The 72,089-nt window shown below is 45.6% G+C and overlaps 1 protein-coding gene across 1 annotated transcript; it reads right to left on the reverse strand.

The window, feature by feature from the left end:
* Positions 1–5,934: 5,934 nt before the first annotated feature.
* On the reverse strand, positions 5,935–32,571 carry LOC129707147 (neuronal acetylcholine receptor subunit alpha-2-like). The gene is made up of 5 exons (XM_055651919.1): positions 32,214–32,571; positions 31,159–31,203; positions 30,952–31,061; positions 14,677–15,997; positions 5,935–6,675 (listed from the first exon to the last, which is right to left on the reverse strand). The coding sequence occupies exons 1-5, from the start codon at positions 32,376–32,378 to the stop codon at positions 6,550–6,552; spliced, it is 1,767 nt and encodes a 588-aa protein (XP_055507894.1). The 5' UTR covers positions 32,379–32,571; the 3' UTR covers positions 5,935–6,549.
* Between the last annotated feature and the right edge of the window lie 39,518 nt (positions 32,572–72,089).

Below are 72,089 nucleotides of genomic sequence, written 5' to 3' on the forward strand. Positions count from 1 at the left end.
GTGCTACATCTTGGCAGGACAAATCAAAATAGGACGTACATGGTAAATGGTAGGGAATTGAAGAATGTAGGTGAACAGAGGGATCTGGGAATAACTGTGCACAGTTCCCTGAAAGTGGAATCTCATGTAGATAGGGTGGTAAAGAAAGCTTTTGGTGTGCTGGCCTTTATAAATCAGAGCATTGAGTATAGAAGTTGGGATGTAATGTTAAAATTGTACAAGGCATTGGTGAGGCCAATTCTGGAGTATGGTGTACAATTTTGGTCGCCTAATTATAGGAAGGATGTCAACAAAATAGAGAGAGTACAGAGGAGATTTACTAGAATGTTGCCTGGGTTTCAGCAACTAAGTTACAGAGAAAGGTTGAACAAGTTAGGGCTTTATTCTTTGGAGCGCAGAAGGTTAAGGGGGGACTTGATAGAGGTTTTTAAAATGATGAGAGGGATAGACAGAGTTGACGTGGAAAAGCTTTTCCCACTGAGAATAGGGAAGATTCAAACAAGAGGACATGACTTGAGAATTAAGGGACTGAAGTTTAGGGGTAACATGAGGGGGAATTTCTTTACTCAGAGAGTGGTAGCTGTGTGGAATGAGCTTCCAGTGAAGGTGGTGGAGGCAGGTTTGTTTTTATCATTTAAAAATAAATTGGATAGTTATATGGATGGGAAGGGAATGGAGGGTTATGGTCTGAGCGCAGGTATATGGGACTAGGGGAGATTATGTGTTCTGCACGGACTAGAAGGGTCAAGATGGCCTGTTTCCGTGCTGTAATTGTTATATGGTTATTATATTAAAAGGGGCTTCTTAAGACCCCTTTATACAAAGTTTACTATAGCGAGTAGTTCATTTTGGGCTCTTTATAATCCCGCAGTATTTTTCTGGGCATTTGAGGGCACAAATCCAGCGCAATGTGAACGTTCACAGGAACCCACTAGAAAGCCGATTTAAAATTGACTTTAATTTACAGCAATTGAACACTAAATTCCTTCCATTTGGCCTATAAATTGATGTAAATGAAATTTAAAAAATCATGTTTTATCGTGAATTATTTGTGAATATTATTTGGACACTTAGGCTATTTAAAAATGTTAATCATTTATTAAGAAATGGATAGATGTTTAGATCTAGTAATTGAAGTTTGAAATTAGCTACAATTGGGTAACTAACTAATTATATGCTTTAATTTCAGGTCATCCAAGTAAGATTATTTTATATTTGTTTTAGAATGGTTCAATCTATGATAACTGAAAATTTCATTCAGTTCTCTTAATTTTTAAGAAGGTTATGGGCTTTTGACTGTCCATGATCACAGCTTTTTTGTTATGTCCATAGAAAATCAATAGGGAACAAGATGCTAATTTCCGAGTATGAAAATGGCCATACCTTTTTTATTACTTGAGATATGAAAGTGAATTAGGTGTCAAATTACAGAGTTACTAAGTTACAGAGATAGGTTGAATAAGTTAGGTCTTTATTCTCTGGAGCGCAGAAGGTTAAGGGGGGACCTGATAGAGGTCTTTAAAATGATGAGAGGGATAGACAGAGTTGGTGTGGACAAGCTTTTCCCTTTGAGAATAGGGAATATTCAAACAAGAGGACATGACTTCAGAATTAAGGGACAGAAGTTTAGGGGTAACATATGGTTAAATTTAACTTCTTTTTAACCATATAACCATATAACAATTACAGCACGGAAACAGGCCATCTCGGCCCTACAAGTCCATGCCGAACAAATTTTTATGCTTTATCTGATGGGATAAATTGCAGACTTGATTTTTTAAATCTCAATATTTTGTAACATTGCTATATTATAGACCGCCAAATGGGGATCGAGAATTGGAAGAGCAAATATGTAAGGAGATAGCAGATATTAGTAGTAAGCACAAGGTAGTGATTGTGGGAGATTTCAACTTTCCACACATAGACTGGGAAACACATTCTGTAAATGGGCTGGATGGTTTGGAGTTTGTAAAATGTGTGCAGGATAGTTTTTTGCAGCAATACATAGAGGTACCTACTAGAGGAGGGACAGTGGCGGAGGTATGCGTTGGGTAGGACTCAAAGGAAATGAGACGGGTCAGGTGGCAGAGGTATGCGTTGGGAGCACTTCGGGTCCAGTGATCACAATACCATTAGTTTCAATATAATTATGGAGAGGGTCAGAACTGGACCTAGGGTTGAGATTTTTGATTGGAGAAAGGCTAACTTTGATGAGATGCAAGATGATTTAAAAGGAGTGAACTGGGACATGTTGTTTTATGGGAAGGATGTAGAAGAGAATAGGAGGACATTTAAAAGGGAAATTTTAAGAGTACAGAATCTTTATGTTCCTGTTCGGTTGAAAGGAAACAGTAAAAATTGGAAAGAGCCCTGGTTTTCAAGGGAAATTGGACATCTTGTTCGGAAAAAGAGGGAGATTTACAATAATTATTGGCAGCATGGAGTAAATGAGGTGCTTGAGGAGTATAAGGAATGTAAAAAGAATCTTAGGAAAGAAATTAGAAAAGCTAAAAGAAGATATGAGGTTGCTTTGGTGAAAGTAAATCCAAAGGGTTTCTACAGCTATCTGCAGAGCCAATAGAGATGGGGGAGATGTTGAACAATTTGTTTTCTTCGGTATTCACCAAGGAGAAGGATATTGAATTATGTGAGGTAAGGGAAACTAGTAGAGTAGCTATGGATACTATGAGTTTCAAAGTAAAAGAAGTACTGACACTTTTGAAAAATATAAAAGTGGATAAGTCTCCAGGTCCTGACAGGATATTCCCTAGGACATTGAGGGAAGTTAGTGTAGAAATAGCAGGGGCTATGACAGAAATATTTCAAATGTCATTAGAAACGTGAATAGTCCCTGAGGATTGGCGTACTGCGCATGTTGTTCCATTGTTTAAAAAGGGTTCTAAAAGTAAACCTAGCAATTATAGACCTGTTAGTTTGACTTCAGTGGTGGGCAAAATTAATGGAAAAGATACTTAGAGATAATATATATAAGCAATTGGATAAACAGGGTCTGATTAGGAACTGGATTTGTGCCTGGAAGGTCATGTTTGACTAATCTTCTTGAATTTTTTGAAGAGGTTACTAGGGAAATTGATAAGGGTAAAGCAGTGGATGTTGTCTATATGGACTTTAGTAAGGCCTTTGACAAGGTTCCTCATGGAAGGTTGGTTAAGAAGGTTCAACTGTCGGGTATAAATGCAGGAGTTGCAAGATGGATTCAATAGTGGCTGAATGGGAGAAGCCAGAGGGTAATGGTGGGTGGCTGTTTGTCGGGTTGGAGGCAGGTGACTAGTGGGTGCCTCAGGGATCTATGTTGGGTCTTTTGTTGTTTGTCATGTACATCAATGATCTGGATGAAGGTGTGGTAAATTGGATTAGTAAGTATGCAGATGATACCAAGAGATAATGAAGAGGATTTCCAAAGTCTACAGAGTGATTTAGGCCATTTGGAAGAATGGGCTGAAAGATGGCAGATGGAGTTTAATGCTGATAAATATGAGGTGCTACACCTTGGCAGGACAAATAAAAATAGGACGTACATGGTAAATGGTAGGGAATTGAAGAATACAGTTGAACAGAGGGATCTGGGAATAACGGTGCATAGTTCCTTGAAGGTGGAATCTCATATAGATAGGGTGGTAAAGAAAGCTTTTGGTATGCTAGCCTTTATAAATCAGAGCATTGAGTATAGAAGCTGGGATGTAATGTTAAAATTGTACAAGGCATTGGTGAGACCAAATCTGGAGTATGGTGTACAATTTTGGTCGCCCAATTATAGGAAGGATGTCAACAAAATAGAGAGAGTACAGAGGAGATTTACTAGAATGTTGCCTGGGTTTCAACAACTAAGTTACAGAGAAAGGTTGAATAAGTTAGGGCTTTATTCTCTGGAGCGCAGAAGGTTAAGGGGGGACTTGATAGAGGTCTTTAAAATGATGAGAGGGATAGACAGAGTTGATGTGGACAAGCTTTTCCCTTTGAGAATAGGGAAGATTCAAACAAGAGGACATGACTTCAGAATTAAGGGACAGAAGTTTAGGGATAACATGAGGGGGAACTTCTTTACTCAGAGAGTGGTAGCGGTGTGGAATGAGCTTCCAGTGGAAGTGGTGGCGGCAGGTTCATTGGTATCATTTAAAAATAAATTGGATAGGCATATGGATGAGAAGGGAATGGAGGGTTATGGTATGAGTGCAGGCAGGTGGGACTAAGGGGAAAAAGTTGTTCGGCACAGACTTGTAGGGTCGAGATGGCCTGTTTCCGTGCTGTAATTGTTATATGGTTATATGGAAACGTTACCTATCTATATTCTCCAGAGACACTGCCTAACCCGCTGAGTTACTCCAACACATTGTGTCCTCTTGTAATTTATTTGTTCTTTGTTCTTACTGAAACTCAAGACAATTACAAGGCAATTAAAGGAAATCAATGGCCTGCGGTTCCTCTGGGGGGCAGTGTGGCTCCACATTATTGACCCACGTTAAATTGTGGACTGGATTAATGGTCAGAACAACCACCCCCTCCATACTGGGAACATCCAGCTGTTCACAGATGTTGCAGCCTGCAGCTGTTTGAAGTGGCCCAGAAGGGCTGTTCAAAGAGGGGTGAGCAGAACAGGAACAGGTTTAGGTTTATTGTCACCTGTACCGAGGTACATTGAGAAGCTTTGTTGTACATGCAGATAATACCATACAGAAATACAATCAACTCAAACTTACAGAGTGTAGAATATAGTTCTCAGCATTGTAGCGCATCAGTTCCATAGACTGATAAAGTCCAATTTCCACAATGGGGTACAGTTTATGGAAAGACCGTTCAGAAGCCTGATAACAGAGGGGAAGAAGCTGTTCCTGAGTCTGAAAGTGCGCGCTTTCAAGCTTCTGTATCTTCTGCTGGACGGGAGAGGGGAGAAAGAGGAATGACCAGGGTGGGACAGGGACATGTCTTTAAGTTGGCCACCTTTCCGAGGCAGTATGAAGTGTAGATGGAGTTCTGGTCTATGCGATGGACTGGGCTACATTTACAACTCTCTGTGATTTCTTGCAGTCTTGGGCCGAGCATAATCACCATCCAATGGAATCATGGGGGATTCATCTAGGTGACATTTTAGTTCGGGACGTGAAGAATAACATCACCAATCCTTTGACTCCAGAGTTGCTACCTGACCCACTGTGTTGCTCCAGCATTGTGTCCACAGAAAAGGGGACCTTATGTTACAGTGGTACAAGACTTTGTGAGGTTGCACGGAGTAGTGTGATCAGTTTTGGTCATCCTAGGGTGGCACAGTGGAACAGCAGGTAAAGCTGCAGCTTTACTGCGTTAGAGACCTGAGTTTGATCCTGACTTCCGGTGCTGTCTTTATGGAGTTTGCATGTTCTCCCTGTGACCGCATGGGCTGTCTGTGGGTGCTCCAGTTTCCACCCACACTCCAAAGATGTGCAGGTTTGTAGGTTAATTGACTTCAGTAAATTGTCTGTAGTGTACAGGATAGTGTTAGTGTACAGATGATCGCTGGTGGCCGTTGGCCTCGTGGGCTGAAGGGCCTGTTTCCATGCTTTATCTCTAAACTAAATAATTGTCAGTAAACTGGAAATATTGTAGAGAAGATTCTGAGGATGTTGGCAGGACTCGAGGGCCTAAGCTGTAGGGAGAGGTTGGGCAGGTTAGGACTTTATTCATTGGAGACCCTACATCCTGGACATCCGGTGGCACTGTTACTGGCTGTTTAGAGCATTTTATTTTTCCAGTATTTTATGTGGGGAGAAGCGGGTAGGATAAGAGGAAAACCGTACTTCAGTCGCTTCCTGGCGAGGATGCAGCTATTATCCGAGTCGCATCCTTGCCCCCCCCCCCCCCCCGACAAACTGGATTGGCGTGGCCTTTCCGGCCGGGACCAGACCAGGGCTTCAGCAGCAGCGGCGCTGCGCTCGATACATCGCGAAGCGGGCGAGGCCTTACCTGGGAGGTCCAGAGTGTTGGGACGCTGCTCCAACATCACGGAGCTCCCAATGCGGGCAGCGCTGACTTTAACATCGTGCCTTTTGCTGGGGGTCGCCAGCGCGAATCTCTGCCCAGTGCAGCTTGTGGACATTGGGAGGAGCGGACACCGGTGGAAGGTGGCCGAATCAGAGGTCCAGGCCGCTGAGGATGTTCTCTCCCTTCAACGTCGGGGTTCCATTAATCGCGGTGTGAGGGCCTGAACATCGGGCTGCCCATAGCGGCGGGTAAGAGGTGCTCGGGAGGCCATCAGGGGAACATCAGTGAGGAGGTTGATTGGACAGTGGGGAACTTTGGGCCGCTGTGGGGATGTTTGTGTTGTGGACTACTGTGTTCTGTGTTTTTATTTTATTTTATTTTTTGTAAGGGAAAGAGAATTTTGTTGTCTCTTAATTGAAGACGATGACAATAAACTAAGTCAAATCAAACATTGTATCCTCATGATATTCTGATGTCTTTTGTCCACATGGGTCTTGCTTCCTTGGGCAGATGGAGATCACTCTGGGCAGATGAGGAATGTCAATCAGGAAGCTTTAGTGAGTCGATCCCAGCTCACAGCATTCCCGCCATCCATGGCGGCAGAAAGAGTCCTAGGGTTCCCAGCAGGCAAATGATGATGAAGATCCACAAGAAGATCCTGTCGATCACCATGGCAACATATTTCCAATCTTCCTTCACCTGTAACAAGAGAGGAAGAGCAGTCCACATTACCAGGACGTGCAACACATATCTCTGCCCCCAGGTCAAGAGACATGCAGTGGCGCAACGGGTAGAGCTGCTGCCTCACAGCGCCAGAGACCCAGGTTCAAACCTGACCTTGGGTGCTGTCTGTGTGGAATTTGTACGTTTTTCCTGTCCGCATGGGTTTCCTCCGGGTGCTTCCGTTTCCTCCCACATCCCAAAGACGAGCAGGTTTGTAGGTTGATTGACCTCTATAAATTGTTCCCTGTGTAGGGAGTCGATTAGAAAGTGGGATAACATAGAACTGGTGTGAACAGATGATGGATGGTCTGCATGGACTCCATCCTGTGTCCACGTTGTATCTCCAAAACTAACCTAAACATGAAAGCTAAAAACTAAAAACCCATCTCCTGAGTTCCTGCAATCCTCTCAGTGAAACACTGAACAAACACATGGCGACCACAGTGTACTGTTCCTTGCTGTTTTGTATGTATTTGTTCGTTTCTGTGAAAACCCTACAAACTCATAAACTGGGCCCTTCTACACCCACCCCCCTCCAATCACCACTTCACACCCAATCACCCACACCCTCTGTGCTGCACAACAACACTTCTCATAGAAACATAGAAATTAGGTGCAGTAGGCCATTCATCCCTTCGAGCCTGCACCACCATTCAATATGATCGTGGCTGATCATCCAACTCAGTATCCTGTACCTGCCTTCTCTCCATACCCCCTGATCCCTTTAGCCACAAGGGCCACGTCTAACTCCCTCTTAAATATAGTCAATGAACTGGCCTCAACTACCTTCTGTGGCAGAGAATTCCAGAGATTCACCACTCTCTGTGTGAAAAATGTTTTTCTCATCTCGGTCATAAAAGATTTCCCCTTTATCCTTAAACTGTGACCCCTTGTTCTGGACTTCTCCAACATCGGGAACAATATTCCTGCATCTAGCCTCTCCAACCACTTAAGAATTTTGTAAGTTTCTATAAGATCCCCCCTCAATCTTCTAAATTCTAACGAGTACCAGTCGAGTCTATCCAGTCTATCTTCATATGAAAGACCTGACAACCCAGGAATCAGTCTGGTGAACCTTCTCTGCACTTCCTCTATGGCAAGAATGTGGTTCCTCAGAGACCAAAACTGTACACAATACTCCAGGTGTGGTCTCACCAAGACCCTGTACAACTGCAGTAGAACCTCCCTGCTCCTATACTCAAATCCTTTTGCTATGAATGCTAACATACCATTTGCTTTCTTCACTGCCTGCTGCACCTGCATGCCTACTTTTAATGACTGGTGTACCATGACACCCAGGTCTCGTTGCATCTCCCCTTTTCCTAATCGGCTACCATTTAGATAATAGTCTACTTTCCTGTTTTTGCCACCAAAGTGTATAACCTCACATTTATCCGCATTATACTGCATCTGCCATGCATTTGCCCACTCACCCAGCCTATCCAAGTCACCTTGCAGCCTCCTAGCATCCTCCTTACAGCTAACATTGCCCCCCAGCTTCGTGTCATCCGCACACTTGGAGATGTTACATTCAATTCCCTCGTCCAAATCGTTAATATATATTGTAAATAGCTGGGGTCCCAGCACTGAGCCTTGCGGTACCCCACTAGTCACTGCCTGCCATTGTGAAAAGGACCCGTTTACTCCTACTCTTTGCTTCCTGTTTGCCAGCCAGTTCTCTATCCACATCAATACTGAACCCCCAATGCCTTGTGCTTTAAGTTTGTACACTAATCTCTTATGTGGGACCTTGTCGAAAGCCTTCTGAAAGTCCAGATATAACACATCCACTGGTTCTCCCTTATCCACTCTACTAGTTACATCCTCGAAAAATTCTATAAGATTCGTCAAACATGATTTACCTTTCATAAATCCATGCTGACTTTGTCCAATGATTTCACCACTTTCCAAATGTGCTGCTAATAACTGACTCTAGCAGTTTCCCCACTACCGACGTTAGACTAACTGGTCTGTAATTCCCCGTTTTCTCTCTCCCTCCCTTTTTAAAAAGTGGGGTTAGATTAGCTACCCTCCAATCCTCAGGAACTACTCCAGAATCTAAAGAGTTTTTGAAAAATTATCATTAATGCATCCACTATTTCTGGGGCTACTTCCTTAAGTACTCTGGGATGCAGCCTAACTGGCCCTGGGGATTTATCGGCCTTTAATCCATTCAGTTTACCTAACACCACTTCCCGGCTAACCTGGATTTCACTCAGTTCCTCCATCTCATTTGACCCCCGGTCCCCTGCTATTTCCGGCAGATTGTTTATGTCTTCCTTAGTGAAGACAGAACTAAAGTAGTTATTCAATTGGTCTGCCATGTCCTTGTTCCCCATGATCAATTCACCTGTTGCTGACTGCAAGGAACCTACATTGGTTTTAACTAATCTTTTTCTCTTCGCATATCTATAAAAATGTTTGCAGTCAGTTTTTATGATCCTTGCAAGTTTTCTTTCATAATCTATTTTCCCTTTCCTAATTGACCCTTGTTCAAAAGGATATTGGGATGAGGATAGGTGATTGTGATATTTGTCATACTGATTGTATTGGGAAGGGTGATTGTAGGGTGATGGGTTGTAAATATGACTAAGATACTGTATAGTATATGAGAGTTTTTTCTTTTCTTTTTGTTTTTTTTGTATGGCTTTGTAAATATTTGATTAGTGTTCTAATGTAAATAATTTGGTGTACATATAGTGGCTGATGTACATATGGTGTACATATAGTTGCTATAGCCTTGCAGTGAGAAACAGTTCACTTGATCATGGAGAACAAGGACATGGCGGACCAATTGAATAACTACTTTGGTTCCGTTTTCACTAAGGAAGACATAAATAATCTGCCGAAAATAGCAGGGGACCGCGGATCAGAGATGGAGGAACTGAGTGAAATCCAGGTTAGTCGGGAAGTGGTGTTGGATAAATTGAATAGATTAAAGGCCGATAAAGCCACAGGGCCAGATAGGCTGCATCAAAGAGTACCTAAGGAAGTAGCTCCAGAAATAGTGGATGCATTAGTGATAATTTTTCAAAACTCTTTAGATTCTGGAGTAGTTCCTGAGGATTGGAGGGTAGCTAACGTAACCCCAGTTTTTAAGAAGGGAGAGAGAGAGAAAACGGGGAATTACAGACCAGTTAGTCTAACATCAGTAGTGGGGAAACTGCTAGAGTCAGTTATTAAAGATAGGATAGCAGCACATTTGGAAAGTAGTGAAATCATTGGACAAAGTCAGCATGGATTTATGAAAGGTAAATCATGTCTGACGAATCTTATAGAATTTTTCGAGGATGAAACTAGTAGAGTGGATAGGGGAGAACCAGTTGATGTGTTGTATCTGGACTTGCAGAAGGCTTTCGACAAGGTCCCATATAAGAGATTAGTATAGAAACGTAAAGCATGCGGCATTGGGGGTTCAGTATTTATGTGGATAGAGAACTGGCTGGCAAACAGGAAGCAAAGAGTAGGAGTAAACGGGTCCTTTTCACAATGGCAGGCAGTGACTAGTGGGGTACCGCAAGACTCAGTGCTGGGACCCCAGCTCTTTACAATATATATTAATGATCAGGATGAGGGAATTGAAGGCAACATCTCCAAGTTTGCGGATTACACTAAGCTGGGGGCAGTGTTGGCTGTAAGGAGGATGCTAGGAGACTGCAAGGTGACTTGGATAGGCTGGGTGAGTGGGCAAATGCATTGCAGATGCAGTATAATGTGGATAAATGTAAGGTTATCACCTTTGGTGGCAAAAACAGGAAAGCAGACTTTTATCTAAATGGTGGCCGATTATTAAAAGGGGAGATGCAACGAGACCTGGGTGTCATGGTACACCAGTCATTGAAAGTAGGCATGCAGGTACAGCAGGCAGTGAAGAAAGCAAATGGTATGTTAGCTTTCATACCAAAAGGATTTGAGTATAGGAGCAGGGAGGTTCTACTGCAGTTGTACAGGGTCTTGGTGAGACCACAGCTGGAGTATTGTGTACAGTTTTGGTCTCCAAAGCTGAGGAAGGACATTATTGCCATAGAGGGAGTACAGAGAAGGTTCACCAGACTGATTCCTGGGATGTCAGGACTTTCATATGAAGAAAGACTGGATAGACTCGGCTTATACTCGCTAGAATTTAGGAGATTGAGGGGGGATCTTATAGAAACGTACAAAATTCTTAAGGGGTTGGACAGGCTAGATGCAGAAAGATTGTTCCCGATGTTGGGGAAGTCCAGGACAAGGGGCCACAGCTTAAGGATAAGGTGGAAATCCTTTAAAACCGAGATGAGAAGAACTTTTTTCACACAGAGAGTGGCGAATCTCTGGAACTCTCTGCCACAGAGAGTAGTTGAGGCCAGTTCATTGGCTATATTTAAGAGGGAGTTAGATGTGGCCCTTGTGGCTAAAGGGATCAGGAGGTATGGAGAGAAGGTACAGGATACTGAGTTGGATGATCAGCCATGATCATACTGAATGGCGGTGCAGGCTCGAAGGCCGGAATGGCCTACTCCTGCACCTAATTTCTACGTATCTATGTATCTATGTAAATTTGTATAATATAATTACAAGCAGTTGAATAAGGGGTGGGAATTAATAAGCTTTGGCTTCTTCCTTCTCCTTTTCGGACACATATGATTTAATTTATTTATATTGTTTATGACACTTTATAACCATATAACCATATAACAATTACAGCACGGTAACAGGCCATCTCGACCCTTCTAGTCCGTGCCGAACACGTATTCTCCCCCAGTCCCATATACCTGTGCTCAGACCATAACCCTCCATTCCTTTCTCGTCCATATAACTATCCAATTTATTTTTAAATGATAAAAACGAACCTGCCTCCACCACCTTCACTGGAAGCTCATTCCACACAGCCACCACTCTCTGAGTAAAGAAGTTCCCCCTCATGTTACCCCTAAACTTCTGTCCCTTAATTCTCAAGTCATGTCCCCTTGTTTGAATCTTCCCTACTCTCAGTGGGAAAAGCTTATCCACGTCAACTCTGTCTATCCCTCTCATCATTTTAAAGACCTCTATCAAGTCCCCCCTTAACCTTCTGCGCTCCAAAGAATAAAGCCCTAACTTGTTCAACCTTTCTCTGTAACTTAGTTGCTGAAACCCAGGCAACATTCTAGTAAATCTCCTCTGTACTCTCTCTATTTTGTTGACATCCTTCCTATAATTAGGCGACCAAATTGTACACCATACTCCAGAATTGGCCTCACCAATGCCTTGTACAATTTTAACATTACATCCCAACTTCTATACTCAATGCACTGATTTATAAGTATTTTAGTTTTTTTAGTATGCTGTTGCACATTTGCTTTTTATTCTTTTATTCTGTTCGAAATAAATAATTTAAAAAATAAAATTTAAAAAACCCTTTGTCCTCCTCTGCTGGACTAAATTTCTCCGTCCTCTGGTCGGCTGCTTTTTCTGACTAATTTGTATGCTTTTGTTTTGTTTTGTTTTGTTTTGTTTTGATATTATCCCTGATTTCACTTGTTATCCACAGATGCACTACCTTCCCTGATTTATTCTTTTGCCAAACTGGGATGAACAATTGTTGTAGTTCATCCATGCAGTCTTTAAATGCCTTCCATTGCATGTTAGCCGTCATACCTTTAAAAATCAATTGCCAGTCTAACTTGGCCAATTCACGTCTCATACCCTCAAAGTTACCTTTCTTTAAGTTCAGAACCCTTGTTTCTGAATTAATTATGTCACTCCCCATCCTAATGAAGAACTCAACCATATTATGGTTCATCATCAACAATAAAAATAGAGGAGGTGGAGAGATTTTTCAGAGGATAAAAGAGCTGGAAATCTCCAGGACCTGACGATGTTTCCCCCTCTACTCTTTAGCTGTGTGCCAAACAGCTGACACCGGTATATACAGATATTTTTAACCAGTCCCTGCAAACATATACTGTCCCTGCCTGCTTCAAGGTCTCCACTATTGTCCCTGTACCCAAAAAGGCAAGGATTACTTGTCTTAATGACTACAGGCCTGTCGCACTGACCTCTGTAGTCATGAAGCCACTCGAAAGGCTTGTGCTGGCCAAGCTGAAAAATATCACAAACTCCCTGCTGGACCCTCTGCAGTTTGCATATCAGGCCAATAGATCTGTGGATGATGCAGTCAACCTGGGCCTGCACTTCATCCTACAGCACCTAGTCCGCCAGGGGACCTATGCAAGGATCCTGTTTGTTGATTATAGCTCTGCATTCAACACCGTTGTGCCAGAGCTACTACACTCCAAACTTTCCGAGTTGACTGTGCCTGAACCCCTCTGTCGGTGGATCACCAACTTCCTGACAGGCAGAAAGCAGCATGTGAGGCTGAGAAAGCACATCTCGGACACGCAAACGCTCAGCATAGGAGCACCACAAGGCTGCATAGTCTCTCCTCTTCTCTAATCTCTCTACACCAACGATTGCACCTCCACAGACACCTCAGTCAAGCTTCTCAAGTTTGCGGACGACACAACCCTGATTGGACTGATCCAGGATGGGGAGGAATCTGCCTACAGACAGGAAGTGTCACAGCTGGCGTCCTGGTGCCGTGGAAAAACCTAGAGCTCAATGCTCTTAAGATGGTGGAATTGATTGTAGAGTTTAGGAGAGTTCCCCCTCCCCTCCCCCCACTCACCATCAACAACACCACAGTCACATGTGGAGTCTTTTAAGTTCCTGGGAACCATCATCTCCAAGGACCTTAAATGGGGGGCCACCATCGACTCCACAGTCAAAAGGGCACCACAGAGGATGTACATCCTACGGCAGCTGAGGAAGCATAATCTGCCACAGGCAATGATGGTCCAATTCTATACGCCCATCGTAGAGTCTGTTCTCACCTTCTCCATCATGGTCTGGTTTGGCTCAGCCACCAAGCACGACACCTGGAGGCTGCAGCGAATTGTCCGATCAGCAGAGAAGGTTATTGGCTACAACCTTCCCTCCATTGATGAACTGTACACTGCAAGGGCCAGGAAGCAAGCGGGCAAGATCCTCTCTGACCCCTCTCACCCTGGCCCCAAACTCTTTGAATCACTTCCCTCTGGAAGGCGACTCCGGACTGTCAAAGCTGCCACAGCCAGACATAAAAGCAGTTTTTATCCATGAGTAGTTGCTCTAGTTACTCAACAACCAAAAATCTGTAGCCTCCCTTTGATCTGATATTTTGTTGGTTTACCTGCTTGATCAATGGTGTTTTATCATTAATGCTTTATTATTATTAATGCTTAGTGTTTTCTGAGTCATTCTTAACTGTCATGTTGTTACTTGTGGGCGGAGCATCAAAGCAAATTCCTTGTATGTGAATACTTGGCCAATAAACGTACTTACTTACTTACTTACTTACATTTAGAATATTGTGTTCAGTTCTGGGCATCATGTTATAGGAAAGATGTTGTCAAGCTGGAAAGGGTTCACAGAAGGTTGTTGCCAGGACTAAAGGGGCTGAGCCATAGGGAGAGGTTGAGTAGGATGAGACTCTATTCCTTGGAATGCAGGAGGATGAGGAGTGATCTTGTAGAGGTGTTTAAAATCATGAGAGGAATAGATTAGGTATCTGCACAGAGCCTCTTGCCCAAGTAGGTGAACCGAGGATCAGAGGACATAGGTTTAAGGTGAAGGGGAAAAGATTTAATACAAATCTGAAGGGTACCCTTTTCACACAAAGGATGGTGGGTGTAAGGAACAAGCTGCCAGAGGAGGTAGTTGAGGTTGCGACTATCCCAACATTTCAGAAACAGTTCAACAGGTACATGGATAAGACAGGTTTAAAGGGATATGGACCAAACGCGGGCAGGTGGGAGCTAGGACATGTTGGCCGTTGTGGGCAGGTTGGGCTGAAGTGCCTGTTTCCACAGTATCACTCTCTGACTCTTTGAGTATGGTATTCACTGGTTGGCACAGACTTGGCGCTGAAGAGCCTGTTTCTGCACTGTATCACTAAATTCTAAATGTAGTAAAACTTACGGAGGCATCGGCTTTCTCTGCCCGCAGGTGGTCAGCAACGTAGCGGACTCCATCCACAGCTTGCTCCATGCCAGGACTCAATGCCACACTGCCGGCCTTCCCTGGACACCCTCCGGCCACCTCTCCCATCCTGCCTGAGGCTCTTACTCTCAGCTTGCCTCGAAATGGAGATGAAGCAGCCTGAGTGTGGTCTCCTGCCTCTCCTCTCCCAGGAGCGGGCATAGATACAGAGTAACCGTTGGCCTGCGAGCAAACCTCAAGCAAGCGGCCCTGCTGGTCAGTGCAAGAACAAGAGCAAGCGCTGGTCAGTGGGACACTCTCCTGCCCTGTAGGCTGCTGCAAACTCATTGACCTGGCCTTGGAGAGGGTACCTGGTTGGTCCGTGGTGAGACTGGGAGGGTGGTCAGTGGGTGGTGAGCAATGCCAAGCAGTCGCTGCCTGGTCACCCCAGAGGACACTACACTGGGCAGGTGGCACCTTGCACAGTGCTTGGCATCTCTCCTCCTCCCCCTGAGAATGAACCAAGGACAGCCTGAGGTTCCTTTGGTCACCGTTGCTCGACAGCCCTGCTCTGCCGGTGACGAGACCGAGAAATTCTCGGCAATCCTTGTTGCTGGCTGGAGGTCTTTGCATGAAGAGCAGGCGGGGGATGAAATGGAGGAAGGATCTCCGCACCCAGGCAGGCATGATGTGGGTGTCGGGCGAGCGGTGATGTACGTTCAACACGAAGACCGTGATGATGATGGAGAGAGTGACGAAGATCATGGTGAAGAGCAGGTACTCGCCGATGAGGGGGATGACCAGCGAGGTGGAAGGGATGATCTCCGTAATAAGCAGCTGGAAGACAGTCAGCGAAAGGAGGACCGAGATACAGAGGGTGATCTTCTCCCCACAGTCCGAGGGCAGGTAGAAGACCAGCATGGTCAAGAAGGAGATGAGTAGACAAGGGACAATGAGGTTAATAGTGTAGAAGAGAGGGAGCCTCCTGATTAGGATGGAGTAGGTGATATCTGAATACTCTTCCACGCAGCACTCGTACTTCTTGATGTTGTAGTTGCCAATGGCAGTAATGATGGCCCACTCTCCGCTCTCCCAGTAGTCCTGTTGGTCCACCTGTCTGTCCATGCTCACCAGGTCTATCTTGGCTTTGTCAAAGGTCCATGATCCAAACTTCATGGTGCAGTTCTGCTGGTCAAACGGGAAGAAGGTGACATCAATGTTGCAGGAGCTCTTGTAGATGGCCGGAGGTGTCCACTTGACTCGGCCACTGTGGAACAGCTGGGCCTTGGTCAGGTGAGTGACAGCAAAGTCCCCATCCGCACTGCAGGGAGAAACACATCCAACACCATCACCGAGGCTGAACCCACACAGAACATCATTTTTAAGAAAGAATGGAGAGAGAAAACAGGGAATTATATACCAGTTAGCCTGACATCGGTGGTGGGGAAGATGCTGGAGTCAATTATAAAAGATGAAATAGCCGCACATTTGGATAGCAGTAACAGGATCGGTCCGAGTCAGCATGGATTTACGAAGGGGAAATCATGCTTGACTAAACGTCTGGAATTTTTTGAAAATGTAGCTATGAAAATGGACAAGGGGAGCCAGTGGATGTAGTGCACGTGGACTTTCAGAAAGCATTTGATAAGGCCCCACATAGGAGATTAGTGGGCAAAATTAGAACACATGGTATTGGGGGTAGAGTGCTGACATGGATAGAGAAGTGATTGGCAGACAGGAAACAAAGAGTAAGGATTAACGGGTCCCTTTCAGAATGGCAGGCAGTGACTAGTGGGGTACCCCAAGGCTCGGTGCTGGGACCGCAGCTATTTACAATATACATTAATGATTTGGATGAAAGGATTCAAAGTAACATTAGCAAATTTGCAGATGACACAAAGCTGGGTGGCAGTGTGAACTGTGAGGAGGATGCTATGAGAATGCAGGGTGACTTGGACAGGTTGGGGGAGTGGGCAAATGTATGGCAGATGAAGTTTAATAGGGATAAATGTGAGGTTATCCACTTTGGTAGGAAAACAGGAAGGCAGATTACTATCTAAATGGTGTCAAGTTGGGAAAAGGGGAGTACAACAGGATCTGGGGGTCCTTGTACATCAGTCTATGAAAGTAAGCATGCAGGTACAGCAGGCAGTGAAGAAAGCGAATGGCATGTTGGCCTTTATAACAAGAGGTGTCGAGTATAGGAACAAAGAGGTCCTTCTGCAGTTGTACTAGGCCCTAGTGAGGCCACACCTGGAGTATTGTGTGCAGTTTTGGTCCCCTAATATGAGGAAGGACATTCTTGTTATTGAGGGAGTGCAGCGTAGGTTTACAAGGTTAATTCCCAGGAATGCGGGACTGTCATATGGTGAGAGAATGGAGCAGCTGGGCTTGTACACTCTGGAGTTTAGAAGGATGAGAGGATATCCCATTGAAACATACAAGATTGTTAAGGGATTGAACAAGCTAGAGGCAGGAAACATGTTCCCGATGTTGGGGGAGACCAGAACCAGGGGCCACAGTTTAAGAATAAGGAGTAAGCCATTTAGAACGGAGACGAGGAAACACTTTTTCTCACAGGTAGTGGTGAATCTGTGGAATTCTCTGCCCCAGGTGGAGGCAGTTTATCGATGCTTTCAAGAGAGATCTAGATGGGGCTCTTAAAAATAGCGGAGTTAGGGGATATGGGGAGAAGGCAGGAACAGGATACTGATTGGGGATGATCAGCCATGATCACATTGAATGGCGGTGCTGTCTCGAAGGGCCGAATGGCCTACTCCTGCTCCTTTTGTCTATTGTCTAATATTGCGGTGATAAGGACACAGACCCCACTACCATCAAAGGGATTTACAGGAGTCACTGTCTCAAAAAGCCAGCCAGCATCATCAGAGATCCACAACACCCTGGGCACGCTCTCATTTTACTCCTGCCATCGGGAAGAATGTATAGGAGCCAGAAAATTGTGAAGTCCAGGTTCAAGAACAGCTTCTTCCCTACAACCATCAGGCTATTAAACACTACAACCTCCAAATCATCTCGATCCAAAACGTCTCCCATTCCTTCTCTCTAGAGATGTTGCCTGTCCAGCTGTTACTCCAGCATTTTGTGTCAACCTCCAAATAAGCTCTGAATTACACAGACTTGGGAGCTTTGGTTTTGTCGTTATCTTTCTGCACTATGGTTTGATTTATGTATATACTATGTACATGCGTGTCATAAATGTGAGTGATACACCCTTCACCTTGAACCTATATCCTCTGGACCTCGATTCCTCTACTCTGGGCAAGAGACTCTGTGCATCAACCCTATCTATTCCTCTCATGATACTTCTCATCTCGATAAGATCACCCTTCATCCTCCTGCGCTCCATGGAATTGAGACCCAGCCTACTCAACCTCTCCCGATAGCTCAGACAACTAGTCCTGGCAACATCCTCATAATCTTTTCTGAACCCTTTCAAGCTTGACAATATCTTGTCAATATCTTGACATAGCGCCCAGAACTGAACACAATATTCCAAATGTGATCTCACCATCTTATACAACTGCAACATGGCCTCCCAACTTCTATGCTTTGAATCAAAAGCCTTTTTGAACATCATATTTATCTGCGAGGACCATGCACCTGTACTCCTAGACCCCTCTACTCTACAACACTGCCCAGAGGCCCAGTGACATTATTGCCCACACAGTAGATTACGAATTATACACCTTGGTCCCCACAGAACCAAAGATTCTAGTAAACAGAACGGCTCTGTCAGACAAGGGAATGTAAAGAGGGGGTGCGCCGTTGACCCTTTGAAGGTCGGTGCCAACAGCGTGTTAGTTTTTTCTACTTTTGTTGATTTTGTTGTGTGGGGGGGGTAAGGGGGAAACCGCTTTGGTCGCCTCTTCCACGGAGAGGCGACTTTTTCTATGTCACCTCCTCCATGGCCTAATATCGAATATCGGTTCTTTCCCGGTGATGCGCCCGGGGCTTCATCTGCGGGCGCAGCGTGGACTCTCGTCGCCAGTCCGACTCGTCGTGGAGTGGGCGAGCCCTCGCCGGGGCTCGCCGAGGGGAGAATTCCGTTCGCTGGGCCGAGGCAGCCTGAAGCCGGGGTCGGCGGAGCTCCAGCCGGCGCGGCGTCCGCAGTCTGGGATCCCTTGTTGGGGACCCAGGAGGAGATAAGCTTTGACTGCCAGCCCATGGCCTACTTCTACCGCGGGCGCTGCGGGGGCTTACCATCAGGAGTGGGGTCCCTCGTCAGGGACCCTCGCTGGGGACCCCTGGAGAAGAGCTCCGACTGCCGGCCCTGCAGTCTGCGGTGCTTCTGGCTGCAGCGTGGCGGAAACTTCGACCACCGGCCTACATCAACCTGAAGCCGCGGTCTCCGGTGGGGAGGCACCGTTTCAGGACTTACCTGGACTTTTACTTGTCTACTCATTTGGACGCCCGCAGCGGAGGGTTGAGGACCCGGGGGGGAAATGGAGGACTGGCCAAATTTGGTGCCTTCCACCAAAGTGATGAATGCTGTGGAGGATGTTTATGTTGAATTCTTGTTGTGTTTTTGTGTGTTCTTTATTATTGTGCTGGCAAATTCATTTCACTTGCACTTTAGGTGCAAGTGACGAATAAACCTGATTGATTGATTGATTGATTGATTGATTGATTGATTGATTGATTGATTGATTGATTGATTGATTGATTGATTGATTGATTGATTGATTGATTGATTGATTGATTGATTGATTGATTGATTGATTGATTGATTGATTGATTGATTGACTGACTGGCTGACAGGCATCTGGCTGACCGTGACCAGGTAAGCTTTCAAACTTATTTCCAGTTTCTGTTTTTTGCTTGCAGGAATCTCTTTTACAGAGTTTCCTGCTGGATATAATATATGGGGCAAAGTACGGACGGCCGCCGGGAATACCGGTTATAGACGGCGGGGAATCCTGGTCACAGACCGCGGGGGAAAACCGGCTATGGACCGTGGGGAATCGGCTATGGAGCAAGTGCGGGTAGCCGGCGGCCGTCGGGTTCACTACCGGAGTCGCTGACAATGCGGTCAGACACTTCCGAGCGCCTCTTGAAACCGCTGTGGTTCCCCAGAAAGGGGGTAAAGCCAAGAGTAAGACGGATAGGCCTGTTGACTCAGATATGGGTATGTCCTCGGACGTTTAACCCAGATGGAGCATGGATAGCGCCCTGGGGCGTTTATCCCACAAATGTGATGCTCCATCCTGATATGGTCCGTGGAACGGGGCCATATCAGCGCAGGTCTCCTTGGGGTCCTGCGGCACCACCTGCTTCAGGGCTGCTTACAAATCTCCCTCTCTGTGGAGGGGAGTGCGAGGGCTCAATGTGTAACTGACTCCAAACTGGGAAGTATGTCCGTGGAACATACTGGAGTACATGCATCAGGTTCAAGAAATGTCTGTCATGAGTTGGCTTTCAGTCATTGGCAGAAAACCCGGATGGGGCCAGAGTTGCCCACACGTTACAAGCTTTGCAAGCATCAGCTACCTCACGTCACATCATTACAGGAACAGGTGACAGCTGTAAGATACCATGCACCTGTAAATTGTTCCTGAAAGCACCGGCAGTGAACAGCGCTATCTGGGGTGACATTGGAGGAGGCATGTAAGGCCAGCAATGTCCAGCCGCAAAATCTTTTCTTCAGCGAAGACCTATCCAACAGGTAACCCTGGATGAGGAAGCAAAAGCTGTTGGACTAATCAAATTACCAACGATGAGCAAAGCTCCATTGTTTCGGCGACAACACACCCCACGCCTCCATCGGCAGTAAGCGGTTCACTGAAGCTGGTGGCAGCTTCAAATCTGGGCAAAGGTCTTTCAGGCCAAGGCCCAAGCCGGTCCTCAGTAAAAATATGGAATCCACGTACCCCAGCAGTCCTACTCTCCAAATTAAGGACGGAAATAGAACCCGCACCAAGGGCCTTTGGGCTTACCATAAGACCACCGGTAACCATGGAGGTAGGTGGGTCCGATTCTTTCCGAAACATTGGGTATGTGGACCATTTACAAGTTGGTAATATTTACACTTGCGACAGGATCGGAAATATGGCCAGAGTTGTCTTTCGAGGCAGGCTCTGAATTATGGGAAGCGTATCCTGATTATTGTGAAAGATGGAGGAGGTCGGTTCATCCTTGATTTACCTCGCATGTGCAGTATAGACATTTCAGCATAGGGAACTTCGTTACTGTCTAAACTGATTTCCATAGGATCTTTATGGTATGCATTGATCTCAAAGATGCATACTATTCAGTTCCTATTCACAGGGATCATATAACCATATTACAATTACAGCATGGAAACTGGCCATCTCGTTCCTTCTAGCCCGTGCCGATTTATAAAGGCCAGCACACCAAAAGCTTTCTTTACCACCCTATCTACATGAGATTCCACCTTCAGGGAACTGTGCAGTTATTCCTAGATCCCTCTGTTCAACTGATCACCGGAGATATTTGAAATTTAGATGGATGGGGCAATAATAACAGTTAAAGCGTTGCAAAATGGACTAACTTCAGCTCCCAGGTTATTTACCAAATTACTAAAACTGGTGCTTGGGCTGCTCAGAGCTCAAAAACACTTGTTATGGCCTATCTGGATGATATTCTAAACGCTGTATTTTACTAAAATTAACTGTTTCAGCCGCAAACTATATTTGAGAAATTGGGGTTTCTCATCCATCTGGTTAAATTTAAGTTGATACCAACTAGAGTTACTGATTATTGGGATTTACGCTATTAATTTATGTGACTCCGCCCTGGGGCAAGAGATTAGAATTAGTAGAAGCAGCCTTCTATTCATCAAGCGGCCAATGTAATTGGCAATATAGTGGCTGTGTTCTTCAGCTGCGCAATTTGGGCAGAATTTAAATTATCAGAATTTACAACGTGCAAAGGACCAAGCTCTTAAATACCATTTAGGTCATTGTTAACAGACCTATGCTAGAACCAGCTGAAGCTAGGTGGACGAACAGTATTCAGCATTGCTCCAGTAACGTTTCGTCAGTAAATCTTCAGTCATATTAACCAGCAAATACCATCTCTAATTACGGAGGAGGATGCGATTTACATGAATTACCAATTCTTCAGTTAAATGGTATAAACTACCTATAGATACTAGGTACATTCTATGGGTTAAAGGTTATTGTACAAATATGCAAAATCTACATGCTCAACTCCAAGTTGATACACTTTGTGGCATATGTTAATCACATAGGTGCAATCAAGTCAGTGTCCTGTGATAGTTTACATAACCTCATTTGGCGCTGGTGTATCATCACGTAAAATCAATGATAACACAGAATGGATATTGAATCACAAAGCATTTAATGACATTGTGGCTCAATGGAACACCGAAGATCGAGATGTTTACAACCAGGCTCAATCACCAGTTGCAAAAGATATGTGGCATGCCAGTAGCGATAGATGCATTCTCGCTACACTGGGGAGGAATGTTCTTTTATGTCTTTCCTCCATTTTGCCTAATCAGTCAGGTCTTGCAAAAAAGCTCAGCAAGGTCCCGCTTCAGGCATTTTCGTAGTGCCTGACTGGCCTATGCAGCCATTGTTCCCGCTGATGTTGGGAATGATAATAGAACCTTATATGGTTATTTCTAAACACAAAAATTGCTGGTTCAGCCCATGACTCGGAAAACCATCCTCTGCATGATAAAATCAATACATTGACTTGCAGACTCTGAGAAGACCGTTCCTGCGGCTCGGGTTGTCAGGCCGAACCATGGACGTGCTCACTGCAGATTGCAAGGATAGCACCGAAAAAAGCAGTACATTTCCTCATCAGGAGATGGGAAGTATTTTGTTTAAAAGCTAATATTACATATTATATGGCACAGATGACTGACGTCTTGAAGTTCATTTTCGAATGGGTCTTTGACAAATATTAAGTTGTAGTGCCATTAACCGTGCCAAACGTGCCTTCTCATCATATTTGCTGCAGGGAGCAGGACCCACTCTGTCGGATCTCACCCTCTGATATCCAGATTTATGAAGGCTATCTTCAACTCGAAACCAGGTGCGCAGAGATATGGGATGTGCTAACACTGCTTCGCCGGTAGGCTCCAGCTACATCCCTATCCTTGGTCAAACTCACTTACAAAGTGGTAATGCTCATGGCGCTGATTTCAGCGCAACGGGTCCAGTCATTGCAAAGCTGCGACTGTACAGGATGGTTACATCTGCAGGCAAAATAACATTTTATGTTTATGACTTACTCAAGCAGAGTGGACCAGGGGCATCAGGTCTCAAACTAGATTTAATGGCATATCCCATGGACCTCCGGTTGTGTGTGTTCACACATCTACAACAGTATGTTAGGTCACTAAGAGCCTTAGAGGCTCTGAACTAGCAATGGTTGTTAAAACCTCATAAGAAGTACAGACCATCTTCAGGTGGTTAAAACGGGTTCTGGCTTGTGCAGGAGTGAACACTGACATTTTCAAATCTTACTCCACCAGGGCTGCAACAACATCAGCAGCAAGGTTATGGACGTTCCACTGGACCACATCCTAGCGGCTGCAGGATGGTCAAATGAACGATCTTTCCAAACATTTTATAACAAACCCATTGCCAAACCCATTGCCAAACTCTGTATTTGCCAACTCTATTCGCCAACTCTATTTTAGGTTCTGTTTTATAGTTTCCTCCAGGATGAGAGGAATTACTATTATTATTATTTTTTCATTCAAAAGCATCAGCATGTCTATATCTATGTCATTTCTGAATGCATTATTAATGTTCACTCATCCTTGGTCAACTGATGCAGTGTGTGATGCATGGACTCATGTTCACGGCATGAAATCACAGAGCTTTGAAATCTTCACGTGGTCACTCACGTGACTCCGAAGTAAAGTAGTAAGATTAAGCGAGAACTTACCAGTTTGAAGTTTGACCTTTATTTTATGAGGAGTTACGATGAGGGATTACGTGCCCTCCGTTCCCAACCCTCTCTCATAAAGGTCAGCTGGTAGTTCTAGTTCTCTAATCTTCTTATATTCAGGTCAACAACTGTTATCTGTGATTTCACACCGCTGCTTTGAAGATTGACGCGCAGTGGGCTGGTGGGCTATTCACGTAATCCCTCATAAAATAAAGATAAAACTTCAAACTGGTAAGTTCTCGCTTAATCTTACTATTAAATTCCATCAATTCAGATCACCTGCCAATCGATTTAGATCCTGCTGCAATCTTTCACAACCATCATTATCTGCCAAACCACCCACTTTTGTATCATCAGCAAACTTGCCAATCTTGCCCTGTATGTTCTCATCCAAATCATTGATGTAGATGACAAACAGTAATGGGCCCAGCACCGAACCCTGGCACACCACCAGTCACAGGCCTCCAGTCCGAGAAGCAACCTTCCACCATCACTCTCAGCTTCATGGAGAGGGAGCCAATTTGTTATCCATTCAGCTATCTCTCCTTGGATCCCATGTGATCTAACCTTCCAGAGCAGCCTACCATGCGGAACCTTGTCAAATGCCTTACTGAAATCTATGCCCATCCAAATGCCTGTATAACCTATCCATCAGAATACTCTCTAGTAACTTTCCAACTACAGATGTTAAACTCACCGGCCTATAGTTCTCTGCATTTTCCCTGCAGCCCTTCTTGAAAAGAGGCACAACATTTGCCATCCTACAGTCTTCCAGTCTATCCAAGGGATAGCTCTTGCGGGTAGCAAGAGTTCAAGTTCAAGTTTCAAGTTTATTGGTCACATACTCAATTATACAGGTATAACCAGTAGTGAAATGCTTAAGTGCCTGTCCAGTTGTGCATGGTTCCCCACTTACACATAACCCACATAAAACAATACCCACACATACCCCATAAATATACCACATAACAAGTAGTGCTGTTACAAGCAAAGTGACAAGTGCCGTGGAACACCTGTGATGACAGCCTGTTCCATCCAGTTCAGTCCCGTGTGTGTGTGTGTGTGTGTGTGTGTGTGTGTGTGTGTGTGTGTGTGTGTGTGTGTGTGTGTGTGTGTGTGTGTGTGTGTGTGTGTGTGTGTGTGTGGTGTGTGTGTGTGTTTGCGGGGCGGGGCGGGGCGGGTGGTTTGGGCGGGGGTGCAGGTGCTGGTGAGGAGGGTAGAGAGGGTTTGGGCGTGGGGGCTGGGGGGGGGGGGGGGGGGGGGGGGGGGGGTGACACTCAGTCCTCGTTCAGCAGTCTCATGGCCTGGGGAAAGAAACTCCTCCTCATTCTCTGCGTGTTGGCCCTGAGCAGCCGGTACCGTTTCCCTGAGGGCAGCAGGAAAAACAGTCTGTTGTTGGGGTGAGTGTGGTCCTGGCTCTTGACCTGCAGCGCTTGGTGTAGATGTCCTGCAGGTTGGCAAGGGTGGTTTTGATGGTCCGCTCAGCTGAGCGAACCACCCTCCTCAGAGCCAGTTGGTTCCTCTTGGTGGTGTTCCCCCTCCAGGTGATGATGCTCCCACTCAGGATGCTCTCCACAATATGGGTGTAGAGGTTCTTGAGCACCCTGAGGGGGAGCTTGAAGTCCCTCAGCCGTCTGAGTTGGTAAAGACGCTGGTTGCTGAGGTGGTGTGATCGTGTCAGGTCCTGGGAGATGTGGATGCCGAGGTACCTGAAGCTCTCCGCCCTCTCCACCTGGGCCCCGTTTATGTTGAGAGGGAGGAAGCTCCTTCAGTTTAAGAAAGAACTGCAGATACTGGGTTGACCCAAAACGTCACCTATTCCTTCGCTTCATAGATGCTGCCTCACCCGCTGAGTTTCTCCAGCATTTTTGCCTACCATCCTTTTTCAGTTTACTCCTTTAGTTCCCGAAACTCCTCCAGGGATGCAGTTGATCCCAGCTGCCTATTCCTGTCCCATGCATGCTTTTTGTTTTTGAACAACGCCTCAATTTCACTCGTCAGCCAAGCTTCCTTACATTTGCCTGCTTTGCCCTTCACTCTAACGGGGACATACATATCCTGAGCTTTTGTCATTCAACTTGGCTGATGATTATTTCCCCTCAAATAACCTGCTCTAATCAACCTTCTCTCACACCCTCAAGGTTGGTCTTACCCCAGTTGAGCATTTTAACACGTGGACCCTCTCCGTCCCGATCCATAACTATCTTAAACCTAATCGAACTGTGGCCACTGGTCCCAAAAGGCTCCTCCTCAAACACTTCAGTAACTTGCCCTTCCCAATTTCCCAATACTAGATCTAGTGTTGCCCTCTAACGTGTGGGGGCCTCTACATACTGCTTAAGGAAATTCTCCTGAACACGTTTGAAGAATTGCACACCATTTAAATCCTTCACACTATGAATTTCCCAGTCTATATTGGGAAAGTTAAAATCCGCCTACTACAACAACCATATAGCCTCACTAGTCAAACCGTCCATGTGCATGAACCGGGGGCGCCGGGGGGCCTTTTTTGGCTAGACATGTTTCAATGTCTCTGGCTTTGGACGAGGCGCTGCTGTGCGCTGAGCAATCTGGTCGTGGGTGTTGGAGATCCGGGGGGGAGGTAGGGATGGAAGCAGAAGCAGTGGCCGAGGCAGATGCGGATGGGGATATGGGGCTGGCGAGTGTTTACCGGGCTGGCAAGTCGCTCGCTGCAGCTCCGGCCATTGAGCAGCCTCAGTGCAAGAGTCCAGGTCCATCGGAGGTGTTGGAAGCGTTGCGCCACTGCCTTGAGGGTCTCTGCGCCAAATTCGCCCTGGTGACCGGCATGGACCAGGCTACGGCTTGGTGCATCTAGGAGGACAACCAGTGGCTGCTGGAAGTAGGTACCAAGCACTGGGTAGAAACGGTGGAAGATAGTGGCCTTCAAATGGGGGTGGTTGGAGAAAGCATCCTGCTTGCCTGCTAGATTTTCACTTACTGTAACTGCAGGAAAAATGTTCCCAATGTTGGGGGAGTCCAGAACCAGGGGTCACAGATTAAGAATAAGGGGTAGGCCATTTAGGAAGGAGAAGACAACAAACTTTCTTCACCCAGAGAGTTGTGAATCTGTGGAATTCTCTGCCACAGAAGGCAGTGCAGGCCAATTCACTGGATGTTTTCAAGAGGAGGTGCATTTAGCTCTTGGGGCTAGTGAAATCAAGGGATATGGGGAAAAAACAGGAAAGTGGTACTGATTTTAGATGAACAGCCATGATCATATTGAATGGCAGTGCTGGCTCGAAGGGCCGAATGGCCTATTCCTGCACCTATCTTCGACGTTTCTATGCTTGAATATATGGCAAAAAAACTCGACCACTTGATTTTGAAGCATTCATGCAAGGTGGAGGTATAATGTAGCCATAAAGTGATACAGTGTGAAACAGGCCCTTCGGCCCAACTTGCTCACACCCGGCAACATGTCCCAGCTACACTATCTGCTTTTGGTCCATATCCCTCCAAACCTGTCAGTCCATGTATCAGTCTAACTGTTTCTTCAATGTTGGAATAGTCCCTGCCTTAACTACCTCCTCTGGCAGCTTGTTCCATACACCCACCTCCCTTTGTGTGGAATGTTACCCCTCAGATTCCTATGAAATCTTTTCCCCTTCACCTTAAATCTGTCCTCTGGTCCTCACCTACCCTGGGCAAAAAAGAAATCAGTGCATTGAAATGAATATTTCTAATGCAATTTAGAGTTCTCGAAAGTCTTACTTTTAATGATTCTAAATTCAAATCAAAATAAAATATACGTCAAAAGGAGAATGCATACTTTCAAAATACAGTGTTTTTTCCCCCTAGCAAAACATAATTTGTATGATTTTGCAAAATCAGGAAATGTTATGATTATTTCTTGTCCCTTTATTCCAACTACAAACAAAAAAATAAATAGCACTTGAAATTATAATACATTTAAAAGTTTTTTTGTCAATTTGTACTGCCATCAATCCGGGGGGGGGGGGGGGGGGGGGGGGAATGGGGGGATATATTGCCGTACATTTTGAGGTGGGGGATGGCCTGTATTATTATCCCCAGTTTTTGGACGTCGAGCAATAACAAAAATAATAATCACCTGCTCCTATCTCTCATGTAACCATATAACAATTACAGCACGGAAACAGGCCATCTCGACCCTTCTAGTCCGTGCTGAACACGTATTCTCCCCTAGTCCCATCTACCTGCGCTCAGACCATAACCCTCCATTCCTTTCCCGTCCATATAACTATCCAATTTATTTTTAAATGATAAAAACGAACCTGCCTCCACCACCTTCACTGGAAGCTCATTCCACACAGCTACCAATCTCTGAGTAAAGAAGTTCCCCCTCATGTTACCACTAAACTTCAGTCCCTTAATTCTCAAGTCATGTCCCCTTGTTTGCATCTTCCCTCCTCTCAGTGGGAAAAGCTTATCCATGTAGGGCCCACATTATCTTGAAAATATTTCAAACAAAAACATTGAAATCCTACGTCTACAATGCACTAAAACATGATTTTAATACATCAAATTTCAAAAAAGTCTCTACCGTAGGAGGTGGGACACCCCCCTCCCCGCACTTCCCCCTCCCACACTCTCCCCCCACTCAGTCGTCCACTCCCTCGTCAGTGATCGCCAGCCTCCCCACTTTCAAAAACGCTCTGCGGCCCCTGCATGTATCTACAGTATGTATATGTGTGTCTATATATATATATATCTGGGGAGCAGGAATGGGCGAAGCTTCAGGTCGAGACCATTCTTCAGACTGATGTCAGGGGAGGGGGCGAGACAAAGATATAATGTAGGTGGAGACAGTAAGACTAGTGGGAGAACTAGGAAGGGAAAGGGGATGGAGAGAGAAAGCAGGGGCTATCTAAAGTTAGAGAAGTCAATGTTCACACACAGAACTTTTTTTTTGTTTATTATATTGTTTAATTATAGATTGATGGTCAAATAGTGATACAGCATGGAAACAGGCCCTTCGGAACAACTTGCCCACACCGGCCAACATGTCCCAGCTACACTAGTCCAACCTGCCCATGTTTGGACCATATCCCACCAAACCTTTCTTATCCATGTATTGTCTAACTATTTCTTAAACTTTTGGCTATCCCAGCCTCAATGACCTCCTCTGGCAGCTTGTTCCATACACCCACCCATACACATTGTGTGAAAATGTTACCCCTCAGATTCTTAATTAATCTTTTCCCCTTCCCGTTAAATCTATGGTCCTCGATTCACCTACTCTGGGCAAGAGATTCTGTGCATCGACCCGATCTATTCCTCTCATGATTTTACACACCTCTATAAGATCATCCCTCATCCTCCTGCTCTCCAAAGAATATAGACCCAGCCGACTCAACCTCTCCCTGTAGCTCACACCATCTGGTCCTGTCAACATCCTCATAACACTCATTTACAGACTACTATATTTATACATTCTGTTGTGCTGCTGCAAATAAGAACGTCATTGTTCCTCTGGGACATGTGACAATTAAACACTCTTGACTCTCTCTTGAAGCATTGAGATAGTTTAAACAGCCTTCCAGAGTCCAATCAACTCAATCTTCCCAACAACCATTTTGAACACAAACACAAACTAAACTACAAACGACAAGTTGTCGTAGTTGCACTCAGGACTCCTGGCAGGGCTCGAAATTAGCGGTTGCCCGGGTGCCAATGGCAAGTTACAATCCTAAAAGCCATGCCATTTTGCCCGGCTTGGTAAGCAACCGGGACACCCGCCCACCATTCGTGTATGAGTCTCGGCTCGGCGCTCGGCGCTAGCTCTCGGCTCTCGGCTCGGCGCCGCTAGCTCTCGGCTCTCGGCTCGGCGCTATCTCTTGCCGCTCGGAGAGGGGGACATAGCGTCACTTAGAGATTTAAGACTGAAAATGGATAGTTTCTTTTTTTTTTAGTAACCAAAGTTATCAACGTATAATTTTTTGTATGTTGGAGAATAAAATATAGTGGCACAGCTGGTGAACTTGCTGCCTCACACGCCAGGGATCTGTGTTCGATCCTGTCCTCGGGCACTGTCTGTGTTGAATTTGCACATTCTCCCTGCAAGCGTGTGGGTTTCCTCCCACATCCCAAAGACGCATTGGCTTTGTAGGTTAACTTGTCTGTAAAGTTGCCCCTAATGTGTAGGGAGAGGGTGAGGAAAGTTGGATTACAGAACTTGTGTGAAGGGGTAGACAAAAATACTGGAGAAACTCAGCGGGTGAGGCAGCATCTATGGAGCGAAGAAAATAGGCGACGTTTCGGGTCGAGACCCTTCTTCAAACTGATGTCGGGAGGGGTGGGGAGCGGGAAGAAGAAAGGAAGACAGTAGGCGGAGACAGTAGGCTGTGGGGAGCTGGGAATGGGAGGGGAAGGAGGGAGAAAGCAAGGACTACCTGAAATTGGAGAAGTCAATGTTCATACCGCTGGAGTGTAAATTACCCAAGCAAAATATGAGGTGCTGCTCCTCCAATTTGCGATGGGCCTCACTCTGGCTATGGGGGAGGCCCAGGACAGAAAGGTCGGATCGGAATGGGAAGGGGAGTTGAAGTGCTGAGCCACCGGGAGATCATGTTGGTTATTGCGAACTGAGTGAAGGTGTTGTGCGAAGCGATCGCCAAGCCTGCGCTTGGTCTCACCGAGGTTGATCATACACTGAATAATACGCTAAATCTTAAATGACCACCTAAACTGTCATTTGGCAACCTAAAAAGCTGCCGAGGTTGCCCGGCTGGCAACAGGGAAAATAAGTTAAGCGAGAGCCCTGTCAGGCCTTTTTTGCACTCTTTTTTAAATTTAATTAAACTTTTTTTTAGTTTATTATGTTATCTGTGTTTTTACAGTCGTTTACCCAGAGTAGAGGAAGCAAGAACAAGGGGGCATAGGTTTAAAATGAGGGGGGAAAGAATTAACAGAAACCTGAGGGGCAACCTTTTCACTCAGAGGGTGGTGAATAGATGGAACGAGCTGCGAGTGGGGGGGGGGGGGGTAGGGGGGGGGGGGGGGTTAGTTGAGGCAGGGTCTATAACAGCATTAAAAAATACTTTTGATAGGTACATGGATAGAAAAGGTTTAGAGAGATATAGCCCAAATCCAAGCATTTGGGACTACCTTAGTTGGGGCACCTTGGTCTGCATGGACCATTTGGGCCAAAGTAACCGTGTCTATGTCTCTGTGGCTCCTTCGCTCTGTGACTCTGTGTCTCTGTCTCTCTGTGTCTCTGTACCCTTGCTTCCCAGTCAAACCCCCAGGAACTGAGTCCCAATTATCCATTGAGTTTGCATTGACCCTTTGGTAATCTGCAGAACTGGACAAGCAGACTCATTACCGTCAAACACAGTCAAACACTGGCATGCTGCAACTCACTTGTTGTAGAGGACTATGTCAGGCCTCCAGAGCAGCTCTGATGGGATCCTGATGGAAGTCACATTCTCATATTCCGAGGGATCCCAGCGCAGTTTAAAGTCATCCCATTCCTGGAAAGTCAACAAGAGTGGTCAGGTGTCAAATCAAGTGGAAAGGTCACCATGTTGAACCATGGGGGAAGGTGGGATGTGAAGAAGACTGACTGACCTGTTTCACCCACACATTTGTGGTCATCATCTGGTTCTTTTCATCCTGTGTGGAGATCCCAAGACATTACAAGTGAAAGACTATAACCATATAACCATATAACAACACAATATAACTCACAAGTAATTGAACAATTACATTATCAATAATGTACTGTCAATGGGAGAATGCTGGTATCATCCCTTGACTAAATCCCAAATCCACTGAACAATCTTTCCCTCACCCTCGAACCTCCCAATCAAAGTTGCAGTGTTAAGCCCCATAGTATAAAATTAACTCTGCCAGTGCAGCACATTGAACATAGACCAGTACAGCACAGAACAGGCCCTTTGGCCCACAATGTATGTGCTGAACATGATGCCAAGACCAACTCTTATCTACCTGCGCATAGTCATAGAGTCCAAATAATCCACATTCCTCCATTCCCTGCAAATCCAGGTGCTTATCCGAAAGTTTCTTAAATGCCGCTTTCAAATCTGCCTCCACCACCAGGCACTTATCATCCTCTGTGTAAGAAAACTTCCACATCATATCCTCTTTAATCTTTGCCCCTCTCACTTTAGCTATGCCCTCTAGTCTTTGATATTTCCATCGTGAGACAAAGGTTCTCACTACACACTCTATCTACGCCTCGCATAATTTGATCATCAGGTCTTCTCGCAACCACCAGCGTTCCAGAGAAAACAATCCAAGTCTAACCTCTTCCTGTAGCTAACTCTCTAATCCAGGTATAATTCTGGCAAACATTCTCTGCTCCCTCTCGAAAGCCTCCACATCCTTCTTGTACTGAATTACATACAGAACTCAAAAGTTAGCTGAAGCCATCAAGCCTCAGTCTGAAGAAGGGTCTTGACCTGAAACATCACCCATTCTTATTATCCAGAGACGCTGCCTGTCCCACTGAGTTACTCCAGCATACTGTGTCCATCTTCAAGATGAATCATGACTTGCTGGCTCTTATACTCATCGCCATGGCCAATGAAGTCAAAGCATACCATGATGAAACTGCACCACACTATCTACTTGCAGAGTGACCTGCAGCTTAATCTACATACCACATCCACAAGTTGGGCGATGGACAGTCCGAAATGGACAAAGACGGTGTCTGAAGAGTTGGCCACCGGTCGGGAGAACTTGTTGTAGCCAGTGAAGAGGTTCTCCAGGAGCCGTTCCTCCGCCTGGCGATGACGACCCACCTTGCAACACACTGACAGCGGCATGTTATTCAGTTTGAGAACTCACCACCTACACGTCATCAGGCCCAGACATCAACAGAGAACGGACACAAAATGCTGGAGTAACTCAGGGGGACAGGCTGCATCTCTGGTGAGATTTCTCAGAGAATACTGCCTGTCCCACTGAATTACTCCAGCATTGTGTCTACCAACAGAGAGATAGCGACACAACGAACTGCAGATGCAACTAAGAGCTAGGGGCAGCACGGTGGCACAGCACCAGAGACACTGGTTCAATCCTGTCTACGGGTGTGTCGACGGAATTTCTACGTTCTCCCTGTGACCGCGTGGGTTTTCTCCGAGTGACCAGTTTCTTAGCACACTCCAAATTAGTTTATGTAAATTGTCCCTAGTGTGTAGGCTAAAACTAGTGTACCGGTGATCACTGGTTGGCGTGGACTCGGTGGCCGAAAGGTCTGTTTCCACGCTGTAAACTAAACTGAACTAAACCTGCCCATCACTTCCCCTTGCCCCTTCCTGCAGCAATCTATCCCCTACTCCGCCTGTCTGGAGAAGCCAACGTCCCGACCCGAGACGTTGTCTGTCCATTCCCTCAACAAATGCTGCGTGTCCTGGTGAGCTCCTCCAGCGCTGTGTTTTGCTCAAGATTCTGTCATTTGCAGTTCCTTGCGTCTCCACCCATTCCCATCATTATTGCAGTTCCTCGCTTGTCCAACTACCCACATAGCAGAGAGAGGGGTAATGGATGCAACACACACCAGAGTTGTGAGTCTATCACCTGCGATGGTGATAGCAGCTCACGGACACAACCCGCATCGGGTAACACCAGGGCCAGCGGTCGGCTATTCGCTCCTCGATCAACGTGATCTCTACCCTATTCGCCCTCCTCACTCCCCTTAACTCTCCCCTTCTATCTACCCCGTTGCTCCCCATCCTCCCTTTAACCTCACCTATCCCGTCCATCCGTCTCCCTTCCCACTCTCACCTACCCCCCTCTCCCCCCCCCCCCCCCCCCCCCTCCCTCCTTGTCCTCTACCCCTTCCCCAACTTCCTTTAACACACCTCTCCCATATCACCCTCCTCCCTCTAACCGCTGTCCCCACCCAACCCTCTCTCTCCCCGCCCCGTTCGGTGCCCGTGGCTCGGACCCTACCTGGGGCGCTGGCCGGCAGCAGAAGCCGAAGAGCTCGGCCCCGGGAGCCCCCGGTCCAGTCCGGCCGTCGCATCCCGCGTTAGCGCCCCGTGCACCGTGCAGCGGGCGGGCGGGCGTTCAGCGCCACTCTGTCCCAAAGCTCCTGTAGCGCTATAGGATCTTCGCTCTGTCCCGTTCGCCCGGACTCGCACTCCGCCCTCCAGGACAGATCGCACCTCCCAGGGCACTCCCCCCCCCCCCCCCCCCCCTCTCTCTCCCTCCCTCCCGCTTTCTCCCCTCCACCCCTCTCTCTCTCTCTCTCTCCCTCCCCTCGCACTCTTTCCTCTCTCTCTCACCCTTCTCCATCCCTCTCTCCCTCTATCCCTCCTGATTCACACACCTTCCCCAGAGACATCTCTCCCCTGACTCACTCTTCCCCCACCCCCCAGAACCCTCCTCCCCATCCCCCTCACATCCCTCCTCTCCCTGGACATGGAATTTCCTCGACAGACTCCTCACCAACTCTGCTCCCCAACACATTTCTCCCTCCCCAGACCCCCTCCCTCCCTCCCTCCCTCCCAAAATACTTCTTTATGAGAAGTATCAGCTCAATAACTCTGAAGACCACAGAAGTCCCAGACATTTAGAGATCCTGAGGATTATGAATTGCATGAACATGTTGGGCATACGGGTTAGTCCCTCTCCCTCTCTCCCAGCTTACAATTGTGTTTGGATACACACATGGAGCAGGAAATACTCAACAAGTCAGGCAGCATCTGCACAGAGACGCAGGGTGAAAGTTGAAGATCCTTTGGAAACATTTATAAGACATTTGGACAGGTACATGGATAGGAAAGTTTGAGAGGGATATGGGCCAAACTCGGGCAAATGGGACTAGCTTAGATGGGTATTCGTGGTTGATCTATCTTTCCCTCTCAACCACATTCTCATGCTTTCTCCCCTGACACCCTATACATGATTCTATGGTCAGTCAGGCAGGGTCAGTGGAGAGACCCGTAATTAACATTTCTTGAAAGGTTCTGACAAAGGATCTTCAACTTTCACCCGGTGTCTCTCTCCACCGATGCTGCCTGATTTGTTGAGTATTTCTAGTGTTTTGTTTTCATTGAGATACAAGATACTGCAGATGCAGGAATCGCAAGTAAAAAAAAGACAAAGTGCTGGAGAAACTCAGCGGGTCCGGCAGAATCAGTGGAGGCAATGGACAGATTACGTTTCAGATCAGTTGCCTTCATTAGCAGGGCTCTCACAACTTTTTTTTCCTGTAGCAAGCCAGGTTAACCTTGGCAGCATTTTAGGTTGCCAAATGACAGTTTAGGTGGTCATTTAAGATGGTTTGCATGATGCGTGCGATAATGTGCTCGGACATGATATATACCACAATGACATGCAGCAAAATTATAATACAGTATCTCAGCTCTTTTTACACATTGCAATTAATGCAATTTCTATTAGTTCTTTTCACTTCCAAACAAAAATGGGGTTGAATTATTCAGCGTATGATCAACCTGTGTCAATAAATCCTGGACCTTGGTAACATATGTGCTTAACCATGCACACTACAGATTGATGCAAGCATGTTTTCTGTGAAGGATCGAAAATTACCATGGCCATAGCATGGGTCGTTATTGCTATTGGTACATAAACACTCTCGCTTCCCACATAATTTATCCACAACAAAATATACAGGTTGCAAGGAATTTTCTAAAGGCATTTTAAAACCGACTGTACCCATCTGACATTATACTAACTGACAAGAGATTGCCAAAGGACATAACTGCAGCAAATTATCTTTTGGTAATATATTTAAAGGTGTCAAAACGCCACATTACTGGACATTCAGATTAGATGTATGTGTTGTGAACAGCAATGAAGATACCCAGTTTGTTCGCACCAGATTAAAAAAAATTATTGATAAACGCTGTTTACATCATTCCCACTTCAGAATAAATGTTAAAATCTCAACTGAAATATCTCCTGACCAAATGTGTGATGTATATAACCGACTGTAGAAGTGAAACCTGGATAAATCGAACATATAGTTGTGATTGTTGCTCATTAAATAACTACAGTACTGATACTCCACATTAAGAGCATTGATTTGCCATTAAAATGAATTCTGTAATAACGTGTCAACGGTAGCAGTGACAATCGAACACTGCGGTTTTAATGTTTCACGTGTTCACAATTTAATTAATCCGTCTTTATGAACTAAAACAAATAATAACATTGAGAATTAAAGCACATTTGATTGCATTCCATTATCAAACATAGTCAATATTCGCTCTGAAGACATTTCCAGCACAATATGCTCAGGGAGGGGGGGGGGGGGGGGGGGGCGATGTGAATCGGTGCGGGGTGGATAGATGGCGGGGGGGGGGGGGGCGGGGGGTGTTGAGAAGAAAATTGGTGCGGAATAGATGGATTGACAAGGTCCCACATAAGAGATTAGTATACAAACTTAAAGCACACGGTATTGGGGGTTCAGTATTGATGGGGATAGAGAACTGGCTGGCAAACAGGAAGCAAAGAGTAGGAGTAAACGGGTCCTTTTCACAATGGCAGGCAGTGACTAGTGGGGTACCGCAAGGCTCAGTGCTGGGACCCCAGCTATTTACAAAATATATTAATGATCTGGATGAGGGAATTGAAGGCAATATCTCCAAGTTTGTGGATGACACTAAGCTGGGGGGCAGTGTTAGCTGTTAGGAGGATGCTAGGAGACTGCAAGGTGACTTGGATAGGCTGGGTGAGTGGGCAAATGTTTGGCAGATGCAGTATAATGTGGATAAATGTGAGGTTATCCATTTTGGTGGCAAAAACAGGAAAGCAGACTATTATCTAAATGGTGGCCAACTAGGAAAAGGGGAGATGCAGCGAGACCTGGGTGTCATGGTACACCAGTCATTGAAAGTAGGCATGCAGGTGCAGCAGGCAGTGAAGAAAGCGAATGGTATGTTAGCTTTCATAGCAAAATAATTTGAGTATAGGAGCAGGGAGGTTCTACTGCAGTTGTACAGGGTCTTGGTGAGACCACACCTGGAGTATTGCGTACAGTTTTGGTCTCCAAATCTGAGGAAGGACATTATTGCCATAGAGGGAGTGCAGAGAAGGTTCACCAGACTGATTCCTGGGATGTCAGGACTGTCTTATGAAGAAAGACTGGATAGACTTGGTTTATACTCTCTAGAATTTAGGAGATTGAGAGGGGATCTTATAGAAACTTACAAAATTCTTAAGGGGTTGGACAGGCTAGATGCAGGAAGATTGCTCCCGATGTTAGGGAAGTCCAGGACAAGGGGTCACAGCTTAAGGATAAGGGGGAAATCCTTTAAAACCGAGATGAGAAGAACTTTTTTCACACAGAGAGTGGTGAATCTCTGGAACTCTCTGCCACAGAGGGTAGTTGAGGCCAGTTCATTGGCTATATTTAAGAGGGAGTTAGATGTGGCCCTTGTGGCTAAGGGGATCAGGGGGTATGGAGAGAAAGCAGGTGCAGGATACTGAGTTGGATGATCAGCCATGATCATATTGAATGGCGGTGCAGGCTCGAAGGGCCGAATGGCCTACTCCTGCACCTAATTTCTATATTGCTATGATTGAGGCCGGTGAATTAATACGTGTTAGTTGGAGTATGTAATATTGTGAGGGGAGAGCACGGGGGATGTCAGTGTTGTTGAATGGGGGGGGGGGGGGGGGGGGGATTAGTATAGGATGAATGAGGGGATCGGTACAGGATGGATGGGGAGTTGGTGCAGGGTAAATGGAGTGTGGGTCAGTACGGGATGAATGGGGAGATTAGTGCAGGATGAATGGAGGAGAAGTGGAGGATGGATGGGAAGGGGGGTAAGTACAGGATGAATTGGGGGACCAGTGTAGGATGGATGGGGGGTAGCGAGGTGGATAGGGTGATCAGCACAGGATGAATATATGGGGGGGGGGAGGATAGATGGGGAGGGGAGCACAGGGAATGTCAGTGAGGACTGAATAGAGGCGGGAATGGGGATCAGTGCGGGATGGAGAGGAGGTTTGAAAGCGGTTATCGCTGTTAGCGGATTTGCAAGCAGCAGCCGTTATCAGGGTGGGCGGGGTGCGGGAGGAGGAGGTGGTGGAGCCACTGTCGCGGCCGCTGCTGCCACTGTGCAGGGCCCGTCATTCGCTCCGACCCATCGCCACCCCGCACCTGGTATCTTTGCCCAGCAATACAGCCGCCGCAGACACGAAACGTCACGTTCCTTTTCTCCAGAGATGCTGGCTGACCCGTGGAGTTACTCAAGTTTTTTGTCTATCTTCAGTATAAACCAGTATCTGCAGTGTCAAGCCGGGCAAAATGAGTCGCCGTTTAGGTTGCCCGGCGGCACTTTGGGTGGCCGTTGGCACGCGGGCAACCATTAATTTCGAGCCCTGAAAAAGAAGGGTTCTGTTTCCAGTCGTGGGAGAGTTCTGTTTCCACCCCTAGGGCCAGAGGGCACCCCCTCAGAATAAAAGGATGTACCTTTGGAGAGCAGGAGGAATTTCTTTAACCAGAGGGTGATGAATCTGTGGGATTCATTGCCACAAACTGGTGTCGAGGCCATCGTTGAGTATTGTTAAAGCAGAGATTGATAGGTTCTTGATTGGGTCTCAAAGGTTACGGGGAGAAGGCAGGAGAATGGGATTGAGAGGGAAAGATAGATAAGCCATGATTGAATGGTGGAGCAAACTTGATTAGTTGAATGTCCCAATTCCACTCCTATGTTTTCGTTAAGTTTAGAAATACAGTGCGGAAACAGGCCATTCAGCCCGCCAAGTCCACGCTGACCAATGATCCCTGTACACCAGCACTATCCTACACACTAACGACAATTTACAATTTTTACTGAATCCAACTAACCTACAAACATGCACATCTTTAGAATGTGGGAGGAAACCCGAGAACATGGAGTAAACCCACGCAGTCACAAGGAAAACGTGCAAACTCCGTATAAACAGCACTCATAGGATGCATAGGATCAAAGCAGAGCCTCTTGTGCTGTAAGGCAGCAACTCTACCTTAGTGCCACTATGACACCCTATGTCTTATGATCTTATGATTCAAAACATCGCCTGCCCATATCCCACCACAGATGCTGCCAGACAATTGGAGTTTGTTGTTCTGTTTTTAATCTCTGTCCTACTTTCATTTCGGACACAACCCTGTCCCCGCCAAAACCAATGTAGCTTAAATTGGAAAATTCCTTGTAATTATACCTGGTTCCAGACTGTCCTTGCCATGGTTCAGCTCTTCACCTTCAGCTTTTTGGGTACAGGGTGGAAGCATGGAGGAGTCTACAGCTCAGTCTCCAACGGGTTAAATATCAAGCATTGAGCATTCGGTCAATATTATTCATAAAATATACATATTTCATTCAACATCAATTAAAGTAACTGCATGCAGAAGCTGTTTTCAATTAAATACTAATAACGATGCATTATAAATAATTCAGAATCTTTCTCCCTAATCTTACACCATTTGATGATCCAATTACGGACGAAAGAGAAAGTACTCTTACATCTGAGAATAAATATCTGACCATTCTTCGTGTGTGGGTCTGGTCTGACCTTTATTTCCAACCCATGACAGCCAATCGTATCGTCCCCAACTCACACTCCTTTATTAATTGGCCCTGTAAAATACACCAAGTGTGTAGGGAGTCATAGAATCTTACAGCAGACCCTTTGGCCCAACTTGCCAACACCAACCATCATGCCCCATCTACACTAGTCCCACTTGCCCGCATTTGGCCCATACCCCTGTAAACCTGTCCTATCCTTGTACCTGCCCAAATGTTTCTTAAGCTTTGTGAAATTACCTGCCTCCACTATCTCCTCTATCAGCTCCATATACCTAATACCCTTTGCATAAAAAAGTTGCACCTCATATTCCTTGTAAATCTTTCCCCGCTCACCTTAAAAAAGGTTATGGTCTGATATTTTCACATCCATTCATACACTGTTGAGTGGATGAGAAAGTGGGTTAACATAGAACAGGTGTGAATGGGTGTTTGATAGTCAGCATGGTCTCGATGGGCCAAAGGGCCTGTTTCCATGCTGTGTCTCTAAATTAACATAGAACTGGTGTGAATAGATTATCGATGGTCGGCGTGGACTTGCGGCTGAAGGACCTGTTTCCATGCTATATCTCTAAACCAAAATAAGCCAGATCTCCACCCTTTCCTTCCCTCTCCCTCCTCACACCCTCCACACCCCCCCCCCCCCCCCCCCCCCCCCCCCCCCCCCCCCACCATCCACTCACACCCATCTACAAAGATGTGCAGTTTCTAGGTTAACTTATTTCTGTAAATTGTCCCTAGTCCCTGGTGTGTAGGATAGTGCTAGTGTAAGGGGTGATTGCAGGTTGGTGTGGACTTGATGGGCCGAAGGGCCTGTTTCCCTCGCTGTATCTCTAAAGTCTAAAGTCTAAAGAAGAGAGAGGGATTGTAAATGCGGCACAATCTGCTATAAAACTCGATAAATCCTATACCAGATGTTGAGGATTTGGAGAATCTGGTGCTTCAGAGAGCAGATAACATAAGCTGCTTAAAGTCTACAAATAGCACATAGGTCAAGGACTCTGGTCCACAGACACAAACAATAAAAACCTCTTCATCTGAAACAAGAGGTAGGGGTTTTTGGAGGAATGGCACATATTCCCCCTGGGTCGCTTACAGCCCAGTAGTATCAACATTGAGTTCTCACATTTTTAAGTAACTTCATCTCCCTCCCCCCTCCCTCCTTGCACCCCTCCACCCCGGTCGTTTTACCAGTTCCACAGTTCTCCACACTGTTTCTCTTGAGATCACACTTTCCTTTCCCAACAATGGATCTACCAGGCCTTGTGGCCGGCCCTGGTTGTAAACCAGCATCTGCAGTTCCTTAATGTTTAAAAACTAGCTTATTGGCTGTAAAGCTTCATTGGATACTTTGGAGTTTAGGAAGTATTATTTTAAACAATCTGTTAGGTCTGATGCTCCTTAAATAATTTTTTTATCTGATTATTTCTACCTTTAGATTTAGGTTTATTATTGTCACGTATCAACCGAGGTACAGTGAAAGCTTCGTTATCTAAACAGATCATATAATACCATACATAAATATAATCGTCAAACCCATGTCCAATAGGTACAGAGTGCAGAATATAATTCTCAGCATTGTAGTGCATCAGTTCCAGAGACAACGTCCAATGTCCGCAATGGGGTAGAGGTGAATCAGACAGTTTATGGAAGGACTGTGTCAGGAGCCTGAAAACTGTTTGTGGCCAAGGAACTGATTGTGGACTTTGGAAGGGGAAGGATGAGGACCCACAATCCTGTTTACATCAATGGGTCGGTGGTGGAGAGGGTCAAAAACTTCAAATTCCTGGGCGTGCATATTTCCGAAGATCTTTCCTGGACCCAGAACACTGATGCAATTATAAAGAAAGCACATCAGCGACTCTACTTCCTGAGAAGATTACGGAGATTGGACATGTCAAAGAGGATTCTCCTGAACTTCTACAGGAGAGAGCATACTGACTGGTTGCATCGTGGCCTGGTTCGGCAACTTGAACGTCCAGGAGCGGAAAAGACTGCAGAAAGTTGTGATCACTGCCCAGTCCATCACCGGCTCTGACCTCCCCACCATCGAAGGGATCTATCGAAGTAGCTCTCAAAAAGGCAGCCAACATCATCAAAGACCCACACCATACTGGCCGCACATTCCTTTCGCCATTGCCATCAGGAAGAAGGTACAGGAGCCTGAAAACTGTAATGTCCAGGTTCAGGAACAGCTTCTTCCCTGCAGCCATCAGGCTTTTAAACACGACAACAAATAAGCTCTGAACTGCAACAGACTATCATTATTATTCCACTATATTTGTTTATTTTTTACATATGTGAGCATGTATATACACACACATTGAACTTTTTTTTCATCTTATTTATTTACTATGTTTACATATCCTGTTGTGCTGCAGTAAGCAAGAATTTTATTGTCCTATCTGGGACACATGACAATAAAACATTCTTGACTTGGTGCGCACTCTCAAGCTTCTGTGTTTTTATATTTCTTGTAGTCTCTGACATGGTTCTTCTTGTATTTTTATATCATCTTTCTGTTCTTGAGCAAAAATGTTTAACTGAAGTATGGAAATGTTTCTTATTAAATTGTCAGAAATATTTATTTAAATAGTTTGCCTATAGTTTGATTATGAAGGTACACATAGACATGGATAACACAGTGGTCTCCGCCACAATATGTTAGAATACTGAGTTCTTATCAAATCCTAGGTTTGCAAATATGTGTATTTGAAATGGGTCGCTGTCCTGTGCACGGCTGCCCTGCCAGCAGTTGTCTGTCTTTTCACCGTTTTATTTTTATTATTAGTTAATTAAAGTGTTTTGTTTGGAGGTCTAGGTTTTTAGACTTTTTGGGGGGGGGGGGGGGGGGGGGGGGGGGGGGGGGGGGGGGGGGGGGGGGGAAAATGCTTTCAGGGTCCCTACCTGGTCGGAGAAGCAGCTTTTCTCCAGGCTGCAGCTTCGACCCGTCCTCGCGGCCTACCAGCGGGCCTGGAGCGGCGTTTCCCGTCGCGGACCGCCCAGAACCTCGGCTTCGGCAGCGGCACAGCGCTGGAGCGCTATCGTGGAGCGGGCGATGCCTTGCCTGGGTCGCCGCGCTGGAGCTCCGGTGAGCTGAGACCGCCGGGTAAAACATCGCGGAGCTGCGGGTCTGTGGAGCGGCCAGCTGTGGGCGGCGGTGCCGAACTTTACATCGGGAGCCTGGGATCTCGCGACGAGATCGCCAGTTGTGGAGCTCCAACCGGCACGGCCTTGTCGGCTTCAGAAGCCGCGGCCTCCAGTACGGAGGCGGCCGTTCCAGGGTTCCCATGCCGCTGTGAGGATTCTCCCGACGCCGGAGCACCACCACCCGGCGAGAATGGCCAGGAACATCGGGCCTCCGTAGAGGCAACTGTGGAGACCTCAATAGGCCCGACTATGGGTGAACTGGGGTTGGGGACTGGACTTTGTGCTTTCCCTCATGGTGGGAGCCATTGTGGGGGGATGTTCTTTGTGTTTAAGACTCTCATTGGTGTTATGTCTGTATTCTTTCTCTGTGTGCTGCAAAATGGCATAAAAGCATTTCACTTCATTACACCTCGGTGTATGTGAATGTGACAAATAAAATACCTTTGATAGAGATATGTATGTTCATAGACAAATCTGTTTATAAGCCTGGTTCAAAAAATATCACCAAGTATCATGTGAGTGTAATTAATGTTGATTTAATACAACTTTCTGTATTAGATAAATCTGACAGTTAGGGAGATTAGCAAAATATTAGCTAGAATTAATGGAGGGACCTATAGAGGGTTACCCCCCTTATCTAGGAGAGGGCCCTTTCTTAGTGTTAGGCTTCCTCCTTCAATTTACAAAGGGATTTGGGATCTATGGTGGAGAGAGAGTACCCTTTTTGGGAGTCCATATATGTTTTGATGTTTTGTTTTGTTTTGCCAGGTAAAACACCTTTGTTTGTTCATATGTTTTGGTTTGGTGTTCAGAATGGTTCTGCTGTTGAGTGGAGGGGATACAGTGAAATCAATCACACTAAGTGAAACGATGCAATGTCAAGGACTGATGTCTCTAAATGTTAATGGTTTGGGTAATACAATTAAGAGGGCTAAAGTTATGACTAAATTGAAAAAAGTGAAGATGCATATTATTTTCTTACAAGAAACCCATTTATCGGCTTCTCAGTTGAAACAGTTAAATTAGAATTTTTTAAAGAAATAAAAGACAAAGAAGGGCGGTATATCATAGTAAAGGGCAAAGTTGACAATAATATCCTGACACTGGTGAATATCTATGCTCCCCCAGATGGTGATAAACATTTTTTTAAATCCCTATTTGATATTATTGCAATGGAAGCAGAAGGAATTTGTATATGTGGGGGGGATATGAATGTTGTACTGAATCATGGGCTTGATACGACAAGTAAAAATAAGAATAAGAACCAATTAACAAAACTACTAAACACTGCCTGTGAAGAATTTGGTTTTCTTGATGTCTGGAGGCATTTTCACCCTCTAGAAAGAGACTACACACATTACTCAATACCGCACACAGTTTACTCCAGAATAGACTATTTCTTAATGCAGAAAGAAGACTGTTTGCAGAATTGGTGTGGCAGATGTATCAGACCATAATGCCACATACTTAACAAATCAAATGGACAGTAGAAGGAAAAACAGTGTGGCAATTTTACTTCGGAGTCATGTGAGTGACTACGTGAAGAAGGCCGTCATCACACTTGGCGCGTCATTACGTTGACTCGCTTTGCGCAAACGAGCCGACTGGCGACAGCAGTAGCTAAGAGATTGTTAAGGACAATGGAGGGTAAGAGGGTAGAGAGCTTGTCTGTGCTTCTGGAGTTTCAGCAGTCTGAACTACCAAAAAAAAGAGAGAATCAGATGCATGAGCTTTCCAGTGAGGCCTTATATCCCTCCACCGCTCCGATGTTATAAATGCCAAAGGTATGGACATATAGCAGCGGTGTGTAAGGGGAAGCAGAGGTGTCCCAAGTGTGGAGGAGAGCATAGATTTGAAGAGTGCAGAGAAAATATACAGGATAAATGCTGCAATTGCAGAGGACCACACAGGGTAACGTATGGGGGATGTGAAGTCAGGAAGAGGGCGGTGGAGATTCAGCAAGTGAAAACAGGAAGTAACATAAGCTACTTGGAGGCAGTGAAGAAGGTGCAAGGACAAAGGGGAAGAGTGGATATTAATGGGAGAGAGAATCATCCGTTTTTGAAATCAGAGGAAAGTCAAGCAGTCAAAACTCACACAGAACTGACAGCTGATAAGCTTATTGTTTTCATTGCATATGTAATCAACTGTACTGATCAGGTTAAACACAAAACAGAAAAAATAAAAATCATTGTTAAGGGAGCAGAGAAGTTTTTGGGTTTAAAGGAAATATCATGAGAGAGTATCAATAAAAAGCTTGAAGCAGATGGAAGGCAGGAAGGTTCTGGTGATAGGTCAAATTGATTATATTACAATGGAACGCAAGGAGCATAATAGCAAATGGACAAGAGTTTAAAGGATTCATTAAAGAGTTAAAGAAGAAACCAGAAGTCAAATGTATTCAAGAAACCTGGCTTAAGCCTTCATTAGACTTTGTCATCAAAGGTTATGATAGTATCCGTAGAGATAGGGGGGAGGGGAGTGGAGGGGGGTGTGTAATATTTATAAAGCAAGGAATACAGTATAGATTGTTGGTGAAAGGAACAGAATTGGAATATTTAATGGTTGAAATTTGGCCAAGAGAAGGTAAGGTTAAAATTGTTAATTTTTATAATCCGTGTAAAAGGCTTTCAATGGAGTTGATGGACGAACTTGCAGGGTATTTAGGGGGGAAAGTTATATGTTGTGGAGATTTTAATGCTCATAGCACGTTGTGAGATGATTCTAATGATGAAAATGGGATGGTGATTGAGAATTTTATGGAGAATAAAAACCTTGTGTGTCTTAATGATGGAAGTGGGTCACGAATCAACATCAGAACAGGGTCAGAATCGGCCATAGACCTCACACTAGTGTCAGACTCATTGGCGGGTGTTTGTTCATGGGAAGTAATTCGAAGAACAACGGAGTTACAGAGATAGGTTGAATAAGTTAGGTCTTTATTCTCTGGAGCGCAGAAGGTTAAGGGGGGACTTGATAGAGGTCTTTAAAATGATGAGAGGGATAGACAGAGTTGATGTGGACAAGCTTTTCCCTTTGAGAATAGGGAAGATTCAAACAAGAGGACATGACTTCAGAATTAAGGGACAGAAGTTTAGAGGTAACATGAGGGGGAACTTCTTTACTCAGAGAGTGGTAGCGGTGTGGAATGAGCTTCCAGTGGAAGTGGTGGAGGCAGGTTCATTGGTATCATTTAAAAATAAATTGGATAGGCATATGGATGAGAAGGGAATGGAGGGTTATGGTATAAGTGCAGGCAGGTGGGACTAAGGGGAAAAAAAGTTGTTCGGCACGGACTTGTAGGGCCGAGATGGCCTGTTTCCGTGCTGTAATTGTTATATGGTTATAGGAAGTGACCACTACCCGATAGAAATAGTAGTAGGAGTGAGTTTAGAGGAGTATAATACAGAGAGAATACAGAAGTGGTCTTTTAGTGGTGCTGAAGTTGGGAGTTTAGTGGGAGAAGTTTAGTGGGAGAAGTTTAAGATTATTAGTGATCAAGAAATGGAGAAAATTGATATTTATGAAGATGTGGATAATTTAAATATTTCTGTTTGTGAAGCCATTTTAGAGGCAGCAACAAAGTCCATTAAAAAGAAAGGAGGTAAGCACAACAAGAAGAGTGTACCAATGGACTTGATGGACTAAGGAGTGTGACAAAGCAATTAAGTGTCGAAATAAAGCTTTTAAAATTTTGAAAAGAAATCACAATTTTCAGAATCTTATTGAATACAAAAGGTTGCAAGCAAGTGTAAGAAGAGTAATAAAAAATGCAAAGAGGGAATTTTGGAGGACATTTTGTAACTCAAGTGGGAAGGGAGACAAAAGTAGGTCAAGTTTGGGGAATGATAAGGAGAATGAAAGGAATTAAAAGAGAATACAAATATCCAATCCTAACTGACGGTGAAATTACAGCAGTGAAAGATGAAGAGAAAGCAGAGATGTTGGCAAAATCTTTTGCTAAAATTCACAGTTCAGACAATGTTAGTGAAGAAGGAAGAAAAGGAAAAGAAAATACTATAGCAGAGAATATACAGTTAATACGACATGAGGAAGACACTAACGATGTTCTTAACAAACCATTCACAAAGACAGAATTCAACCGAGCTCTTAGAAAAACCAAGATGTCAGCACCAGGTAAAGATCAGATTTGTTACACCATGTTAAACCATCTCAGTGAAACATCCAAGGATTTGTTGTTAGAATTTTATAATGAAGTGTGGGAGGGTGGGAAATTACCGCAAAGCTGGAAAGAGGCAGTAGTAATCCCAATAGGAAAACCAGGTAAAGATCTGACAAACCCCGGGAATTATAGGCTTATTGCATTAACATCCAACATATGTAAAGTAATGGAAAAAATGGTAAATGAAAGGTTAACATATTATGTAGAAAATAAAGGATATTTATCCAATTATCAGAGTGGTTTTAGGAAGGGGAGAAACACCATGGATCCAGCTATATGTTTTTTGAACATGAAATTAGGAGAGCACAAATTAACAGAGAAAGTGTAGTAGCTGTATTTTTTGATATTGAGAAAGCATATGATATGATGTGGGGAGAAGGGTTATTAGTGAAACTAGGTAAATTGGGGATTAAAGGTCGTATATTTAAATGGATTAAGGATTTTTTATTTGGGAGGTCAATACAAGTACGAGTTGGAAATCAATACTCAGGAACATTAGATATTGAAAATGGAACACCTCAAGGGAGCATAATAAGTCCTTTACTATTTTTAGTAATGATAAATGATGTATATGAAGAAATTGTAAATTAAATGGGAGTTTCACTGTTTGCGGATGATGGGGCAATCTGGAAAAGGGGGAGAAATGTGAAGTTTATTGTGCAGAAGAACTACAGAGGTTATAATTGAGTGGGGGAAGAAAAAATGGGGGGAGAGGGGGAGAAGAGGGGAAAGGTACAAGAGAGGGGGGAGAGAGAGGGGGGGGGGAAGGGGGGGGGAAGAGGAGGGGGGAAGAGGGGGGGAAGAGAGGAGAGGGAGAGGGGGAAGAGAGGGGAGAGGGGAGGAGGGGAGGAGGAGAGGGAGGGGGAGAGGAGGAGAGGGAGGGTGGGGAGAGGATAGGAGAGGGAGGGGGAGAGGAGAGGGGGGGAGGAGAGGGGGGGAGGGAGAGGGGGGAGGGGGGGGGGGGGGAGAGGGGAGAGGAGAGGGGGAGGGAGAGGGGGGAAGGGAGAGGGAGAGGAGGAGAGGGGGGGAAGAGGAGAGGGGGGAGAGGAGAGGGGGGGGAGGAGAGGCGGAGAGAAGAGGGGGGAAGAGAAGAGAGGCGGAAGAGGAGAGAGGAGAGGGGGGGAGGAGAGGAGAGGGGGGAGAGGAGAGGGGGGAAGAGGAGAGGGGGGGGGAGGGGGGGAGGGGGGGAGAGGGGGAGAGGGGGAGAGGAGAGGGGGAGAGAGGATGACAGAGAGAGAGGGAGAGGGAAAGATAGCGGAGAGGAGAGGGTAGAGAGAGGGACAGCGAGAGAGGAGAGGGAGAGGAGAGGAGAGGGGAGAGAGGAGAGGGGGGAGAGGGGAGGGGGGAGGGGGAGGAGAGGGGGAGGGGGAGAGGGGGGGGGGGGGGGGGAGAGGGGGAGGGGGGGGGAGGAGAGAGAGTTCCTTTTCAACCCAAACCCAAACAACCATTTGCAGGCAGTGCTTTTTTACGTCTAACCATATTTTCATTTTCAAACCAAATTAAGGGTAGTCACAGTGCTGTAGACATTTGTCAGTGTCATTCAAAGCTCTGATTGAGGCACACCACTTGCAGAGACTGATTGAGGCACACCACTTCCTGGTTTTATAGTCGCTCCCCCTCCCTCCAGCAGGGGCAGCAGAGAGAATGGAGAATGTTGTAAAAAAATTAATATCTCTGTCAATTTTCATCGATGGGAAAAATCCTCGGCACACACACACGGCGGAGGGGGGCTCTGAGCGAGGTGGTCAAAAATGATGGCTGTAGGTGGCGGCGTACTCTCGGAGAACAGAAAGCCGAAACCGGTCAAGAACAGAGTTTTAGTAATACAGATAACCTGGAATTGGAGAGATTAAAATACTATACATTTTTAGGTTTATGGTTTGATGAGAGGATTACATGGATGGTTCATATTCAGAAAGTAGTGGACAAATGTAAGAAGATACTTAATGTAATGAGGTGTTTAGTTGGATGTGATTGGGGGGCAGATAGAACAGCTTTGAAGGCTATATACACTGGGTTAATTAGATCTGTGTTAGATTATGGTTGTGTTGTGTATGGGTCCGCATCAAGTACTTCTCTTAAGAAAATAGACAACATTCAATATCGGGCATTGAGAATATGTACAGGTGCAATAAAAACAACTCCAACAGCAGCATTACAGGTTGAAATGGGGGAGATGCCTCTAGAGATGAGAAGGATACAGCTTTCATTGAATTACTGGATTAACCTACAGGGCCACAGTCAAGAACATCCAGCACAAGTTACTGTCAAACCATGCTGGGAAAAGGAGAGAAGGGAAACAAAAAGTTTTGGATGGACAGTGACCCAGAGAGCATTACAAATCAGCATAGCACAATTAAATGTGGTTCCAACGGTTCCATTACCTTCAATTCCACCTTGGATACTTCCAGATGCAACAGTAGACTTTACAATATTAGAACAGAAAAACAAGGATAAACAACATCATACAGGAATACATTGACAAATACTACAGTTTTGTCCAAATTTATACAGATGCATCAAAAGATTCAGTAGATAAAGTAAGAGTAGCATTTATTGTACCAGAATTTCACATCAAAGTCGGGAAGAGGATCAATAATGAGGTCTCAGTATACACAGGTGAAATGATTGCAATATTGTTAGCGGTACAGTGGGTCGAGGATACTAGGCCTTTAAGGACAGTTATTTGTTCAGATTCAAGTTTAGCAATATAGAGTTTACAGCACAGCCATTCAGACAGTAGACCAGACATTTTGATTGAAATACAACAAACACTATTCAGAATTCAAATGATGGGGCTTAGTCATATTTTTATGGGTACCAGCACACATTGGCATTAGAGGAAACAAAATGGCAGATAAGGTAGCAAAAGAGGTAACAAAAAGAAGTAAGATTGATTTAAGTATTAACATAGGTAAAACTGAAATCAAAGACATTATTAAGCAAAGACTGAAGGAAAGATGGCAAAAGCAATGGGAGGAAGAGTGGAAAGGACGGTGGTTCAACAGAGTCCAGAGGAAAGTGGGAGAAATGAGATGTGCAGGAAAAGAACAGAAAAGAGGAGATAGTAATTTCAAAAATCAGATTTGGACACACTGGTCTGAACAGTACACTTTTTATAATAGGCAAGCATAATACAGGCAGATGTGAATACTGTGGGCAAGAAGAGACAATAGAGCATGTCATTGTACATTGTGAGAGGTATGAGGAGGAGAGAGGACAGGTGAGTGAGCAGTTCAGAAAAGAAGGAGTACAATTTGATTTGGTAGATATTTTGCTAGGGAGTTCATAAAGTGCTATCAAATCCTGTTGCTTTTTCTTAGGGTAACCAATGTGTTCCGAAGGATATAGGTTATTAGTATATGTAATGGTGTTGTTTGATCCACACTCCATGCCAGTTGGTGGCGGTAATGCACCAAAAAAGTTGTTTGCCAACCGCCAAAAAACACTACATAGAAGAAGAAGAAGTAGACTGGCGGCAGCATTCGCGCTGTCCAGCGGTAAGTTTCAACCAACATGGTAAGTTTTTAAACTTACCTCTGGGGTTGGTTTTTGTATTGCAGGAAACTAATTTTCAGAATTTGCCAGCTGGACGGGCCGCGGGTAAACCTCTATGGACCGCGGGAACCCCAGTCACGGAACAGAGGGAATCCCGGTCATGACCTCGGGGATACCGGAAACGTGCAGAGACCGCGGCATTGCGAGTAGCGGGTGGCGGTCAAAATTCGCCTCACGAATCGCTGGCAATGGAGCCGGCAGCGTCGAACTGATGCCGACAGCACCTAGACAGCCGTTTGAAAGGTTAGCCATAAAATTGTATCTCCCGCTCTGCAGGGGGAAGTGTAGGGAAGAGGCCCATACATTTAAACATACGTGCCAGGAGTACCCAGGCAAACCCGTTTGGAGGGTTAGCCACTATATTATCTCTCGTTCTGAGGAAGGGAGCGCAAGGAGAAAGCCCGCAAACAAGTCGTGCCAGGAGAATTCCGGATGGACGGGATTACCTCCTACATGGGTAACGTGTTGAAATGTTCAAACCCACATGGAGCACCTGATGGAGAGGTGCTCCACAATGATATACTCCAAAGGAGGGAGTTATCAGCCCGGGTATTATGGAGAACCCGCAGGCAGCGGCAGCTGTTTCAGGTCTGCGCAAATATCTCCTGCTCTGAGGAGAGGAGCATCCACGGTCAGTTTCAGTCTGACCCAAAGCAAGAACCTGATATAGGTCCGCTGGAGGGGCCATGTCAGCGCAGGTATCCTCGGGGGCCTGCGGCAGCGCCTGTTTTCAGGGCTACCTACGAATCTCACTCTCTGAGGAGGGGAGTGCGAGTGGTCAGTAGGTAACTGATCTCAAATTTAAAGTATGAACATACTGGAGCACATGCATATGGCCTCAAGAGTACTCGCAAACAAAGGGTTTGCTGCCAGAAGAGTTGGTCTCCAGCCGTTGGCAGAATACCCGGTAGAGGCCAGAGTTCTCATGCTACAAGTGCCGGCAAGGAACAGCGCTATCAGGGTGACTTTGGAGAAACCAGTCGCCGAATCCTCTCTTCAGGTAAGACCAGAAGAAGGAAGCAAAAGCTGTCGGACCAATCAAGGTACCAACGACAAGCAAACTTCATCAGTAGGCGACAACACACCCCACACCTCCATAGGGTAAGCAGTTCACTGAAGCCGGTGGTAGCTTGAAAGCTGGGCACGGAAATATGATCAGAGTCGTCTTTCAAGGCAGACTCAGAATTATGGCCAGAATTGTCCGACAAGGCAAGCTCAGTATGATAAGGTTTTCAGACCAAGACCCAAGCAGAGGTCAGGAGAAACATGGAATCCACACTGCCTACCAGTCCAACTCCCCATTCAAGGAGAGAAAAGGAACCCGCATCAGGGGCCTTTGGGCTTAACACAAGACCACCGGTAGCCATGGAGGTAGGTGGGTCTGGGTTTACTAAAACAAGGGATTGTGGACCAGTTACATGTTGGTAATTTTTACTCTTGTGTTTTTTTGTTCAAAATGACAATGAAAAACAACATGAGTTTCAAATCTGGTTTTAAAAAACTGATAACAACATGTGATTACTTTTACTGCACAACATACATAGGTTCCAAGCAGACTTGGAATTGGGTTGTCTTCAAGGCAGGCCCAGTATTATGGGCAGGATTGCCTTCCAGGACAGGTGACAGATGGAGGATGTCACTTCATCCAGGTTTAACTCATATATGCAGTACAGACTTTCAGAATAGTAAATTTTGTTACGGTCTAACAACTGTTTTATAGGAGCGCAAAGATGCATGCTATGCAGTTTCCCATTCACTGGAATCGCCAGAGATATTTGAAATTTACCTGGATGGGGCTATAATAACAGTTAAAGCAAAATAGGCTACAGTTCCCAGGTTTATTTACCAAATTTCCAAACGGAGCTTGGGCTGCTCAGTGCTCAAGAACATCAGTTATCATTTATCTGGAATTATGTTTAGCGTTTTGCTAAAAATTAACTGTATAGGCTCAAACTATATTTGAAGAATCAGGGTCCCACCCATCCAGTTAAATTTAAGTTGATACCAATCAGAACTACTGATTATTGGGATTAACATTTAACTATCAACTAACAAGGGATTCCGCCCTGGAGCAAGAAATGCAATTAACAGAAGCCTGTAACAAACCAAAGGGTTTCGGCCCGAAACGTTGCCTATTTGCTTCGCTCCATAGATGCTGCTGCACCCGCTGAGTTTCTCCAGCTTTTTTGTGAACCTCCTGTAACAACCTCGTTGGTTATTATGCAGCTTTCTATTCATCAAGATGTAGTTGACAATATAGCAGCTGTGTATCAGTGGTACAAATTGGGCTTTGCATTACCTGAAGTTAAAACATGCTAAGAATTAACCTCTCTAGTACCATATAACCATATAACAATTACAGCACGGAAACAGGCCATCTCGGCCCTACAAGTCCATGCCGAACAACTGTTTTTTCCCCTTAGCCCCACCTGCCTGCACTCATACCATAGCCCTCCATTCCCTTCTCATCCATATGCCTATCCAATTTATTTTTAAATGATACCAATGAACCTGCCTCCACCACTTCCACTGGAAGCTCATTCCACACTCCTACCACTCTCTGAGTAAAGAAGTTCCCCCTCATATTACCCCTAAACTTCTGTCCCTTAATTCTGAAGTCATTACAAATATAACCATATAACCATATAACAATTACAGCACGGAAACAGGCCATCTCGGCCCTACAAGTCCATGCCGAACAAATTTTTTTCCCCTTAGTCCCACCTGCCTGCACTCGTACCATAACCCTCCATTCCCTTCCCATCCATATGCCTATCCAATTTATTTTTAAATGATACCAATGAACCCGCCTCCACCACTTCCACTGGGAGCTCATTCCACACCGCCACCACTCTCTGCGTAAAGAAGTTCCCCCCTCATATTACCCCTAAACTTCTGTCCCTTAATTCTGAAGTCATGTCCTCTTGTTTGAATCTTCCCTATTCTCAAAGGGAAAAGCTTGTCCACATCAACTCTGTCTATCCCTCTCATCATTTTAAAGACCTCTATCAGGTCCCCCCTTAACCTTCTGCGCTCCAGAGAATAAAGACCTAACTTATTCAACCTATCTCTGTAACTTAGTTGTTGAAACCCAGGCAACATTCTAGTAAATCTCCTCTGTACTCTCTCTATTTTGTTGACATCCTTCCTATAATTTGGCGACCAAAATTGTACCCCATACTCCAGATTTGGTCTCACCAATGCCTTGTACAATTTTAACATTACATCCCAGCTTCTATACTCAATGCTCTGATTTATAAAGGCTAGCATACCAAAAGCTTTCTTTACCACCCTATCTATATGAGATTCAATATATAAGTCATTACAAATAAACCTATGCTATTCTCAGCTGAAGCTACCAAAATCACGATGGTGGCAATATTCAACATTGCTCCAGTATTTTTGGTTGGGTATACTTAGTATTACAAATTGATGCTAGTGCTCAAAGATGAGAAGTATGGTATGCCATCTCCAGTTACGGAGGCGGATGCGGGTTGCATGAGTTACCAATTTTCAGTAATTGGTATCAACTACCTATAACTCGGTGCATTCTATACGTTAAAGGTTATTGTAAGAATATGCACAATCTGCATGCTCAATTCCAAGTTGATACACTACGGGGGTTGGATATGTTAGTCACATGGGTGCTATGAAGTTTAAATATCCTGTTGTGGCGGCTCCTAAGGGTCGTCCCATTATACTGCCGAACCCCTCGGCACAGGAGTGGTGCAGTCCGGAGGCGGTCCTTAGCCGGAGGGTATAAAAGGCAGGGTTTGGGTGCCATCTTTCCCCTGGTTTCGTCTTCCCCTGAACCGGGAGGAAATAAAGTAAAGTGCTTCTCAAACTTCGGACTACTTGCCTCATTTTGAGACCCAAGCATTTCACTGTGATATTTACCTAATCTTATTTTGAAACTACTATCTCATGTGAAATCTATGAAACATAGGATGTATGTTGGACTACAAAGTATTTAATGTCATCTTGGCTCGATGGAACATCGAATATCGATATATTTACATAAGGCTTATTTACCAGCTGCAAAACATGTGGCATACAGTGGCAAAAGATACTTTATCGCCACTTGGTGGAAGAATTATTGCATATGTGTTTTCTCCATTCTGCCTCATCAGTGGGGTTTTGCAATTTATCCAGCAAGACACTGCTTCAGGCCTCAATCTACCTTACTGACATACGCAGCCATGGTTCCCACTAATATAGGGAATTATATAGAACAATACATCCAGATCACTTAGAGCCTTAAGGCTCCAAACAAAACAATGATTTGTGGAAGAAATATATATATTTACTAGACCAAGTGCAGACCCGTTGGGTCTGTTCCCCCAACATGTGGTTGTGGGGGGGGGGGGAGGCGGCATACAGTGTCACACACACTAACTATCCCCCCCCGCACTCACACTAATTACCCCCCCTTGATATAATATTAATATTATTAATTTGCTCCTTTTACCCCATAACCACCGTATCTACTGAAGCATAGCCCCCAACTTGCAGTCACATCTGGGGGGTGGATGAGAGTGAGGGCAGAGAGAGAAGGAGCAGAGACAGAGAGGGAGACAGAAACACAGAGAGAGGGGCAAGAGGAGAGGAGGGTGGGAGGAGGAGAAGAGGAAGGGTGGGTGAGGGGGGAGGAGAGAGAGAGAGGGGTGAGAGTAAGGGGGAGAGAGAGGGAGTGCTGAGAGGGGGGTGAGGGGGAGAGGTGGGGAGCAGGGAGGGGGGAGGGGGGAGGGTAGGGGGTAGGGGGGTGTGGAGGGGAGGTTGGTTAAGGGGAAGGAGGGTGGGGGAGGGATGGAGGGGAGGAGATGGAGGGGAGGAGGGGGAGAGGGGAGAGAGAGAGGGGGGGGGGGGCAGAGGGGGAGGGGGCAGAGAGAGGGGGGGGAGATGGGGGAGAGGGGGGAGAGAGGGGTGTGCTGAGAGGGGGTGAGGGAGAGGGGAGGGGGGAGAGAGGTGGGGAGCAGGGGGAGGGGTGGGAGGGTGGAAGGAAGGGGGTAGGGGTGTGTGTGGAGGGAGGTGGGTTTAGGGGAGGGATGGTGGGGGGGATGGAGTGGAGGAGGGGGAGAAAAATAGGGGAGAGAGAGAGGGAGGGGGAGAGGGAGGGAGGGGGAGGGAGCCGGGGAGAGGGAGACGGGGAGAGGGAGCGGAGGGAGGGAGTGGGAGAGATGGAGAGAGAGAGACAAAGAGCGAGAGAAAGACAGACGGAGGAGAAACAGGGAGGGGGAGGGAGAGAGAGGGGAGGAGAGGGGGGGAGAGAGGGGGTGTGCTGAGAGGGGGTGAGGTGAGGGGAGGGGGAGAGGGAGAGGTGGGGAGCAGGGAGGGGGGGGAGGGTGGTGGGAAGAGGGTATGGGGTGGGGTGGAGGGGGAGGGGGGTTTAGGGGTGGGGACGGTGGGGGAGGGGATGGAGGGGAGGAGGGGGAGAAAAGAGGGGGGGAGAGAGAGAGAGGGGGAGGGGGAGAGAGAGAGGGGGAGGAGGAGAGAGGGAGAGGGGGGGAAGGAGGGAGAGGCAGGGAGAGAGGAGAGGGGGAGAGAGGAGAGGGGGAGAGAGGAGAGGGGGAGAGGAGGAGAGGGGGGAGGAGGAGAGGGGGGGAGAGGAGAGGGGGGGGGAGAGGGGGGGAGAGAGAGGGAGGGGAGAGAGAGGAGGGGGTGGGGGAGAGAGGAGAGGGGGGGAGAGGAGAGGGGAGGGGGGGGGAGGGAGAGGAGAGGGGGGGAGAGAGGAGGGGGGGGGGGGAGAGAGAGTGCCTTTTTATTTCAACCCAAAACCATTTGCAGGCAGTGCTTTTTTACTTTAACCATATTTTCATTTTCAAACCACATTAAGGGTACTTACTCACAGTTGTGTGACCATGTGTTCAGTGTTATTCACAGCTCAGAGAAACGTGACCCTCTGCCTCCTCCAGCTTGCAGACTAAGTGAGGCACACCACTTATTGGTTTTATAGTCCCTCCCCCCTGCTGCCAGCAGGGGCAGCAGAGAGAATGGAGAATTTTGTAAAATCATTAATATCTCTGTCATATTTCATCGACGGGAATAATCCTCGGCACACATACGGCGGAGGGGGGCTCTGAGCGAGGTGGCTAAAAATGACGGCCAAAGGTGGCGACATTCTCTCGGAAATCACAGCACAGATCGCCAAAATCAGTCAAGAACAGAGTTTTAGTAATATAGATATATATAAATGTCATAACACGTTTAGTTCTACCATCTTCAGGTGGTAAAACAGGTGTTTGGTGAATGCAGGAGTCAATACTAATATTTTAACATGCACTCCACCGAGGCTGCTACCACATCAGCTCATAGGATTATGTACGTTTGCTTTGGACCACATCCTAGCAGCTGCAGGATGGTCAAACGAATATACTTTACCAACTTTTAATACAACCGTTGCCAAATCGGGGGTATTTTCCAACTCCATTTTTGACTTGTTAATAGTTTCCTCTGGATGAAAGGGGTCGCTATTATTTTCATTGGATGATCAAGCATCAGCATAACAAACCAAGTCATTTCTGAATGCATGAATCTTTTTTCACTCATCCATGGTCACTTCAAGCAGTGTGTTACGCATGGATTCGGTTCCGGCGTGAAATCACTGAGCTTTGAAATCTTCACGTAGTCACTCGCGTGACTCTGAAGTAAAATAGTAAGATTAAACAAGAACTTAACAGTTTGAAGTTTGATCTTGATTTTATGAGGAGTTACGATGAGCGATTACTTACCCTCATACTATCAAGGTCATATGGTAATTCCAGTTCTCAAAATCCTACTATGTTCATGGTCAACTACTTGTTTCTGTGATTCCACACCGCTGCTTTGAAGTATGACGCGCCAAGTGGGATGACGTCCCTCTTCACGTAATCGCTCATCGTAACTCCTCATAAAATCAAGATCAAACTTCAAACTGGTAAGTTCTCATTTAATCTTACTATTAAATTTTGGTATGGTATGGCGAATGGTATGTTAGCTTTCATTGCAAAAGGATTTGAGTATAGGAGCAGAGAGGTTCTACTGCAGTTGTACAGGGTCTTGGTGAGACCACACCTGGAGTATTGCGTACAGTTTTGGTCTCCAAATCTGAGGAAGGACATTATTGCCATAGAGGGAGTGCAGAGACGGTTCACCAGACTGATTACTGGGATGTCAGGACTGTCTTATGAAGAAAGACTGGATAGACTTGGTTTATACTCTCTAGAATTTAGAAGATTGAGAGGGGATCTTATAGAAACTTACAAAATTCTTAAGGGGTTGGACAGGCTAGATGCAGGAAGATTGTTCCCGATGTTAGGGAAGTCCAGGACAAGGGGTCACAGCTTAAGGATAAAGGGGAAATCCTTTAAAACCGAGATGAGAAGAACTTTTTTCACGCAGAGAGTGGTGAATCTCTGGAACTCTCTGCCACAGAGGGTAGTTGAGGCCAGTTCATTGGCTATATTTAAGAGGGAGTTAGATGTGGCCCTTGTGGCTAAGGGGATCAGGGGGTATGGAGAGAAGGCAGGTACGAGATACTGAGTTGGATGATCAGCCATGATCATATTGAATGGCGGTGCAGGCTCGAAGGGCCGAATGGCCTTCTCCTGCACCTAATTTCTATGTTTCTATGTTTCTATGTTTGGAATACTGAATGATAAAACAACTGTTAATGATATTAAATTGGAAATCAAAAGTTATCTAGAGGAGAATGACAATGGGGAGGTGGACCCATCCATACTATGGGACTTATTGAAGGCTGTAATACGAGGTAGGTTAATAGCTCGGGCATCACATATTAAAAAGGCCAGAATGAAAGCATATAAAAAGTTGATAGCAGATCTGAAGGATTTAGAACAGAAGCACAAAAATAATAACGACCAGAGAACTTATAAACAAATAGAACATTTGAGGGGACAAATGGATGGAATATTGGGTGAAGAGGTGGAGAAAAAAGCAAGATTTGTTAAACAGGCACATTATGAGCTAGACCCTAAATCCACTAAAATACTTGCCCGGAGGCTACGCAAACAACAGGCTGACGACACCATACACAAAATTAAGGACCCCTGAACACAGAAATTGAAAAATGATCCAAAAGAAATAGAATATATCTTTCAGGAATATTATAAAGAATTATATACACCAACGTCTACAGTAGATGGGGAATCAATATAACCATATAACAATTACAGCACGGAAACAGGCCATCTCGACCGTTCTAGTCCGTGCCGAACACGTATTCTCCCCATGTCCCATATACCTGCGCTCAGACCATAACCCTCCATTCCTTTCCCATCCATTTAACTATCCAATTTATTTTTAAATGATAAAAACGAACCTGCCTCCACCACCTTCACTGGAAGCTCATTCCACACAGCTACCACTCTCTGGTTCCCCCTCATGTTACCCCTAAACTTCCGTCCCTTAATTCTCAAGTCATGTCCCCTTGTTTGAATCTTCCCTACTCTCAGTGGGAAAAGCTTATCCACGTCAACTCTGTCTATCCCTCTCATCATTTTTAAAGACCTCTATCAAATCCACCCTTAACCTTCTGCGCTCCAAAGAATAAAGCCCTAACTTGTTCAACCTTTCTCTATAACTTAGTTGCTGAAACCCAGGCAACATTTTAGTAAATCTCCTCTGTACTCTCTATTTTGTTCACATCCTTCCTATAATTAGGCGACCAAAATTGTACACCATACTCCAGAATTGGCCTCACCAATGCCTTGTACAATTTTAACATTACATCCCAACTTCTATACTCAATGCTCTGATTTATAAAGGCCAGCACACCAAAAGCTTTCTTTACCACCCTATCTACATGAGATTCCACTTTCAGGGAACTGTGCACAGTTATTCCCAGATCCCTCTGTTCAACTGCATTCCTCAATTCGCTACTATTTGCCATGTACGTCCTATTTTGATTTGTCCTGCCAAGATGTAACACCTCACACTTATCAGCATTAAACTCCATCTGCCATCTTTCAGCCCACTCTTCCAACTGGCATAAATCTCTCTGCAAACTTTGAAAATCTACTTCATTATCCACAAACTCACCTATCTTAGTATCATCTGCATACTTACTAATCCAATTTACCACACCATCATCCAGATCATTGATGTACATGACAAACAACAGTGGACCCAACACAGATCCCTGTGGCACCCCACTAGTCACTGGCCTCCAACCTGACAAACAACCATCCACCATTACTCTCTGGCATCTCCCATTCAGCCACTGTTGAATCCATCTTGCTACTCCACAATTAATACCCAACAATTGAACCTTCTTAACCAACCTTCCATGAGGAACCTTGTCAAAGGCCTTACTGAAGTCCATATATACAACATCCACTGCTTTACCCTCATCAATTTCCCGAGTAACCTCTTTAAAAAATTCAAGAAGATTAGTCAAACATGACCTTCCAGGCACAATCCATGTTGACTGTTCCTAATCAGACCCTGTTTATCCAGATGCTTATATATATTATCTCTAAGTATCCTTTCCATTAATTTGCCCACCATTTACGTCAAACTAACAGGTGTATAATTGCTAGGTTTTCTCTTAGACCCCTTTTTAAACAATGGAACAACATGCGCAGTACGCCAATCCTCCGGCACTATTCCCGTTTCTTATGACATTTGAAATATTTCTGTCAAAGCCCCTGCTATTTCTACACTAACTTCCCTCAATGTCCTAGGGAATATCCCTGGAGACTTATCCACTTTTATATTTCTCAAAAGTGTCAGTACTTCCTCTTCTTTGAATCTCATAGTTTCCATAGCTACTCAACTTGTTTCCCTTACCTCACATAATTCAATATCCTTCTCCTTGGTGAATACCGAAGAAAATAAATTGTTCAATATCTCCCCCATCTCTTTTGGCTCTGCAGATAGCTGTCCACTCTGACTCTCTAATGGACCAATTTTATCCCTCGTTATCCTTTGCTATTAATATAGCTGTAGAAACCCTTTGGATTTACTTTCACCTTACTTGCCAAAGCAACCTCATATCTTCTTTTAACTTTTCTAATTTCTTTCTTATGATTCTTTTTACATTCTTTATACTCCTCAAGCACCTCATTTACTCCATGCTACCTATAATTATTGTAGATCTCTCTCTTTTTCCGAACCAAGTGTCCAATTTCCCTTGAAAACCAGGGCTCTTTCCAATTTTTACAATTTCCTTTTAACCGAACAGGGACATAAAGATTCTGTACTCTTAAAATTTCACCTTTAAATGTCCTCCATTTCTCTTCCACATCTTTCCCATCAAACAAACTGTCCCAATTTACTCCTTTAAATCCATTCGCATCTCCTCAAAGTTAGCCTTTCTCCAATCAAAAATCTGAACCCTAGGTCCAGTTCTGACCCTCTCCATAATTATATTGAAACTAATGGTATTGTGATCACTGGTCCCGAACTGTTCCCCAACGCATACCTCTGCCATCTGACCTGTCTCATTTCCTAACAGGAGGTCCAGCACCGCCCCTTCTCTAGTAGGTACTTCTATGTATTGCTGCAAAAAACTATCCTGCACACATTTTACAAACTCCAACCCATCCAGCCCATTTACAGAATGTGTTTGTTTCCCAGTCTATGTGAGGAAAATTGAAATCTCCCACAATCACTACCTTGTGCTTACTACTAATATCTGCAATCTCCTTACATATTTGCTCTTCCAATTCTTGCTCCCTATTTGGCGGACTATAATACACCCCTATAAGTGTTGCTACCCCTTTCCCATTTCTCAGTTCCGCCCAAATAGCCTCCCTAGACGAGCCCTCTAATCTATCCTGCCAAAGCACGGCTGTAATATCTTCCCTGATAAGCAAATTCGAGCTCCTTTATCTAGCTTGCTCTGTGTGTGATCATTTGGCATAACTATTGTATATGCATGGCCATTACACTTATGTATTATTGTATTGCATAGTGTAACAAGGTCTTATATTGTATTATGTCCCAATATCATGTAATAATGTTGATAGTATGTATTAACGTACGATGTATGATAGGTGGTATATGGTATTATGCATTAACATTATGCTGTAACACATAACTATTGTTATTATTGGATATGTAAAGCCAATTAACAATTGTTATAAACTATAACAAGTGGGGATGGAGGGGTTTTGGGATTGGTGTGTGGGAAGGTGGGTCAATGAGAGCCTCTATGTATGTTATGTCTTGTGCTGTATGTTCTATGTTGGACCCCCTCGAAAACGAGATGACTGTCCATCTCAAGGGGTTATCCATGAATAAACTTGTTTCAACTTGTTTCAATGCAACACCTCCACCTCTTGCCCCTCCAATTCTATTACACCTGAAGCAACAAAATCCTGGAATATTTAGTTTCCATTCACAGCCCTCCTGTAACCATGTTTCACTGATCGCCACAACATCATACTTCCAGGTGTCAATCCAGGCTCTAAGTTCATCCACCTTTCTGACAATGCTCCTAGCATTAAAATACTCACATTTAAGAAACCCACCCTCTCTTATTCTGTTTATTGTCTTTTTCTTCTCTCTCCCCTACATTTTGGGTCAGAGTGCTACCATTCTCTGCCCCCTGCTTCACACACTGACTGCTAGCTTCCCAAATTTGAGTCCCTCCCCCCAACCATACTACTTTAAAGGCTCCCCAGTAGCATTTGCAAATCTCCCCGCCAGGATATTGGTCCCCCTCGAGTTCAAGTGCAACCCGTCCTTTCTGTACAGGTCGCACCTTCCCCAAAAGAGGTCCCAATCCGGAAGTGGCGGCGCTGCCCTGGCTCACCTGCAGTCCGTTTGTTTTTGCTTTTTTGTGTTGTTTTTTTTCGTTTTGGTTAGTCTAGTTTTTGGTTTTTAGTTTGTGTTTTGGGGGTGAGGGGGTTGAAACGGGGCTTGCTGTCTCTCCCTGTGGGGGAATGCGACTTTTTTGTCGTATTCCCCTTCTCTGCCTCCGTCTGCCCTGAGGCCTAATGGCGGAGCTGGCGACCTCGAGGCTCCGGAGGCAGAGCCCGCCAGGACTCACCCTGAGCTCGCTGACGTGAGGACGGTCCGGCTCGGGGCTGGAACAGGACTTCCGTGAGGGGCTGTGAGGATCACGTGAGGGTGGCCAGCACGAGGGAGGAACGGTGCTCCCGTCGGAGTGGCCGAGCTCGGGGAGGTATGGCGCTCCCAGCCCGAGGGAGGTTCGGCGCCCATGTCGGGGCGGCCCAGCCCGAGGGAGGAGCGGTGCCCATGTCGGGGCGGCCCGGCCCGAGGGAGGAGCGGCGCCCATGTCGGGGCGGCCTGGCGCGAGGCTGAACGGTACTCACGTGAGGGCGATCCGGCTCGGGGCTGGAACGGTGCTCCGGTGGCTGGGACAGCGTTTTGGCGGCGGTGACCTGAGTCCGGGATTCGGCCGCGAGCCAGCGGCTGCGCGGCGGGACTGGTGGGCGGCAGCTTCGACCAACCCGGGCCGCGGTGAATGAGCCGCGGGACTGTTTTGACATCGCCCGGTGGGGTATCGCCTCAGCGCAGAGGGAGAAGAGGAGGGAAGAGACTGCAGAACTAAGACTTTTTGCCTCCATCACAGTGAGGAGGTGCTAGGTGGACTCACTGTGGTGGATGTTAATATGTGTTTATTGGTGTTTTTTATTGTATTGTATGTATGCCTGCAGGCACGAAATTTTGATCAGACTTCGGTCTGAATGACGATAAAGGAAACCCTGTAAAACCCTGTAAATGATCCAGAAACTTGAATCCATACCCACTGCACCAGTCCCTCATCCACTCATTTATTCTCCACCTCGCTCCATTCCTACTCTCACTGTCGCGTGGCACAGGCAGTAATCCTGAGATTGTTACCTTTCCAGTCCTTCTCCTTAACTCTCTACCTAACTCCCTAAATTCTTCTTTCAGGACCTCTTCTCTTTTTTTACCTATGTCGTTGGTACCTATATGTACCACAACCTCAGGCTCCTCTCCCTCCCATTTCAGGATTTCTTGAACACGTTCAGACACATCCCTGACCCTGGCACCAGGGAGGCAAACTACCATCCGGGTCTCCTGTCTGCATCCACAGAATTGCCTATCCGACCCCCTGACTATAGAGTCCCCTATTACAATTGCCCTCCTCTTCTTTTCCTTACCCTTCTGAGCAACAGGACCGGTCTTTGTGCCAGAGGCTCGGCCGCTGTCGCTGCCCCCAGGTAGGCTGTCTCCCCCACCCTTACTCAAACATGGGTATTTATTTTCAAGGTGTACAGCCACCGGGGTACTCACCAGTCCCTGCCTCTGGCCGTTGCCCTTCCTAACTGTGACCCAGTTTTCTGTCTCCCGTGGTCTTGGAGTGACCACCTCCCTGTAACTCCTTTCTATGACCTCCTCGCTCGCCCTGAGCAGACAGAGGTCATCGAGTTGCTGCTCCAGGTTCCTGACACGGTCCCTTAGGAGCTCCATCTCGACGCACCAATGAGGACTGTTTTAAGTACAATAGGTCTGCCCTGTATTGGACAGACACAAAATACAATAATCACAGCAGAAATATCACTGGAGGAGATAGAGAAGACAATTGGTAGGATGGAAACAAACAAGGACCCAGGCAGCGACGGTTTCCCTATAGAATGGTATAAAATATTTCGGAATGAGCTGAACCCACTTCTTCTGCGAACGTTTAACTGGATTATCAAAGGCCCCCATCATGGAAAAAGGGAATTATAATATTAATCCCCAAAGAGAACAAAGACAAGGAAAATTGTACCAACTACAGACCAATATCAATTCTAAATGTGGACTTCTAATTATATTCTTCAATTATCTGCAAACGATTTGAAAAGTTCATGCCAGATTTAATTGATGAAGACCAGACTGGTTTTATAATAGGCAGACAGACACAGGACTGTAGTAGAAGAACTCTACATATAATACACAAGATTCAAAAGGAAAGTGCGCGCGCTGTCCTGATTAGCCTAGATGCAGAAAAGGCTTTCGATGGGGTTAATTGGGAATTCTTATATCAATCACTAGAAAGATTTGGCCTGACCAAAGATTCAATTCAAGTTATTAAAGCAATTTACCAGCAACCTACTACAAGAGTAAAGTTGAATGGGTCCTTAACTGAAAGATTTGTGTTAGGAAGAGGAATGAGACAGGGATGTTGTCTTAGCCCTACCCTGTTTGCTATATATATTGAACCATTGGCTCAATCGATTTGTGAAGATAGGGAACCGAGGGGGGTAACTATAAGGGACAGAGAACATAAAATTGGCCTTTTTGCAGTTGACGTAATGATGTATCACACGGAAGTAAACACCCCCTTTACAATGGAATGTCAAGCTAAAACTACATTTTATGTAAAATTTAAGTCGGAGAGGGAATTGAACATCACAATCTCAGAAGAAGAATGGCATCATATGTGTGTAACACTACAGACATCCACTAATTCACAAAAATGGAGAGAATTTAATTGGAAAAATTTGATTTGTTTCTTTATTACGCCTAACGTAAAAAGCAAGCAAATTGTCAGGCAGTAAACACGCTGGAGGCAATGTGGCCAAACAGACCCAAATCATGCCCATCTCTTCTGGAGTTGCCCAAAATAGAATCATTTTGGGACAGAGTGAATTCAGAATTAAAGGAGGTATATAGTCTCCAAGAAATGTTCCATTTTATACCTGGGTAATATAACTACAGTGGTGCTGAAGGAAGATCATTACTTGGTTAAAATCCTACTCACAGCTGGCAGAAAGGCCATGACAAGAAACTGACTTGCAGCAGACACACCCAGACTTACACAATGGTTAGACATAGTACAGAAAATATTTGTCATGGAGAAAATGACATATTCTCTAAGAGTGAAAGAAGACGAGTTTTACAGAAAATGGGAAAAATGGATTAGGTATAGAAATAAAGACATCAACACTATAATTTTATTGACAATAATGTAAGTTATTGGAAAATGTTTTAATAAGAAAATAGTTCTATATACTGCATCATTAATTGTAAACATAACCCCCTGCTGCACTGTTGTACGTTTCACTGCATTGTTATATGTTTTGTTGTTATATTTGTGTTTTATTTGTGTATGCATAAAAGCAATAAAGGCTAAAATGAAAAAATATATAGTTTGCCTCGAAATTTGTCCATGAACCAAATCACCGTAGACCAGAGATTCAAAGAGCTTGGCTACAGAGCAGGTCAGAGGCGAGGAATGGAAAACAAAATAAGCAGCAAATGGTGGAATCTGAAACAAAAGCGGACATGGTGGACAAACCAGGATTGACCAGGATGTTGCCTGGGTTTACAGGCTTGAGTTAAAGGGAGAGGCTGGAAGGTTTATTTTGAAGTGTGGGAGGTTGAGTGGTGAGCTTATTGAGTTGTACACAAGTCATTTGAGTCTTGGCAACATCCTCATAAATCTTTTGGTCGCCTGCTACAAGAAAGATGTTTTGTTAAATTTAGTTTTGTGTAGAGATACAGCACAGAAACAGTCCCTTCAGCCCACCAATTTGTGCCGACCCCCGCACACTAACACTATCCCACACACACTAGGGCCAATTTACAATTATCCCAAGACAATTAACCTACAAACCTGTACGCCTTTGGAGTGTGGGAGGAAACCTGAGCACTCGGAGGAAACCTACGCTAGTCACGTGGAGAACGTACAAACTCCGTTCAGACAAGCACCCGTAGTCAGGATAAAACCCAGGTCTCTGGTGCTGTAAGGCATTTGCTCTCCTGCTGCACCACTGTTACCTGTCGTTAAACTGGAATACAGAGAAGATTTACGATGATGTCGTCAGGACTCGAGGGCTTGAGATATAGGGAGAGGTTGAACAGGGTAGGGATGGAACATCATGAGCAAGTTCAAGTGAGTTTATTGTCATGTGTCCCTGTATAGGACAATGAAATTCTTGCTTTGCTTAAGCACACAGAAAATAGTAGGCATTTACTACAAAACAGATAAATGTGTCCATGATGGGAATAGATCGGGTGAATGCACTCTTTTGCCCAGAGTAGGTGAATTGAGAACCAGAGGACATAGGTTTAAGGTGAAGGAAAAGATTTAATAGGAATCTGAGAGGTAATTTGGTGGGTGTTTGGGTGAGCAGCCTGAGGAGGTAGTTGACATACGTACTATAACATTTAAAAGCCAATTGGACAGGAAGAAGGATATGAAAGGTTTAGCGGGATTCAAGATTCAAGAGAGTTTATTGTCATGTGTCCCAGATAGGACAATGAAATACTTGCTTTGCTTCAGCACAACAGAATATAGTATGAATGAATGCAGAACAGATCAGTGTGTCCATATACCATTCTATAAATATATACACACATGAATAAACAAACAGATAAAAGTACAAATAAACAGATAATGGGCTATTAATGTTCGGAATTTTGTTTGAGTTGAGTCTTGGTTGTAGGGAAGTAGCTATTCCTGAACCTGGACGTTGCAATCTTCAGGCTCCTGTATCTTCTACCTGAAGGTAGCAGGGGGATGAGTGTGTGGCCAGGATGGTGTGGGTTCTTGATGATACTGCCAGCCTTTTTGAGGCAGCGACTGCGATGGAAGAGCCGATGATGGACTGGGCAGTGTTTACTACTTTTTGTAGTCTTTTCCGCTCCTGGACATTCAAGTTGCCGAACCAAGCCACGATGCAACCGGTCAGCATGCTCTCTACAGTGCACCTGTAGAAGTTAGAGAGAGTTCTCCTCGACAAACTGACTATCCGTAATCTTGTCAGGAAGTAGAGGCGCTGATGAGCTTTCTTTATAATTGCATCAGTGTTCTCGGACCAGGAGAGATCTTCAGAAGCGCACACCCAGGAATTTGAAGCCTTTGACCCTTTCAACCATCGACCGGTTGATATAAATGGGACTGTGGGTCCCCATCCTACCTCTTCCAAAGTCCACAATCAGTTCCTTGGTTTTGCTGGTGTTGAGGGCCAGGTTATTGTGCTGGCACCATATGGACAGTTGCTCGATCTCTCTTCTACACTCTGACTCGTCCCCATTAGTGATATGTCCCACAACAGTGGTGTCATCAGCGAACTTGATGATGGAGTTCGCACTATGACCAGCTACGCAGTCATGAGTATAGAGTGAGTACAGCAGGGGGCTGAGCACGCAGCCTTGAGGTGCTCCCGTGCTGATTGTTATCGAGGCTGACACAATTCCACCAATTCGAAAAGTCTGTGGTCTGTGAATGAGGAAGTCGAGGATCCAGTTGCAGAGGGATGCGCAGAGACCGAGTTCTGTGAGTTTGTTAACCAGCTTGGAGGGGGTGATTGTATTAAATGCCGAGCTGTAATCAATGAATAACAGCCTGACATATGAGTCTAAGTGGTCCAGAGTGGAGTGGAGAGCCAGCGAGATCGCATCCACCATTGATTTATTGTGGCGGTAAGTGAACAGCAGTGGGTCCAGGTTTTTGTCGAGGTGGGAGTTGATTTGCTCCATGATCAACCTCTCAAAGCACTTCATCACTACAGACGTTAGTGCCACTGGTCGATAGTCGATAGTCATTGAGGCACGTCACCTTACTCTTCTTGGGCACTGGTATAATTGATGCCCTTTTAAGGCAGGTGGGAACTTCAGTGAGAGGTTGGAAATGTCCCTAAAAACTCCAGCCCGTTGGTCCGCACAGGTTTTTAGAACACGACCGGGTATACCATCAGGTCCAGGCGCTTTCCGAGGGTTCACCCCTCCGAAGGATTCTCTGACGTCGGCCTCTGTGACTGAAATGCTGTGTTTACTGTGCCTGCTGATTCTGTGAACCTGCACTGGAACGGGGTTTCACTCACAGACGGCAGTTCCAGCTCCGTTCCGGTTGGGGATTCCCTCACAGATGGCAGCTCCGTTGCTCCAGGGAATACCTGCTCGTCGGCTCCGGACGTTTCCAGGTACAGTCTCTTTGATTCCCAGTCGGGTTAGGTTCTCTCCAGCTGTCCAGGGAACGTTTGCCGTCGGAGGCTCCCGCAGCTGCGGGAGATCGCGAAATCGCTAGTGCTTTCAGATGCACTAGCAGCTTGTCCGTTACAGCGCCGATTTCTGCCGTTTTTCCGATCCAGATAAGTTGCCTGTTGCTGAAAGTAATCTTCTTCTGTTTGGCTGTTCGCAAAAAGTCACCGCTGGCAGGCGCCATCTTAGATTTATTCCTAATAAGGGCCAAACATAGGCAGGTGGGACTAGTGTAGATGGGACATGTTGGTCAGCGTGGGCAAGTTGGGCCAAAGCGCCTGTTTTCACACTGTGTGACTGTAGGGACTCTGCCACCAGTCATGCCGACATCCAGGGAAATAATCGCCCATCCCTTCATAGTCTGAACGGTTTGAATAAAATCAATAGACAATAGACAATAGGTGCAGGAGTAGGCCATTCAGCCCTTCGATCCAGCACCGCCATTCAATCTGATCATGGCTGATCGTCCCCAATCAATAACCCGTGCCTGCCTTCATCCCCTAAATCTGCTATCTTTAAGAGCCTTATCTAGCTCGCTCTTGAAAGTATCCAGAGAACCGGCCTCCACTGCCCTCTGAGGCAGAGAATTCCACAGACTCACTACTCTCTGTGTGAAAAAGTGTTTCCTCGTCTCCGTTCTAAATGACCTACCCCTTATTCTTAAACTGTGGCCCCTGGTTCTGGACTCCCGAACACCGGGAACATGTTTCCTGCCTCTAGCTTGTCCAAACCCTTAATGATCTTATATGTTTCAATAAGAATCCCTCTTATCCTTCTAAACTCCAGAGTATACAAGCCCAGCCGCTCCATTCTTTGAGCATATGACAGTCCCGCCATCCCAGGAATTAACCATGTAAACCTACGCTGCACTCCCTCAATAGCAAGAATGTCCTTCCTCAAATTGGGGGACCAAACCCACAGATACACCAGATGTGGTCTCACTAGGGCCCTGTGCAACTGCAGAAGGGCCTCTTTGCTCCTATACACAACTTCTCTTGTTGTGAAGGCCAACATGCCATTCGCTTTCTTCACTACCTGTTGTATCTGCATTAAATCATTAAAGTCAAATTATTAAAGTCAAGCATCACTTAATACATTCACATTTAGCGTAATCACTGTAATACAAAAGGAATCCTCAAGATATGGATGAAGTTGGATAGTTTTCTCTCGGGTGTTGGAGACTGATAGTAGTGTATACAATTATGAAAGGCACAGACAGGGTAGACAGTCAAAACCTTATCCCCAGGTTGGAAATGTCAAATTTAAAGGCATGGCTTTAAGGTGAGAGAGACAAAGTTTAAGGGAGATGTGAGGGCACATTTTCACACAGCGCGAGGTGGGGGCCAATTAGGAAAAGGGGAGATGCAGCGAGACCTGGGTGTCATGGTACACCAGTCATTGAAAGTAGGCATGCAGGTGCAGCAGGCAGTGAAGAAAGCAAATGGTATGTTAGCTTTCATAGCAAAAGGATTTGAGTATAGGAGCAGGGAGGTTGTACAGGGTCTTGGTGAGACCACACCTGGAGTATTGCATACAGTTTTGGTCTCCAAATCTGAGGAAGGACATTATTGCCATAGAGGGAGTGCAGAGAAGGTTCACCAGACTGATTCCTGGGATGTCAGGACTGTCTTATGAAGAAAGACTGGATAGACTTGGTTTATACTCTCTAGAATTTAGGAGATTGAGAGGGGATCTTATAGAAACTTACAAAATTCTCAAGGGGTTGGACAGGCTAGATCCAGGAAGATTGCTCCCGATGTTGGGGAAGTCCAGGACAAGGGGTCACAGCTTAAGGATAAGGGGGAAATCCTTTAAAACCGAGATGAGAAGAACTTTTTTCACACAGAGAGTGGTGAATCTCTGGAACTCTCTGCCGCAGAGGGTAGTCGAGGCCAGTTCATTGGCTATATTTAAGAGGGAGTTAGATGTGGCCCTTGTGGCTAAGGGGATCAGAGGGTATCGAGAGGAGGCAGGTACGGGATACTGAGTTGGATAATCAGCCATGATCATATTGAATGGCGGTGCAGGCTCGAAGGGCCGAATGGCCTACTCCTGCACCTAATTTCTATGTTTCTATTAACCTACAAACCTGCACATCTTTGGAATATGGGAGGAAACCAGAGTTGCCGGAGGAAACCCACGCAGTCACAGTGAGAACATGCAAACTCCCCACAGACAGCACCCGATATCAGGATCAAACCCGGGTCTCTGACGCTTGGTTAGCATGGAAGAGTTGGGCCAAAGCGCCTGTCTCCGTGCTGTGTGACTATGACTCTATCCCAGCATCTGCAGTTTGTTGGGTCATCCTCGATTTTTGGACTTCCCTACCCTGGGGAAAAGAGTATCCTTTAGTTCTCTACGCCTTTCTTAACCAGTATGGGACAAGATGTGAGTGCAGTCCCATGCCTGTGGACCTGACTCCTTGCTGCCCTCTGCACTGACAGGGAAGATGTTCTTTGCCCCAGTTCCACCACGTGTGATGCAGGCAGGGGGAACCTCAGCACTTTCCCAGCAGAGATCGAACAGGGACCTTAGGAGCAGCCGCTTCACTCAGAGGGTAGTCTGTATCTGCAACGAGCTGCCAGAGGAAGTTGTCGAAGCCACAGATGGCTGTGAAGGCCACGTCAATGGATATTTTTAAGGTGGAGATTAACAGATTAGTGCGGGTGTCAGGGGTTATGGGGAGATGGCAGGAGAATGGGATTGGGAGTGAAAGTTTGATCAGCCATGATTAAATGGCAGAGTAGACTTGATGGGCTGAATGGCCTAATTCTACTCCTAGAACTTATGAACTTATGCGGATACAATTGCAACTTTTAATAGACACTTAGATAAATTAGATAAAATAGAGGAATACTCATCAAATGCAGGCAAATGGGACTAGCCCAGTGGACCATCTTGGTTATCATGAACAAGGTGGGCTGAAGATCCCGTTTCCATGTTGTACTGCTCCACGACTACATGCCAAAGGTGCCATTTATAAAGGAGCTGGATAACTATCTGAAGTCAAGGCTCCAATGAAACGGAATGGCTGGTGGGAACATCGAATGGTCTGTATCTGTGCCGTTGTTGTTGTGTGAACTAGGGAGGGGCATGAAATCCAATCCAAGCACAAGAGGTGCTGGAAATTCTCAGCAGGTCGGACAGCATCTGCGGAGGGGAAAGAGTCGAGGTTTCAGACTGATCTCTAAACCCCAGCCCCGTCATGATCTGGCACGGAGATCTGTGTGGTCAGCACTGTGGCTCTGCCATCCGATCCAGTAAAGGGACTTACAGCTTCTCACCGACCTTGGGCCAAAGATATAAATAGTGGCAAACATGGGGAAACGAGACAATCTTAGAATCATTCCGACAGGAGTAGGCAGTTAGCATTACAGTGAAATCAAAGCTGTCCCCTTGACTCAGTCCTTGAGTCAGGCACACCATCACTGGAGGTTATCAGATGGAATGAGAGTCACCGGATCAAACATCATTGATTAACAGTTCAGCTCAGAGCAAAGACGCTTGCTCCTTGTTAACCCTAGCAACAAGGAACACAAAACAAAATGCAAAGTGCTGGAGAAACTCAGCAGCTCAAGAGTCAAGTCAAAAGAGATGGGTACTTCATTGTCATATGTCCCAGTCAGAACAATGACATTCTTACTTGCAGCAGCACAACAGAATATATAAACATAGTAGTCTTTAAACAATATAATAAACACAAATATATATACACACACATACTCATGAAGCAGACAGACAAATCAATGATGTTTTAGGTAGGAAAGAACTTCAGATGCTGGTTTAAATCGAAGATAGACACAAAATGCTGGAGTAACTCAGCGGGACAGGCAGCATCTCTGGAGAGAATGAATGGGTGACGTTTCGGGTCGAGACCCTTCTTCAGACTGATGTCAGGGGAGTGGGCAGGACATAGATAGAATGTAGTCGGAGATAGTAAGACTGGTGGGAGAACTGGGAAGGGGGAGGGGATGGAGAGAGAGGGAAAACAAGGGCTATTTGAAGTTAGAGAAGTCAATGTTCATACCGCTGGATGTAAGCTGCCCAAGTGAAATATGAGATGGTGTTCCTCCAATTTGCGCTTGGCCTTACTCGGACAATGGAGGAGCCCCAGGACAGAAAGGTCAGGTCAAAGATCTTATAGCGAAGCAAGATGGATTACTCTCACGCAAAAGTGAGGTACGCTCATGGGCGGA

This window comes from Leucoraja erinacea, chromosome 21, assembly GCF_028641065.1.
Source record: "Leucoraja erinacea ecotype New England chromosome 21, Leri_hhj_1, whole genome shotgun sequence".
Classification (NCBI taxonomy): domain Eukaryota; kingdom Metazoa; phylum Chordata; class Chondrichthyes; order Rajiformes; family Rajidae; genus Leucoraja; species Leucoraja erinaceus.

Bases quoted from the DNA above. Each gene is read 5' to 3' on its own strand.
- LOC129707147 (XM_055651919.1), bottom strand. From the start codon at position 32,378: ATGCCGCTGTCAGTGTGTTGCAAGGTGGGTCGTCATCGCCAGGCGGAG. The intron at 31,204-32,213 runs GTATGTAGATTA...ATCTCCACACAG, and splicing joins TCGCCCAACTTGTGGATGTG to GATGAAAAGAACCAGATGAT. The intron at 6,676-14,676 runs GTAAGTTTTACT...CTCTTGTTACAG, and splicing joins CAGAGAAAGCCGATGCCTCC to GTGAAGGAAGATTGGAAATA.